Raw genomic sequence first — 72,089 nt, 5'->3', positions numbered from 1 at the left:
TTTTCGATCCGTCACCCACTTTTCGAGCTCTTCGCGGAGAAAAATCAACGGTCCAAACCCTTTCGCCTATGAGCTGATGATGTCACGCGCTCTTTCAGAGCGGGTCACCAGCCATTCCTCCCTTCCTCGCATCGACCTCACTTGGTTTGTTGTTGTTTACACTCTTGTGAGCGACTTCTTCCCTCAATGAGCTGTTCCCTTGAATGAGGGAAAGAACCAGAACTCCTAGGGCGTTATCAACTCATGAAAAGTGAGAGAAAACTTATGCATTTTTTACTTTTAAATTAAGAGATAATGACTCTGTATGGAGGACTTTTTCGCCGTAACTTATCTCTCCTTTCCATCCTCCAAATTCTAAGAAAGAATTATAATTAATGGTCTCAGTAAACGACATCAATAAGCCATAGGCATCACTTGATTAATGTTTCATAATTATAAGTAATTCATACTAACGTAAGTTAAGTGGAAAAGTACCAATTTTAATAATTAATATAAATAACTTCCTCGAAGTGACGTTGTTAAAAATTAACTTGATACTTTCCGCGAACAAATTCAACCCTATTCCCTATTTTTATCAAAACATTTCATGTACTAAAAGTATGAAGAAGTTTGGTCTTGTTTACTAGGAAGTCGGATGGACTCCTGAATGTCCCCAAGCTGCTTCCGCAACCTTTCAGTCAATTTTTCCACGTATACGAAAACTAATATTGAAAATTTATGTAATGTACAGACTACTGAGAAGAGTCTTCGTCAACAAAGGTGCCTTCGAAGAATGGATATCCATCAGCGACTGCCAGCCTGGGCCACAAGAGAATACAACACTCCCACTCGATCTTTCCTATTTTGTCTTTTCGCGACATATTAATTACTTCAAACTTTAAAACTATCTTAAAATTTTCAAGGTAGATATATATCGATGGCTAAATTCTAGCTTCAAGTATCTCAAAATTTGGGCGGTTTGAGACAGGTATCTTAAACAAAGTGTAATTGCATTAAAAAAATAAAACTCAAGCAAAATACAACTCTTTGTTTGCAAATGTATGCTTCTTTTTCGGTATCATGGATTTTTGTTTTTTAATTTCAGTGTACAATTAAGAATATACATCGTTTACTTTGCTCTCCTGAAAAGTTGTAATTTTTTTAGATACGTGATGTTAGAACTTAGCCATCGATATCGTGGGCCTTGATCAAAATTTGAACCAGTTAAAAATTTGGAGAATAAAATCTCAAAATTTTCTCAGATGCACAATTTTTATGTTTGAGATGCAGGCAAATGTTGAAAAAGGCCGACTCCATAAAACCGGAAAATTTCAAGATGACAACTTGTGTAATGGCCGGATGATTCGTCGCCAAAAAGACAATACGGCCGGTCTCTAAGAATTGATGCTTCTTCTTCAAAACATAACTTCAGGAACTGAGATAACGGAATGGAAATTGATAACCTTTCTTGCATAGGGCTTAATTTGTGGAACTTAAAGTGAATGTCATTCTATACAAGTTCTTTTAAGTTGAGTTGAAAAAGGTCCACTCTATAAACCTAAAAATTTTCGAGATGAATGCATTAGCATTCAGCTGACAGATAGAAGGCCTTCTTATGAACTAAAGAAGGAAGTCCATGAAGAGAGGAAGGATTGCCATAAAACTCCTTAAATACGCAATACAAACCTACCTTTATCGGTTGAATACTTAAATAATCACATTCGGCATTTTTAGGTTGAAAAAGGTCCACTCTATAAACCTAACAATTTTCGAGATGAATGCATCCGGTTTAAAACAGTAACACGTAATCACAAAAGACTAAAGTCGGAGCGTCTGCGTCCCGACTTGCCCAATCAGTTTCTCTCTCAGGACTTGCAAAAATAAATTGAAAATGAGGAATTGTTCGTTCGAATAGCGCAGCTACTAGAAAATTTCGACGGATATAAGAACACACACGTCCCGATCACCCTGCGAAGAATCAAAGTGATAAACTCACTCAATGAATGCGCAGAAATTTAAAATTTGACGAGACGGTTTCTGTGCGCAATTTTGCGGCGTACGACGCGTGCCGGCGTCCACGGTCTCTAAAGGTCTGTTTGCACGGTACATTAGATTGTACAAGTCAAGGTATACATGTATAGACGCGAGAATGAACGCCAAAATGCATCGTGTTACCACCCAACTTGTGAGAATGCATGAACAGAAAATAGAGCCTGTTCTAAATTGATTCATTTATCGAACATATTCTGTTACGGTCCACCAAAATCGTTCATACAATTAACTCATATGTGTTGATGCATCATGTAAACAGGCCTAGAGGCGCGAATTAACCATCAATGATTAAATATTGAGTTAAAATAATAATGAAGTGCGGAACTAAGATCGAATATTGAGCATACGCTCTGGTACTGAGTAAACTCTGGAAGATTCACGATCTAATTTTCAGCGGATTCGGCGTAGGCGCCGCGGACTAGTTTTCGGTATCGGCGGCGCTCACCTCTAGTATGTAGCCACTGATTGTACACAGAATATCTCTCAAAAAAACTTCTAACTTCTTCATCTCTTTCTAACTCGTATCGTCCGGATGAAGCCATCACATAGAGTAATACTCACGCAGACTCTTGGCGCTGGCCACTTGCAGCAAGGCGGCCGAAGCGACGAGGAACAGAAGACAACACCTGGCCATTCCGAAATGCGGGAAGGAACTGAAAAACAAAAACCTTTGGCTGTCGAAGAGAGCAACTATCCCCTGAGGGGAAAAGGCGACAGAAGCGCTCTCTTTCGTTCGAGGAAGGCGATGAAGGCGAGGAGGTAAACACCTGTGCTGAGGTCGGAATCCTTGTGGCTGAAACTGAATAAAGCAGGCGCATAGGACCACTGCACGAGCCTATATAAAGGGATAGACAGTCGAATGTGTTGGTGTGCGGATCTATGATGACGACAGACGGAGGAGGGGGGTTTAAGAATGAGACGGAAAGATAGCGGGGTGAGGTTCAGGGAGTGGGGAGAGGGTTGCATAGGTAGGGGATGGTAATTGCAGGGAGAGAGGGAGGATAGAGAAGGAACTATCGCCGCTTGAGACCCAAGGTGAAGGATGTCATTTCACGATTTGCAGAAAGAAAAGAGCCGGATGGATGGGGGAGGTCTTGGGGTGGAGGAAAACCATGAGGTTCTGAAGAGGATTCTTACTTTCCGAGAAACAACACGAACGAAGGTTATTTTGATTTCATGAAGCGATGGAATCGGTTACGCTATCGTATTTTTTTCGTATTGTGAGCATCGGAGGTGGTTGCAAGTATTTTTCAAGAGTATCTACATAATACCCTGCGAGCCACCTCTATAGTGTTTGGCAGGGGGTGATCAATCAATGCAGAATGCAAGGGGACCCCCACACGCGCACCAGACGGTCGTAAAAATATTACGCATAATAACAAAATATGTGTACAAATTCATTCGAAGTGAAAACTTGCAACGGTTAGTAATCACCATTGCAAATCCATGCAAGAAGTAATAAGCGGATAATATTTCGCTTCCCCCAATTCCTCTACCGAGCGAGATATGGCCAGATATTTTCATTTGGGGAGGATCCATTTGAATAGTAATGTGCTTGGGTATACCTCGGTTTGTGGTCAATCGATGGGTTGTGTCACAGCGATCAAGGAGGTCCCAGTAGACGGTACATAGAGGAGGTCCCAGTCCGTCCCGTTCAAGTACGATTTATGTTGCCTCTTAAGGCGCATTTTCATCGGTTCTCAAAAATATCCGCAGCGTGACGATAAGAGCAAAGTGATCCTTCTTTAATACTGTTAATATTGCTCGAGCTAGGCAACTGAGGAACGTCATCATCTGGTGGTGATGACGTGCCAGTTGATGACACGTGACATCTGGTAGAGATGCAAGGAGGTCGTAAATGTAAATCTGGAGGGGGCACCACTGGCATCGAGGAACAAAGCAATGCCGGAATGGAGCAAAGTATGGCCGGAATGGGGGTGCTTGGGAAGGACAAGCCACGCCCACTTTGACCAAAATACTAAGGAAGTCGCCTCAGAACGAATGCTATCGAAAACGAGAGGGAAGTGGATGCCGATGACATGGGAGCCCCAATTTTAAGATCGGAATTTGATGCGGCTGTAAGAGACCTCAGGATAAATAAAGCGTCTGGCATTGATGACATTCCTGCAGAACTAATAAAAAATTCAGGAGAGAAGACGTTGTGCCAGCTATACAAAATCATTAGTGAAATGTATACGACAGGTGAGATACCAAAGGATTTCGAGAGGAACATTATAATCCCTATTCCTAAGAAGAAAAGAGCGGAGAAGTGCGAAGATTTTAGGACCATAAGCCTTACTACACATGCATCAAAGATACTGACAAGGATCATCTATAGAAGAATAGAACGAAAAGCAGAAGAGTACTTGGATGAGGACCAATTTGGATTCAGAAAAAACAAAGGCACAAGGGAAGCAATATTGGCCCTAAGACTGCTCATAGAAAAGAGAATGGAAAAGAACAAGCCAACATTCGTTGCGTTTGTGGACTTAGAGAAAGCATTTGATAACGTGGATTGAAGCACAATGCTTGGAATCCTAAAGGAAATTGGGGTTCTTTATAATGACAGAAGAATCATCCACAGTTTATACAAAAACCAAATAGCCGTGATAAAATCAGGGCCCAGCTGTGAAGAAGCAAGAATTAAGAAAGGAGTGCGACAAGGCTGTACATTGTCACCCGTAATTTTCAACGTTTACATTGAAAAAGCCATTAAGGAAATCAAAGAAAAGGCATTGGGAGTGAATATCCATGGAGAAAAAATAAGCATACTAAGATTTGCCGATGACATAGCCGTTATAGCAGAAACAGAGAAGGATTTGAAAAATATTCTGGTTAATATGGGTAGGGTAATGAGTAGATATCAACTGAAAATAAGCACGAAGAAAACCAAGATCTTAGTATGCAGCAGAAGAGAAGAAGTCAAGACCAACATTAAAATAGGGAGGCAAAAACTGATAGAAGTGGATGAATTCTGTTATTTGGGAAGCAAGATAACTAGTGACGGGAGAAGCAAGAAAGAAATTATCAGCAGAATAGCCCAGGCGAAGAGAGCATTCCACCAAAAGAGAGACCTGCTTACAGCGGGAAACTTAAATATGGATGTAAAGAAACAATTTATAAGAACCTACATCTGGAGTATGCTCCTATACGGAAGTGAGGCATGGACAATGACCGCAGCGGAGAAAGCAAGGATAGAGGCCTTTGAAATGTGGTGCTACAGAAGAATGATGAAAATCAAATGGATCGACCGAGTTAGTAACGAGGAAGTCCTAAGAAGGGTAGGAGAGAAGAGAAGCCTCATGAAAACCTTAATAAGAAGACGGAACAACCTTATAGGCCACATCTTGAGACATGATGGCCTGATGAAGACAATCGTCGAAGGACAGGTGGAAGGCAAGAATGGAAAAGGAAGACCTCGAACAAAATATATGGAACAAGTAAAGAGAGATGTGAAAGAGAAGAAATACGTAGGAGTGAAAAGATTAGCTGATAGGAGAACTGAGTGGAGAGCTGCGTCAAACCAATCCTAGGATTGTTGACCAGTGATGATGATGATGATGATGAGCGATTTTAACGGCGAATATAAATCATTGAGTTAGCTGAATTGGTCAAATATTCCCGTGCAAAGTGCACACTGATTCTTCACTTCTTGTACGAATCTTTCATTTCATATTTAATCCATTCCAGTATTCCATTTCTGTTATTGTTATTATTTCTGTTATCTACTATAATTACTAGACCTATGTTTTCAATCGCACCTTAACCAGAATAAATTAACACGAAAACTTACAGACAAAGAGTAACTTAGGGAAACAAGCTGAGGCACACAAGAGGGAAATAAGCCACAAGAAATCATAGGACAAACTTAACCAAAAATAACTGCAGTTTCGATTTCTTAAAATAATATCATCATCACTGACCAACAATCCTAAGATTAGTTTGATGCAACTATTCACTCAATTCTTCTATCAGAAAATCTATTCATATATGTCCTCTCTGTAACATCCGTCATTAACTGTTTTATATATTTTACCCTTGGTCTTCCTCTTCCCTTCTTGGCATTCATTTGGCTCTAGGCGATTGCCCTCAAAAGGTCGTCATGCCCAAAGATATGCCCGATTATATTTTTTCTACCTTCTTCTTGAGGTTTTCATAAGGATTGTCTTTTCTTCTACACATGACTTCCTCCTTGCTCACTCGGTCAATCCATTTGAATCTCATCATTCTTCTGAAGCACTATATTGCGAAATTATCCACCCGTGATTTCTCCGATGCTGCAATTTTCCACGTCTCACTGCTTTAAATTCGCAATATACAGATGTACTACGCTGAAATTGCTTCGTTACTTCTATAATTAATCTTTCGGCTGTAAGTAAATATTTCCTTTGTCAAAATTCTTCACCTATGCTATTCCGCTGATATTTTCACTCTGTCTTCGTCATCGCTGATTATTCTCCCCAAATAACATGATTCATTCACTTCTTCCAGTTTTTGTTAATCTATTTTACTATTAACCATGACTTCTTCTCTTGGATCATGGACGTAGGGGGGGGGGGGGGGCAGCTGCCCCCCTAGAAGCAAAAGTAAATGTAGTTTTGAACAAAATTTCTTTAAATCCAAGAAAAGCTATATTAGTATGAAACGTGTAATTAAAATATTTTTTTAAGCAAGCATTTTTTAAAACTAATAGGGCGATAAAAATATCATAATTTTCTTGAAATTTTAGTCTCTTTAACGTATTCTGAGTTACAACTTGAACGACCACGGCTTTCCCCCCTCTAGTTTTTATCCTGGGAGCGCCCTTGTTTTGAATACTAATGTCTTAGTTTTATTCGTTCTGATATTCGGCAGATGGAAAAGCATTTATTCGTGAAGTCCTTGCTGCACAAATGCACATAAAATTTCATCATTACTTCATCTTCTTAGCGCACAGTTAGGGACTTTCAAATGTGCAATTCCCTGCATTAAGTCAGCCTTTATGAAAAAAGCATTTTGTAAGTCAGATTTTATGAAGAAAAAAAGTATTTCCAGAAGTATTTTGAAAACGTAAATGGCATCGCCCGCACAAAATTTTGTGCAAAAGTGCAACGATCTTTTATTTATTTAAACTATGTATTTGAGTCAGAGAAAGGACATCCTTATGACAAACCAATAAAATCTGGTACTTTCACTTGATTTATTACCAACGTACAACCGGTTTTGATGCGTATACCGTCATCAGACGTTACACCGTTACTAATTATCTTCAAACGGTTACAGCCAAAACAGGTTTTAACAAGCTTGTTAATAAAATGAATCAAACATTTTATTGGATTCAACGAGGAAATAGGGCAGTAGACTTTGATTGAAAAGCAAGAGGTTGTCAATTCATGGAATCCTTTACCCGATTTCTACGCCAGCGTAAAAAATTTAAGTGCAGAATAACTTTACACGAAAATATGTTTCGCATGTTTCAGCGAGAAATAATTCTCACATAATAACTCTTTCAAGATACATTGCCATGATTGAAATATGATCTGAAGATAAAAGCTGCAACATAACACTTTTTCGACGCGTAGATTCCGATGCGAGTTTCAATAAAATGAAAAACGACGATACTGGGTGATAATTTTAGCTGTAGTTCAGAGGGATCTCTGGGTACCATAAGAGGCTTTCACGATCACATCACATGAATCGACCCTTAGACAAAAATCACGACTATGTTGACCTTTTTCAGAAGCGCAAGATACTCAACGCAAACCTTTGGTCAGGGATATATATCACTAAAGAGCAAACAGCAGAGGACGTAACCCTTCTCCAAACTGAGAGTGTAAAAATATGAAATTGTACACAGGACCTTGATAGAATATAATACAATCGAAGGGACGAATCCACGATGGTAGGATAAATACGAATAAATATTACGGTTTCAGTGAATAGAGTAATAAAGGGTAGTTTCTGTGAAGCTACCTGCGCCGAAATCGGAAATAATATACCTCTTACGTTAAAACAGAAGTGCATGAACGAAAAATAAAAATCTTGGGTAATGTTAACGAACGGAATATAAAAAAGAACATTAAGCAGGAAAAACGTAGACAATCCAAAAGAGTGTTTCATCTACGTTGAAACCACATACTTAATCCTCTTGAAATATTGATAATACTAATATTCGCTATGTTTCCCGTAAAATCAATACTGTAAGTTAAAAACCTTGACAAAGATAATCTAAATAGAAATACGAGTAGGTACCTAAAGTCTTTCCAGCACCGGAAATAATGGAACATCAACATACAATGAAAAGAGTTTTACTATTCAATTCAAGGAAATATTCGTTATCAATTGTATGTACATATCGCACTCAGGGCCATTCATCATAAATGTCGTAATAGGTCGCTAATTAAAAATGATAATATTTGTATTTTTCAATTCAATGCCTTCTCCTTCATTAATGTCACTGTTTTTCTAAAAGCCTCGGCTAATCGTAAATTACCTAGATGTAAGTAAAACAGCACGAGGGCTGAATTTTTTTTAACAATGCCTTGCAGATTACTCAGCCTTTATTACTCTAGGAGCTGGATCATGGGCGTACCCAGCGAGGGGCAGGAGGGGGCAGCTACCCCCCCTTAGAAGCAAAAATCGCAAATGTCTTTAAGGAAAATAATATTTTTTCAAGCAAATAAATTTAAAAACTAATAAATAGCTGTAACAGTTTCCTTAAAATGTTTGTTTCATTCACCTTCTCCATGCTTAAATCTTACCTATAACTTGAACAACCATGGCTTGCCCCCTACCTAGTTTTGATCCTGGGTACGCCCTTGATATGGATATCAACTGTTGAAGTACTCAAACTATAAGTATATATCACTTTAAAAAATTAATTTTCAATAAAAAAACATCGTAATAGATAAATAGCCATAACCAAAAATTGACCTTCACGAAATTTAAATGCGCTAGTACGAAAACTCAAATTCTCTTCTCTTTTTGGATTACAATAAGCAAAGTCATCATCGAAATACGATATCAGTTATATATTTGCGTATAAAATAGAGAGGATGAATCGAACAAAGGCGTATTTTTCAGTTGTGCCACATACTAAAATGCGATTTCCCTCTCTTTAGCACAATTACATTCATCTTTCGCTATTTTCACTTTGTTACATTTATCTTGTCAATGGTAAAAGGAATTCAATAAAATGCATCACACTCAAAGTGATTAAACCGAAGGTTATTTTTGATTGGTGAGAGTAGAGCTCACCCCGAACTAAGCAAAAGAGGGGATTCCTCGAAGGTTGTCCAAAGGTTTCATCCCGGATCTGACCCGGGCGAACCCCGGGTTCTAAACCTGGATGCCTCGATCGGCAGCCAAAAGCAGATCTAGCCAAAAAGCTACTGTGTTCTCTACATGAAGTTCAAAACACGCCCTCATGCTTTTAGCAAGCAATAGGGTGGTTTCCTATTATTTTTTTAATGCCTAAATCGAAAGATTATTACTCCTGGAGTACGTATTTCATGCTTTTAGATTTTTAAATGACGATATCTATTTTTCGCGATTAAATGAAAAGTGAAAATTTTCAAGCGCGCGAAAACGCGACGGCTAAGTATGAATGCTGGGAAAACTCCGTGTGACGTCATTCTGGTTCCCACTGCCGCAAGTGAGGTGACCTTGGGGCGAGGCTTTGAGCGCTGATGTGACGCAGGATGCTAGCAGGTAGCAGAGTACCTACCCTGCTAGCTGGTAGCGCTTGGCTTAAATAAGGATTATAACTACCTTATCAAACGAAGGAAACTTTCCTACTTTTGTCAGTTTTAATAGGTGATTAAGAAATGTTTCCCTAAAGTCTGTGCCTCATACATGCATTGGTAATCTCAGACAATGTAAAACTTCTATTTACTCGTATAGAAACTAGGTCCCTGTGACGTCGCGTGGAGTGGCATCGCATGGGCGCCAATCTGGCCTTTTTCAAATGAGGTTAAAATTCACCGTTGCCATTCGTCTAAACCGGTATTTCTAAAACCAAATAATTTGTATATTATGAATACACTAATGGTGGGTAAGGTATCGCAATCAATGCATTTCGATTTCTTTGATGAAGGAAACTACCCTATTATCAAGCACATTTAAAGCGCAGCGAAATTAATGGAATGCGAATCATTCAGCATAAACTTTCAATTTTATGACACTTTCACAAAGAATATTTTTGAGAATTTCAGACACTTTAAATTCATTGAGCATTGCATAGGATATTGTTAACAATTTATTCCCTGGCGTCCTCCGCTTTACTCCTTGAGAGCATACGAGTCGAACGCGTATGCAAGTAAGCTTTGGCACTAGCTTTGAGCGTAGAAGTAAACACTTCACGGACTGGAGAAATAATTCTCGTAGCAGTGGAGGTTTCCAGAAATTTAGCGAAGATGTTGAGTAAATAGCCGACTCATAGCATTCTCGATTCAGCTAGCTCTTAGCCTGCGGCGATGGAGTGTAACAGTCGAACGTAGACATATATCGATCCTTGCCAAGAAAAATCAAGGGCATGTACAGAAAAAGAGATACTTACAACCACCGGCAAGCTAACCTACGAGTAACAGGCACAAATCGGAATGAGAGATATTATGAAAAAAAATTTGTCATTATAAAATTGACTCTTCCAAACTCAATATAATCTCAATATATGATATAATATTTCTTGGAGTTTAGGTCATTTTTAAAATAAGTTTCAGCCAACGTTTCCATTTATTTTTAAATCATCATCAGGGCTATGTAAGAAAAAGTATGAACAATATAAAATACAAAGATTAAAACGATACACATTATTATACATAAAAAAGGTACAATCGGGTTTTTTATACAATAATATAATTTAAAGAAATATGTTTGTATAAAAAACCCGATTGTACCTTTTTTGTGTATAAATATTGTGTATCGTTTTAATCTTTGTATTTTATATTGTTCATACTTTTTCTTACATAGCCCTGATGATGATTTAAAAATAAATCGAAACGTTGGCTGAAAATTATTTTAAAAATGACCTAAACTCCAATAAATATTATATCATATATTAAACAAGGTCAAGAAAAGGAAAAAAAATAATTATAATCTCAATATAATAAATAATATTAAAATATATAATATAAATAATATATAAACTCATATCAATAAAATATTTTATAATGGCAATAAAATAATGTTACAACGTTAACAATCCAATATTCACAACATAATAAGCAAACCATTCCGTTTTTTAATCCCCAAAAAGAGATCTGCACCAATATTCATACTAGCCATATAAAATACTATTCCACCGAATTTTTGGACGACTTAAACATTTATTTTGCCAACATCAAACCAACAATATTCTCCATACAGTAAGGTCATTTGTAAGCCAAATAAATAATAAGCAATATCCAACAGAATTAGCTTCAAGGATTTAATCCCTCCGGTCTTTATGTACCAAAAACTGTGCATACATTTTTATAATTTACAAATATGAATTCAATGAGAATTCTTTTACGTAAATTTTGGACCGTGATTAATAACAAGATGCAGACCATGGCAGGCAAGAATAAATTTTTGACTCGTATTAATCCAATTAAGTAAAATAGATTTAACTTAAAAATTTCTGTGAGCTCTGGGGGGGGGGTTAACCCCCAAAACCCCCCCTCGCTGCGCCACTGGTGAATAGAGCATAGCCATTGTTAAAAATATGAATTTGTATAAATGGTACAAATTTTCATGCAAAGAGCCACTCGGACAACATTGCTTAACTCGGTAAATATTCAGTACTGTTCGGATCGTGTCATGTAGCCTAGTGGGTTGAGAGCTTAGATTCCTAACCGGATGGTTTTGGGTTTAAATCCCCGGTAAAATCTTCGGACACCCCGAAACAGAAATTCTCGAAGTGTACCGTGGTCAAGGGAAATAACATCGCTAACTAATATGAGTGAAAATTCACTCTTCTGTGGCGAACTCTACTAGCAGCTAATTCGACCAACCTTCGGGTTGAATCACTAAGTTTGTTGAGTAATCGAAAAAATTACAGGGGGCACTGAAGCCCCACCTCTTCCCTTAGCACAACATTTTCCCGATAGGAGTCGCAAGAAAAACTCGCCGTCGTATTTTTTAATTTTTACTAATATGATGAATTTTTCTATCGTATTAGGCAAGAATAAAGTCCACCTGCACTAGTAATAAATTACGTTTCACAAGTGAGATAGGGGTCGAAAGTCACAGTGAATATCATTTGACACCAAACAATTAACCTTTATTTGAGTGATGAAATATAAGAGTGAGTCATCTCAGATCGTTCCCGATATCCCCGCCCACTGATAGGAAAATGGTGACAGGTAAGGGATAAAAGTATGGCGTCGGCGATGCCTTGGGAAATTCCCAAGAGAAACAGGATGAGGGTGGGGTCATATAATGGAGTTTACGGCCCGCGGCTCCCTCTAATGCGAATTATATAAAGTTTCTCTTGACCTCCAAGTCAGTCAGTGCGTCACTAGTGTAAACAGACGCATATATTAACGATTACGGTGTGCATCTCGGTAATGATACGGAATAATAAAACCAATTTTCTGCCGAATCCATCTAAGATCTCCCTTTAAATATGTCATGATCGTCTCCTGATATCGTCAAATGTTTTGCAACGATGAAATCTCCTTAAGCCATTCACCATGGGCTGGGGTAGGCAAAATACAGGCCGAGGAGTATTGGAAATACAAAATACTGCTCCATATGTATTTGAAATACAAAATACCGCTCAAAATGTATTTGAAATGCAAAATACAAAATACCTTTGACTTGAGTATTTGAAAAACACGCTAAAAATTAGTATTTAATCACCTTTTAAAATACAAAATACATTTGTATGGAAACGAAGAGATCTAAAAAATATATAACCTGCGTTGGCACGTTATGGATAGTTTCAAACATGATGAAAATGATTCTAACGAAAACGAAGTGATCTCTGACGCATAATGTCACAGAAGTATTATCATAGCTACTACATAACTATTTAAAAAATGTATTTTTTTACTTTAGAATGGGAAAATACCAATACATGAATTTGAAATACAAGATGAATTCAGGTCGTCGTGTATTTCAAATACCAAATTACAAATGTATTTCAAATAATTAATTTAAAATACTTGCATTTGAAATACTGCCCGGCCCTGACCATGGGACAGTAAATCAAGACTAGCATGCCATAGAAAGCATACAGACTTCAAACTTTTATAACACCACACAGGACAAACGCAAAAGTATTTTTGGTACCTCAGAATGATACGAGACAAGGAAACAATATGTGAAAACAATCGAGAAGCCAATAGCACCCAATTGATCACAAACTTGGACTAGCGGAAAATCTGACCAGAGAAACTTGAAACCTTCGAGACCTGGTGCGGACGGCGAATTATGAAGCGGAAATGGACAAATAGAGAGAGAAATGAAGAATAGAAGGAGAAAGGAATTTTTGGAGCAACATACATCAAAGAATAGGTCATCTCATAAGGCATAGCGGCTGCGCGAGGAATAAAATAGAGAAAAAAAATTCGAAGGAAAAGTCCCCCGAGAAATACCTATAGATTAGTACTATTATGATCCCTTCCAAAATCTTTGCGACTGGCCCAGTCGTGCAAGCTGGGAATGCGTCGAGGGGTGTTGCAGCTGGAGGTGCGACCTGCTACAATTGAGATGTTGGACGGAAAGAGAAAGAAGAGGGCGTTGCCATGTTTTCTCAAAAACCTTTTTCAGAGAATGGAAACGAATAACTGCGTTAAAACCCTATTCCAAATTGGCAACATACCTAACTTACGAAGCGTGCATCACGGAGGACAGATAAAGACCAAATTTACCTGAGACTAGGCTCCGCATATTGCGTTTTGGTTGGTTTTGAGCAGGGCTGGCAATAGAAACTAATCGAAAGTTAAAACCAGTAAAATTTCAAAACTATAGTTCCCAGTAGCGAAATATAGAAACGAAACTAAATGGATTTAAACCCGGGGAGCTAAAATCAGGATCGAAACGAAATCGGAGTCAAATCTACTTCGGGTAAAACTTAACTAAAACTCTGGGACGAAGCGAAAAGCAGATAATTTTTTTTGCACCGTAGGGTTCACGAGCTTCACCTTCGAACGGTTTAGTTTCAACCCACAAACCGAGTACGAAATATGGTCGAATGAAGTAGAGGTTCGGCCTACCGCCATTAGATGCATGAGGCAGTCATATTTTTACCACTAACAGGAGAACGGTGAACGCAAACTGGCCATTCGATTTTTAAGATCAATGCCTTAACCTCTCTACACGTATGTCAAACGTATTGGGTCGCAGTGGCGGATACAGATGGGGGGCGCAGGGGGCGCGCGCCCCCCCTTGCGGGTCCGCCCGTATTGCCGAATATTGCAAAACCACAATTGAAACTTTTTTATATCATAAGATGGCATTGTCTTTTACATGTTTATATCACTTTAAATAAAATTTTCTTATCCTTTGGCTGTGACTTGACTGTGATCTTTTATTACGATAAAAGTAAAGACAACTCAAGATATGTTGCGCCCCCCCCTTGTGTTTTTTCTGTATCCGCCACTGTTGGGTCGAAACTAATCCCTCTTATCCCCCTCCACTCAACCTCTGGGATCGAAACTTAACTTTGAGCAGCGGAGTATCGATTAATTTAGTTTCGTTCCTGGGAGTAAAGTTTCGTCCCGGGTCGAAACTAAACTCCTTCGTGATTGTAATTTCGTGCGCGAACGAAACTAAACCTAGGCCTCGTGTTTTCGTTCCCCTCCGGATCGAAACGAAACATTTTCGTTTCGTTTCAATTGCCATCCCTGGTTTTGAGGCTGCCACGTGCCCTCTGTCCTCACTACCCGAAAAACTTGGGCCACCCTGTCAGCCGCAAATATATTTTAAATGAACACTAGGTGCAGATAAAGAAGGATACAAAGAAAAGTAACATCAGGGAACTGAAGGTCATTGCTCTGTAAAAGGAAAACTCAGAGATGAAACCCAAATAATCTTAGGATCTTAGTAATTTTAGTGCTTTTATGTATTACTTGGAAGATTTTTTTTGTGTCCGAAGGCAACCTCCGATCAGTAGCCTTCCGCTCTACCCATTGGGCCTTCACACTCACTCTCCAATGTCACAGAATCAAGAATTAAAACCTAAAATTTTAAAATCGTACAAGAAACACGTTTCAGTGCTTTAGCCCAATTTTGATCTGAGGTAGTATCCCCATAACTCCAAAAACTTACCCCAAAAGTTTTTGCAACGGAGTCGCTCATTCTCGTCTAAATTTCAATTCATTGCCATAATTTGGTACATGGAAGGGAAAGAGACAGATCGAGAAACAAAAAAATCCTCTCTCATTCAGCTTTTCTCCGATAAATTAGAAATAAAATAACGTGAAATTTTCCGCTCACTTTTAACGAGTCCATTATGCCCTTCTGTTCTGTCCCGGAGTGCTGGTTAATTTACCCTACCGTTGACGGAAGGTATAGCTCACGAGGATGAAAACAGCATGTAACTATGTGAGGCCGATACGATAAAGATAGGGGAAGTTGAGAGCAGTTGACCATCTCAGAAAGAGTACGTGACGTCACCAACTTATCTCCGAAAAGGTCAAAGCTATCGATTTTTCGCCGCGAATAGTTCGGGACGTTGGCAACTGATCGAAAGACGGAATACTACGGGTCTCTTTTTTTTTAACTATTAAAATCGAATCGACCATACAAAACTTGGCGAATCAAGTCATAGTAATAAATCATTAACGCACTTCGATGTATTAGTTTAATAAGCATAGGAACAATAGTAACGGACACAGAACGCATTCTGAAATTTGGAAAAAACACACGATCAACGCCGCGTTCCAATTATCGCCACTCTACAGGTAAACGGGATAGAGGAGAATTCAAAGCATTTCTTTTACAGTTCATGGAGAAAAAAAGGCATTATAACTGTTGAACAAGAAAGATATTTTAAACAATTAACTAATAATAATCTGTTACATAAACTGAGCAGGTAAGAAAATGTCACGAAGACTGACTCCAGCATAAATGGAAATTTCCTGATCACACACTATGGATTGAACAAAAAAATCGTACGCATTTAGTTAATGCACTGTTGTGAGTAAAAATTAGATTATCTTATAACGTATGCGACGAAGTAACTGTACCTAAACACTGGCTAGGGAAAAAAATCATAATCGCATTTGTAGCGCGCAAAAATTTTCTCTCGCCTCAGTATTCATTATCCCTAATAGAGGGAAATAAACACGATGACTCCTCATTTCCAACCTTCTACGATAAATAAATGGCAATTTCTTTTTTTTTAATCCACCTATTCGATCGTAAACACGACTTTATAAAGCAAGCAGAAAAGCGCTCAACTACGATAGTGATAATAACTTAAACATAGATTACGAAGACAAATACCCTTGCATTGATTTAATGTCGATAATGAATGAAAAAAAAATTAAAACTTGGCTAATGGGTTCACTACTACGTAACACCTGCTGGATTCAGTGGCGGATAAATATGGGGGTGCGGAGAACACGCGACCCCACCCCCTCTTGCGAGGCCGCCCGTATTGCCGAACATATCAGAACCACATTTGTAAATTTTTTGTCATAAGATGGCACTGTCTTGTATGTGTGTGAAATCGGTAATTAAAACTTTCTTAAACTTTACAGGTGACTTGATTATTTTTTAATTACGATAAAAGGTGGCTCAAGATTTCTTTTGCGCCCCTCCCTCGAGTTTCTTCTATATCCACCACTGGCAGGATATTATGAGCCTTAATTCATTTTTCTAATATCTAAAAGTGATATTTTGGCACAAATACTCATTAGATACTAAAGAATTCATGGCAAGGTAGTTCGCGAACCGATGGACCATTCTTTCGTCGGCTGTCCCTTCTACTTCCCCGCTCCAGCCGTCGTTCAAATACAGCTGGACACCAGGTCCACTTCATCCATTCATCATGGTTTCCAAAAATAGCATATTTATTAGTAAGAAAATTATAATTGAAATGTGCCTAACACAGCCTTAATTTAAGGAGATAAATAGAGGATCATGGTTACGTCAATATTAAGAACAAACATGCGTAAAGAAGGGAAAGTCTACAACACTTTAAATGTTTTACTGAATCCTAGAATTGAATTCATGTGGCTGTTTTTTTTGCCTCGCAAAATGCGCAAAAAATAATTGAATAAAAAATTAATGTTGCATTTTAGTTCTTTGGTATCCTGGAGTTATAAAAGGAATGGTTGTTTGGCCGCAATTCAAAATATCTCGGCAAGCGCCGAAGCCAACAACGGGCATTGAAAGCTACCGGCACCCGAGAGGTGACGCTCAATGAAGTAGTTTAGTCCATGGTTTGGTCTTAAAGCCCTCACTTTGAAGAAATATAAAATTAAAATGTTTTAGGCCATCTTCCATTTTTATATTTTCAGTACACAAAAAAAAAACTATCACATTGTATGCGAGATATTTAATCATTACCATTTAATATCACAATCATTCTGTTTAATTAGGTTTAAAATTCGTCACACTTGCCACATAACACAATTAATGTTATTAAAAGTTCTATTTTGGCTACTGTTGGGGAAAACAATCTACTGAGTAATGTGGAAGACACTATTGGCGATCAAAATGGTCATAATTTCATCTGAAATTATACAGAAACATTATTTTCATCAGCCCATTGACTCCCCATTTCAATAAAAATCAGTCTCAAAGGCTGGATGCATAGTAGTTTTTGCAATAAGCTTAGCATCGATATAGCGTACGCACACCTTAGTGACTCAAGTCAATTTTCGTTTAGTAAAGTAAATTTATTATCTAAAAGTAATATCTTAACCCACGTGAAGATATTAAAAAATTGCATTCATCGTCATACAATCGGTCCGTTTTGTAAGGGTTGAGTTCGTTATAATTTCCACAGAAATCACAAGCAATCCTCAACATTTTCTATTGTCGGGTGTTGTCGACTGAAAGAACTTACTGAGTACTGTTGAAGATGAAACGAGCCGCCACATGGGCGCACCCAGAGGGGGGGAAGAGGGGGCAGCTGCCCCCACCCTCGACGCAAAAGTAAATTTAGTTTATAATGAAAGTTTTGGACAAATTTTCTCAAAATACAAGAAAAAGACATGAGTATAAAAATTTAATTAAAATAAAAATATTTTGTTTTCGAGCAAATAATCATAAAAACCAATACGACGTTTATATAATTTTCTTGAAATTTTGGTTTCCTTACCCTTTTCTGAGCTACAACTTGAACGACCACGGCTTGCCTCCCTCTACCGTCGGCGTCAAAATGATGTGCCGCTGTACTTTGCAAATTTATACCTGGACTTCAGAGCATGCCTTAATAATGAATAGTACCTCATTTCAAAGAAATATTATTGCCAATTCTGTTTATTTTTTGTTTTAGAAAATATTCAAAAATGTAGACACGCGAGGGCAATAAATGACTTCGCGCACCATAAAATTAGCCGTTTTGTCAACTTCATGAACAAATAAATTAAGAAGTGTATCTAACAATTTTATTTTTTCTTTCGGGGTAAACTGTAGGACAAGATAGTTTAAACATTTTCGTTATTTTACAACTAAATATGCGTTCTTAAAATACGCAAAAGCATTTTATTAATCTACATTAATGTTTGCAACTTAATGTGGAAGATGAATGTTGTAGACGTAGTAGTTTTCCCAAGGCTGAGTTACTAAGTTCATGAAGTTGATAAAACGGCTAATTTTATGGTGCGCGGCTTCATTTATTGCACTCGGGTGTCTACATTTTCGAATTTTTCATAAAACAAAAAATTAAAAAGAATTTACAACAAAATTTCCTTCAAAATGTCGTATTAATCATTATTAAGGCATGCACTGAAGTCCAGATATAAATTTGTCAAGTACAGCGGCTCATCATTTTGACGCCGACAGTAGTTTCGATCCTGGGTACGCCCTTGAGCTGCCAAAAAGCTTATTAAAACTAGAATGAAAATAAGTTCATTAAATATTTTGCTCATGTGTCCACCACCTTTACATATATTTTATCCTGCCATATCTTAATTGGTCTTCACGACACTCGGACTTAACTATTCCTTTTGCTGGCTGAATTCCTTCGGAATCATCTTAAACTCTCACACGAATTGATTTACTAGAGGTTCAAGGTTCGATATGCAGTCAAAACAATTTTTCTTGGGAAAATTTGAAGAAGGTCAATACCGCACATCAAATAGATGGACTAGAAGCTTAAGAACAGGAATTTTAATTGTTGACCTCTTTTTCAGAGGAGAGGTCATTCAAATCGTAATAGCAATACTAATTATGAAATCATAGCAGTATGAATGCAGTATGAAGGCAGTACGCATCATAAAGATTATTGATGATGATAGATTTAATCAGCATGTAAGAATCACGGAGGGAGCTCCCTGCGTTTATAAGTAATTCTTATACGAGTACTTGCCCAATCACGGCTCATTCATGGAAACCTTCATCACAGCCTATCCATAAAAAAATTTACGCGCGTGCCGCTGGTGCCACATCTATCCATATAAGAAGCAACAGGCCACAGCAGTGGTGAGCTCCCCACAAAGCAGAGCTTTGCGTGGACCTTAATTTCAAGGATTCCGAACACCTTCCCTTATATTCGTCCCTTAAGGACCAATGTCAAATACAGCACTAAAAAGAAAAGTTTAGTAAGAATATCTATCTTTTAAGTAAGATCTGTTAAGGAATCTTTCAAACTGAAATTGTGTATTGGTATTAACAAAACAGGAACGGCAGTCCTTTCGATAGATTACGAAAAACGATTAGTAAATTCTATCACACCAAACAATCGATTTTGATAATTGTTATCAAAGAAGAAAGCAGTTTCGTAAAATTAATCATCACTTCGATGAAAGTTACCAAACTCTAAAGGGTATCGAATTTATGCAGTTATTTTTACCAACATCTTTCTAACAATTGACCAATTTATGAAATGTCGAAATTTTTGATAACATAAATCAAGAAAATTTGATAAAATAAAGCAAGTGCTTTAATATTTGCATCAAAGTTGAAGTATATTTTTAAAAACTACTCCATATCATACCTGTTTGATAGTTTTTAACTAATCTTGTTTTTCGTGCACTGCGATAACTGATTTCCCTTAACTATTCCAGTCTTTCCAAGCGTTTTTTTCCAAATTTCCCAGAGTTCAGAGAAACAATTCTTAATAATCACATATTAAAATTGCCTATGGTCGGAAAGTTTCCTTCGTTTGATAGGGTATTAATACTCCTCATATAAGCCAAGCGCTACCTGCTATCAGCCTGCATCATAGCAGCGCTCATAGCCTCGCACCAAGGTGGCCTCACACGGCGGCAGTCGGAACCAGAATGACGTCACACGGGCTTTTCCCAGCATTCATACTTATTGTTAGCCGTCGCGTTTTCGCGAGCTTGAAATTTTTCACTATTCATTTCATCGCGAAAAAGAGATGTCGTCATTTAAAAATCTAAAAGCATGAAATACGTACTCTAGGAGTAATAATCTTTCGATTTAGGCAATAAAAAAATAGGAAACCACCCTATTATTTATCCCTTGAGGCCTGTTCACACGATATATTAACACGCACGAGTAAATACCTGATTTCATGAACTGTTTTTGTGGACTGGAACGGAACGTGTAAAATTACGTTAGCCACATTAAGGCCGTTTTGCACGGAGTACGTCATTGCACAATCTGGCGTATGTACGAAGGCGCAGTCCAAATTGCGTTGTGTAAAGCGGTGAATTAGTAGAACCGAGGAGAGGAGGGCCGGGCCCATGACATCAGAGGGAATGCGTTTTGACGTAGTTCTGGAGCTGTGGCTAAGATGGCTACAGGGCTCACAGCTCCAAGCACGCGGGCTATTTGACTCTCGTCGTAGGGGCAACCAAACTACGCTCCGCTGCGCACTGCAGAATAATAGGTTACGATAAAATAGAATGAGTATTGGGTTTCTCGACAGGAATGGTTAAGGCTTATTTTTCATTTTGAGAAAGTTTACCAAGTTTGATGTAGGAAGACAGAAATCCCTGGTCTGGTGTAGAAGGGCTTGTCGACACTTACATGTACACTGAAAACATCGGTTGCTGAACATATCATAATTTACAACACAATTTTCAGTGTTCAAGAATCTTTGCCCAATTTACTATAATTTTACTTCTGCGTTTGCCGCGCCAAGAGTCTTGAATTTCTGTTTATGCATGGAGAAGAGCTTCTTGTATCCACCTTACGGTAATTAAATCCCATTAATTCATGAATAGCACCAGTGTGGCATGCTTTGTAAATTTTCCCGACTTTTCCATTGGCAAGCTCTTTGACCATTAACTGATGCCTTTTCGTAATGCAATTTCATCAAACGCAGGCATTTCATAGCGTTTAAAGCAAGGAATACATACATTTTGCATAATACATCCATATCATGCTTCGGGAACTTTGAAAGTCTTTGACACACAACTGACAAAAATTGAGATAAACATATATAACATTATTAAGCTTTAAGAAAAAATAATAAACGGTAATTTTTCGGCCATAACTCCTTAACACCTTCAGCCCGAAGGTAAAAATTTTAGATTTGCCCAGATCTCTGGTAGATCGCATGCGAGAATGCGTAGATGCGAGACAGCAAAATTGCCCCGGCTCTAATTCCAAGCTCGCATTTTCAACATGTTTTTAGTGGTAACATTTACCATAAAGTGCCCTGTGTAAAATGGCATTTAGGACAGGTTTTACTTTCTTTTCACGCATTCTCACAAGTTGGTTAATTACACGGTGTATTTCGGCGTTCATTCTCGCGTACTTACGTTTAGGCATTTACTTGTACGAGCTGATGTACCATGATGGCCTTAAGAGCCTGTTGCTTAATTGCGATTTAGCTATGGATCTTTTGTGATCATATTCCAGCTGAGAAATGTTGATCCGATTTCATCGCTAAATACGGGCTCACGTTGCGACGTCAAAGAAGGCCGGTTATTTGACAGGGATAGTAGTGGTTTGAACGAAATGATCTCTCTGAGGAGTCGTAAGAAAGCGTTTGTTTATCGCGGCGATTTAAAAGATATCGTTGAGAAGGCGAAAAAAAAGTTAATCTTATTATCCCGGGAGAGGAAGCAACGTTAAGTGGTGAGTGACAAGATTGCGGGTCAAAAGGGTAGGAAGAATTAGTGGTCGGGGAAACTCGACAAGGTCACGGAAGGACAATGCGGCTCCACTACACACTATTGCCGGGGGCTTAATAGGGGCACGGTTCACGTCACATCTCTCACGTGCGTTATGCAACCTTTTTATGATTCTCACGGGGCTGGTGATTTCAACGGGAGACGGGCGGATTCATGCGACATGCAAATTGCCTTCCGCCATTTAATTCCCAGAAGTCGGTCGGGCCGCAGCCGGTCATGTGACGTGGCGAGGTCGCTTTGCCTTTGGTGCATGAAAGGAGATTAATGACACTGCAGTTACAATCAGAGTTTCTGCTGCGTCGTCGTGCCCCAAGTTGAAATCTCTCAACCCAATGCGTTTTCATCTAGTCATTCCTAACTCTTATTCTAGCACTAAACGTTTATGTTTCTTCCTCTAACGTTTGGGTGTGTCTGGATGATTCACTTTCAACCACCCCATTTTCCACCGGGTATTGAGAGGATGAAGTGCAGTGCAGTGGCGCCGACTCCATGAGGTTTGAGGGGGCCCGAGCCCCCTCAATAATTCGTTATGGATGTGAGGAAAAAAGTGTCAGGCTTGTCGATTTTCCCCGGAGTGTCCAGATATCGAGATTAGAGTTATCAGGGTTCTAATGCTGATCATATGAATCTTTTAAAGTGCTTCATCATCACTGGTCAACAATCCTAGGATTGGTTTGACGCAGCTCTCAGTTCTCCTATCAGCTAATCTTTTCACACCTACATATTTCTTCTATCTCACATGTTTCTTTACTTGTCCCACATATTTTATTCGAGGTCTTAAAAACTTATAACTCGCTACTTAAAAAATTTCCCGGGGAAAGATCCCCCCAATATTTTTTGTAAGTCGGCATCCCTGGAGCAGTGTAGAGTATTTTGGGTTAGAACCCAAAAAAATCAAAATTGATCCCGTCTCCCCTGGAAAATGGAGGTTCTTACTTAAAATTCTTTCCCGGTCACCACTACTATCCCTGTCCAATCGCCGGCCTTCTTTGACGTCGCAACGTGCGCCCGAATTTAGCGATCGAATCGGATCAACATTGCTCAACTGGAATAAGATAAAAAACGATCCATAGCCGATTCACAAGTTAGCAACAGGTTCTTAAGGCCTGTTTACATTCGCTCGTATAAGTTATTACGTGAACGAAAATTTCCCAGGCTCGCCTCCAGGTAAGATATTTGAAGTCAGCCGGTTTAAGCATGAGGAAATTATTGACTAGAAAAAGCATATGAATATAGTTTTGACGGAAAACTGATGTAAATCGGAGGGAAGTCTACTTCAGCGTTTGCCGACACGCGGTGCTGCACCGGAACAATGGGGTAACTATGGGGGGTGGGATGCGGGGATACATCCCGTCCAAAGCCTCTGAGAAACAAAAACGTTTTTAAAAACTATTGTCTAGTTTGAACTTTGATAACTGCATCTGCTTAAAGTTAAATCATTAGTGCCAAAATGATGTAAAATGTATATCTAGGCATTTAATTTTTCAAAAACTTTGCCGAAAAAGTTGCCTGGATGGGATCGCCACCCCAAGCCATCCCATTCCCCCCAAAGCATAATCCTCGTTACGCCACTGCGCCGGAGAATCATAAAGAAAACTGGCATCAAGTTTTCATTACCATAATATCCACGATAAAAATTAAATAATGGAACATCTACACGCTGCTTTTCAGTAAATACTTAAAAGAGGCATTAGCTTTAAAAACATAAGTCCACATTATACATAGGCGGATCTAGGCACGGGGGCACGCCCCCCCCCCCCCCCCCCAGAACCTTAAAAAATATGCAAGATTTTTAATACGGCCCCATTATCATTGCGCTCGTTTTGTATTACGAGGTATCCTTGTGTCCCCAAGAAAAAAATCCTGGCTACAATCTTGCTTGTGCCCCCCCTAGAAAGAAATCTTGGATCTGCTCCTGACATAATACATAGTAGTAACTTTATTCTGCCATCAAAGGATGTCATATACGGAAGGAAAACTTGATTCGGACGAATATGAGAATTTTTTTTATTTTTTTGGTTTTTCGGTTGCAACCCTCCTCAAGCCTCTTCGGGAAAGACATCAAATACACAATAAGCATAAAAATGAGTGACTCGTATTGGAAACCTTGTATCTCACAGTAAGTAAAAAACTTATATAAAACATGAAATTGAAGAAAACGTTTTTTAAAAGGGAAAAAAATTCAGGGTGAACTAGGGGGGACTGAAGCCCTTAAAGGCCATATCCACATGGCTACGTGCTTTTATATGCCGATTGTAAAATGGGACTTCACGTCAAGGGACTTGAAGTCAATAATCGTTTTTGTATCCCATTCCTCTTCATATACTTTGCATTCGTATCGTTTGAAAGAATTATTTTGAAAAATTCACCGTTTCATACTCACCTCAAGTCCATTTGTATGACCTTAATCAATTTCCAGAAGCATATATTTAGTTCTTGTGATAGATGAAAATCACATTTTAAATGTGTGCAGCAGTAATTAATATTTGCACAAATAAGGATACAGAGCTCCTCATGAAAGACTAATTGCTTGTTTGGAAAAATTTGAAGAAATTCCGGGAAAAGTAATAGTATTATCATACCTATATATGCAGGAAAATGTATTCACTGCAAGAATTTTCTCAATATCCTATTCATTATCGAACTTTAATGATAACATAAAAACCCGCTCTTGCGAAAGCGGGCAAAAAACTTTATCTAGACACAAGTTATGAAGCTTTACATGCGTAAGCACCTCGCTAAGTTGCTGGAGTTGACTGGTAAATCTTGATTTCAGAGTAGAAGCTTCTGTAATTACCATTAATAATATGCAATGGGATCACCTTTTCATCGGTGATCTGCTACTTATTACTAGGTCGAATGATGAATGCTTGCATTTAAGTAAATCCTAGCTTTTCAGTTCAGACCATCCTGTCAAAATGAATATTTTGAAAATAAGATTTTTGGGATTATCTAACAATGGCATGAGACTGATAATGTACCGAGTAACCAGGCCTTTAAGGGGGCAGAACTAGCTTGGGAGAGGGAGAATCTAGGTATATACCTAGGAATCTAGGCTTCAGTATATACCAGTATCCATAGGCCAAGATACGGTCAATCTTAGGTTGCATAATGTATGCTGCTGAAATTCTCTCAAATTTTACATCTACCGTAAAGTGGGGTGACTTTGTGACAAGGGGTCTATTTTTCATATTTTTTATCTCCTGCTGCAACCGCTCATCTCATGAAAGAGATGTACTGGGCATTTCATTTTTCAGACATGCCGCGACATGTTTCGGCAGCCAGATGGAGCTTCTTAGCACGTAAAGTTCTTTCTGACGCTATTGTCTAGCAATGCTATTTTTTACTCTTTCGGAAAATGAGAGAAACTTTATATTGTGAAAACGTTTCTGTTGAAGACACATCTAAAAAAGGTATGCAAATTTGTTAATGAATATGTTGGGCAAATTATTCTAGAAAATCAATTAAATCAAGCCATTTTTGTTGAAAATATGAGACAAAAACTGGAATGCATGCACTTTGTGTGGTGACTTTGTGACAAGTAAGCTTGGTAAAAAGTCACTCTGTCATGATTTTAGGGAAAATTTTATCATGTTTCTTTTGTCTTTGCAACACTGACAGTTTTACCTATGAAAAGAAGTGGATTGCGAGGGCCTAGAGAAATTACTGAAACCACTATATGTTGCCATATTTAGAGTTCTAAAACTGATTTGTCATGCAATTTTGTCGGGTTGGAAGCAATCAACATCCAGTAACCTGTGCGTGTCCGTTCCAAAATACGAACTCCCTAGTCTGCTAAAGAATATTATGGACAAGCTGCAGGAAATCAGTAAAAATACCTCGTCAGGATGCAGGAAGGCCGGAATTATTCTGCCAAAAAAAATGGAATTTTTCCGAAGACTTTCGAAGGCCGTCTTGGAAGAGAGCCTGTTGTCAGTACCAGGAGTGGTTAGTAAGACCTTCATAAAAGAGCTAAACAAAAATAGAGAAGAGGTTAAAGGATACCATGCCCCCAAGAGAAGGAGAAGCGAGGGTCCTTTGAGGTGAAAAATATCAATTAGGGAACACCCAGTTCATTACTTGCAAAAATTCTATAGCTTTGCCAAAGCACAAAACACTTGTAAATTAAGGAAATATAGTTTTTTATTTGTCGAAATTGTGACATTATTTTTTTTAGCATACTTTGTAACCCAAAAAAAATTTGTCACAAAGTCACAGTCTCATTGGGGTGACTTCATGATGTCATTTTCCCCTCAAATAGTTGTTCATATTAAAGATACAGATTTTTTGAGGACATTACCTTTAAGTGGTAGATTGAAACTATCATATGACGTCATCCATTTCAGTTTATGTTAAAAATTGATCAGCATACAAGCGAAAACATGCCGAACTTGTCACAAAGTCACCCCATTCTACGGTATGCAAACGTTTTCCAGGAATAATATGTTTTAGTGCAGAATACGTCCACGTGCTCTGTTGTGAACACCGCGCCAGGTACTCGCAGGCCCTGACAGGTCAGGGTCATAACACTCCATGCCGGTCCTGTGCACCTTGTCGCCCTACATCCCCTAGCTGCTTTTCAAACTAGAGCCCAGAGAACACTATCTCATGGGCTACATGGACAGGATGAAAGTGACACCTCATATCACATTTTATGGGGATGGCATCGAAAATCTGAGTTTAATTGAATAACCAGCCACACCCTAATGACCACCCAATTGCGTTCTTGGAGGGACACCGAAATGGATCCGTGAAAATTTTTATCGTGAAATAACAGAATGATGAAAAAACTTCACTGAGAACTAATATTGACGGCAGCAAGGGCTGTACCTAATATGCTAATCTGCATTACGGACACATGCAGCCCATGCTTCCTGTGTCAATTCATCAATGATCTGAATGAAATTAAATTTTGCGAAGCACTGATGGAATCACACTATGAATGGTAGTCAACCCCTCCAGTTATAGCAATATCAACTATTACCTGATGAATGATGTCTTCTACAATCTTGAGCACAGCATTATTTTTCAGCTACCAATCTTTTCACTAGCGACCACACCATTTCAATGGGGTTGAATTGAGAACGATAAGGGGGAAGTCACACCACAATTTGTTCTGCACCTGCAGCCATAATATTGACCTCGAATTCCTTTCTCCTCTTTGTTGCTCACACCAATTCAAATAATTCCACCCTTGTCTGCCCACAGGTGTACGGTATATTTTTTTTATCAGCTAGTACTGAATCTCACACTTCCTCGCGGAGGTGGAGAGTGGATTATAAAACAGAATGATAGCTTGCATTGTCCATTTCAATCACAGAATTTTTATGACGTTACTTCAAAACACTGTTAAAAATTTGGAGCCTGTGAATGAGTTCAGAAGAAGCACTTGGTTAATCATGAAAATAAAGGTCACTAAAATATTTACAAAAAGTGAGTGTGAAATTTAATCATTAGCTTACCATTTCCTAAAAATGGTCCCATTCATACAGAAATGGTGGTCCACATATTTTTTTCAGCTATTACTCAGAAATAAAAGATAGCATTCCTTGAGGAAGTCCATTTCTACCGATCCTACATGGCATACGATCAGCCTTTACCCTCCTATAATCTTAACTTTCACCCCTCCTTCATTTGGCCCAAACCTACAACCTACTCAGGAGTAATTTTGGTTCACCCAGTTTCATCTAGGTAAAAAGTTGGCCTTGGACCACTGCTCCACAAATAATCCATTTTTCTCAAGAAAGAAATTCTGGCCAAGACAATGTCACCTCTCTCCATCAAGAATTCCCTTCCAACCATCACTCTTATGTAAAGGAAGCCAATGTTCTTCATAGATTTCCAAAATTATGTGCAGCCATTGGCAAATTCACCCAGTTCCCACATTTTCCGATGGAGCTCTGCAATTTTTTGAAATTTCCCCTTATCATAAAAATCGAGGATACTCCTCTGCCAAACAGTTTTTTGAAAGTCATCTAGCTCAGAAACTGTCTTGCACCTTGACTTCCTCTTTTTGTAAGGGAATTTGAATGCCTCCACTTCCGGGAGACTCTTCACTTCTCCAGGAGACACCCGGGAGAGGTCTTCCTGCCTGAAAAAGATTAATAAAGATAAGTTTAAGTCTATCACTTTTTGCAATAATGACAGAAAGGTTAGCTTGAAAAGCAACTTGTACAGTAAAACCTCTTTACATCGTAATGGAGGGGACCAAAATTTGGGCAATTTGATGTATGGAGGTTCACTATAGAGAGGTTTCAATGATAGGCACCATTTCTTCATATCCTTCGGAAATGAAAGGCACTTCTGTCTTTTAAACTATTATACTTGTGTTTAAACAAATATGCATGCATTAGTGAACATATATTTATAATTTAATAATTACAGAATGTGAGTGCTATCGCATGATTTTTACAATGATTCGAGAGAAAACGATGTGATCTCTCTAAATTCAACAGTCACTTAAAATGATTAGGATAGTTGGATACCTTTTTTCTTATTTACTGTTAGGTATGCTCTCATTTGGAACAAAATGGCCATAACTAATGATTAACGTGAAAATTATAGCTTATTAAAGGTGTATCAGAAAAAAAATAGGGGCAAAACATTTATCGCTGAAAATGTCATTCCATGTACGTAATCACAGCTGCATTAATGATCTTTAGTTGTCTCGGTACGATTTGCGGAGGTAGTTAGGTCGTCTCGGGGGTATCTCCTTGGTATGATAAGTGGAGGTTTTACGATATAAAGAGGTTCACTACAAAGAGGTTTGGATATAAATTTACATGTAAGTCTGACGGGACTGTAGGGATGGTATGAAGTATGGAGGTTTATGATGGAAAGAGGTTCACTACATAGAGGTTTTACTGTATAATAGAAATGCAGGATTGTAAAATTGAAAGTGAGAGCATTACCTTTACTAGTAATGGACTGGATTCCTCGCAGGGGCAGCCCACAAGCTTCTGCATCCCTTTCCTGAAATTTCTCAAGAGGAAGAATTGGTAGACCTAAATCCTTCTTCTGTTGAAAGTAGCAAAGCACTGTATACACAATTTTCTTCGCGTCACTGTGAAGCAGCATGTTTACCTTCTTATCCATAGTGCTTCAATCAGCACTTCCATGTGGTTCTCTTCTAAACAGGAGGTACCTGCTCCAAACTATATGGGTTTTAATGCCCAAAAGTAAACATGGAGTAAAGGAAAAGGGTTAGAGATAGGTAAGTATGAAAGATATCGGAAAGGTACGGATAGGGAATAGAGTTGGTACTTAAGGGAATGGAAAAGGAGACAAAAATTAATCAGAACAGGAGATGTAAAAGGGATTGGAATGAAATAATAAAGAATAGTAAGTAGTAATAAGAAGGGTTTGAAAAGGAGAAGTGAAGAGCATAAAGAGAGCGCATGAGGTTTGGCAACACTGCTAGCAGTTTCACGACGTTAACACAACAGAGGCCTGAGAGCGACTGATTTTCCGAAGTACCAGGCAACACCTGCTGTCTGAAACACAATCACAGATACATTAATATTGATTGTTCCACAAATTATTTTCAATGGCAAAGTACACACCAAAGGCAGATGTAGTGTAAAATGTCGAAACCTGGGTCAGACTTTAAAAAAAAATTGTGGAACATACAATATTAGTGTATCTGTGATTATGTTTCCTGTTACATAGTTCCACCAAATATTGCCATCAATGCTCAAGTTGATCATGCCTGCTGTCTTCTGATTGGCAAGGGGAAAGTCATGTGTCAACTCAAATCACCCCCAACTTCTTTAGCCACAACCCCTCAACCGCAATGATAAAGTGAAGTCTAACTACCACAGAAGAAAGAAATACGAATTATTCCACCACCTTGAAATTTGAACCAATGAATACAGTGAAACTTATAGCTAGACTTTGGAGGGGGCAATCAGAAATAAGTTAAGATCCAATACGTGTTAAATAGATGAATATTTTCCATCTGAGGTAAAACCAAGGACCTAATAAAATTTGCAAAGAATCGGAGAAAATATGACAAGGAATGGCACAAAATAGGATTTCACTGTACGTACATTGAGAGAAAAAAGACTCACTTAACCCTTATAGTGCGGGAACATTTTTATACGTTTTGCACGCTGCCTTTGGTATTTGCCCAAAATGTTTATTGCTAACAGGATATTTTGCACTTGAGCACTTTCCCACACCATAAAGATTGCCAAGGGGCTTAACACTACCAGAGCAGCCCTCGTAGCAGGGGGTGCTTCCTTTACAGGGTATCTCTTCTGCATTGGATGGCCGCTAAAACTCGTGAACTCCCGCAGCCTAAGGGTTAATCAAAGCTCTTGATGAAGAGACAAAATTAATTTTTAAGTTGAATTGTAATACATAGGGATAATAGGGAAATAAGAAAAGATATGATGCATTATTGTCACCAGAATATGAATTTTGTATTCGAACATGCCTTCCTCTTTCTTAACTCTTTTAGTGCGGTGGGCCGATATACATATCGGCTTTTGCAACTCGTGCAAAAAGTGTGGTAGGCCAATACATCAACTCTTACGCAGTCCATTATTTAATTCGCTATATCTTACTATACTAAACTTAAATTTCAGTAAAGGTAAAAATATTTTGTCAATATGTATTAACCAGTTTAACCTTATCAATTTAAAAAAATGCATATGGATATGTTATAAAATAGCTTTGTATTGTTTTTTTTCCTGGTTGCTACCCTCCGCATTTCTCGCCAGTACTCCAGGAAGAAGGATATCACTAAGAGGGTTAAAGAACATAGAAAATTTTGATGCCTTGAATTCTGTTTGGTAAAAGTTTTCCCGTGTTAGCTATGGCGAAACAATGAATGGGAAAAACAGAGACAGAGGAGCAAAGGAAGAAGTGAGGAAGGGTTGAATGTAGAGTATCAATCAACAAGACCTAGAGGATTACGTGACTTAATGACCAGAATCCATACGCTAGATACATTTTTTGATAATCGAGGATTTTTGTTAAATAGTAATGTGGATAGGTAACCAAAAATATCAAGCAATGGCTGTATAACAGGAAAAATTAAAAATCCTCCACACCACATTTTTTACAACCACAATATATTGATATAAATACTTTCACATCTTGATTCTAACTCCAAGTACAAAATAAAACTTTGTGTAACATGACATGTAATATATGAAGTGATTAAATGCACCTCTTTCAAGTTCATGAAAATGATATTATAAAATGCAAAAATAACATACAATTTCAAATGAGGATAGCAGCAACAATTTTTTACCTCTTTATTGCTATATACACTCCAACAGTCAATCTACTTCCATTTTTGAGTCTAGAGATGAAGTTATACCTGAAATGAAACAACACTATCAGTTAATTACATTGAAATAGAAAACATTTTATAACATAGCATATTTATCAGCCATTTTTTGTTGACTTTCCAACACCATGATCCAATAAGTTAATCTCTAAGAAATCTCAGGTTCTAAGAAATGCATAATGATGAGAGACTGCTATAGAATAATTCCCTAGCTTATTACTTTGATGCACCTGGGGCATTAATCAAAGGCTTAAGGGCAGGTGGAAGGGAAATAATGGCAGAGATAAGCCACAGATGAGATGCATAGAGCAGGTAATAAAGGATATAACGCAGAAGATTGTGCCAGTGTTTCAAGATTAGCCAATAGTAGAATTGAAGGGAAAGTTAGGCCAAACTAATCATGGGATTGATGACTGTTGATGTTAATAAAAATCGGCAATAGCTTATAAAGATTAAATCTTGATTGAGAGCTGGAACCAAGGAGTGATGCAAGGAACCAAATCATAACAAAAGAAAAAAGGAAACAACCTATCCTTAAAAAAAGCAAGAATGGGAGGTGTGCGGTGATTTGTTGAGGAAACTAAATAAATACTGTTAAAGGTGAAAGAGAAACTTTTTAAAAAAAGCACATTTTCTCTTTGATACAACAGAAAAGAAGGAGAATGAAGAAGAGGCGGAGGTGAAAAGAAAGAAGGGCAATGAAGGACTGAAATGAGCAGTGAGGTTACGCACTGGCATATCTATGGAGGGGGGGTAAGGGCCCCCCCCCCCCCACTCCTCCAATTGGGTCGCAACACACACTAGATAGGATCCAAAATTTTAGAGGTCACCACTTTGCCCAAAAGTATTTAGTTATATTTTCTGATATATTTACCAACTTTAATGAATTGAAATACCAATTAGCTCTTAAACTTACGGCCTATTTTAAACGATTTTGTTATGTTATAATCCAGTGGCAGATCTGGAGAGGGGCTAGGGATTGCTATAACCCTTGGGTATCCAATTTACACTAGATAGAATGGTAATTTTGTTCAGACCCCCTCTACTGCTGGGGGGTTACCCCTCACTTAGCCCCCCCTTGTCCTTATCCTGGATCTGCAACTGAGTTTAGGTATAACTGTAACCCCACTGGATTACGACATGGATGGAAGTTTTTGGACTCTAAGGCAAAAAAATTTCATCAGCAAAAGAAAGGGCAAAATTGCAATACATAACTGCAAACAACTTACCCTGCAAAATTTGAGCGAATGACTTAGCTGCTGGAGATTCGGGTAATTCAGCCAAGAAATGTTCGCCAGAGTCACAGCTCTTACCCAACCGGGGATCTAACGGTAACCTTCCAAGAAATTGAATGCCATATTCTTTAGCCATTCCTTCTGCACCACCATTAAACTCCGAAGGTGGGAAGATATCTGACTGGACCTGATACAAACAAGAACCAAAGATAAAAACACACTCTAAAAGATCATCAATAAACTCCTGGGCACTATGCAAACATTCAGACAGTCTTCATTGAGGAGAGTTACCCAGGGTGGAATCAACAATTTCATTCACAACTTGAATTCACTGATGAAAAAATTGAATTTTAGGAAATAAACATTTTTCCTCTTCCAGACACTCACTCATTTCTTAAAAACAAAACAACCGTAGAAGATGTACCCCACCTGAAAACCTAACAATATCATTACAGATTCAAGGGAAAGTAAAGAAAGAGAAATTATACATAGCATCCAAGGTGATAGGACAACAGCAGAAAATGACATCAATGTCATTCTACCCCCTTTGCACAATGGTCTAACATAAATCCTGTATCCCCATTAATTGAATAAGGAGGTCACAGACAAAAAAATCCAATTAACACCAAGTAATTTTTTATTTTCTACATCATACTGTAACAATTAATTTTGAGTAAAAAAGTTAATGTAACAATTAATAGGAGGAAAAAATTGAGTCAAGCGATAATGGATGGTAATTGTTATTGATGGCACAAAAGAGAGAACAGGAGGGAGTATGGTTTTGAAAATAGTGGTGTGCGGGTGTGCACGTAGTCAACCCCGATGTTTTCGCTGAAAGAACTGATAATAAGTGTTTATAAAGTGTATTAACCATTGCAGTGAAGTTTTCTTGGGTTTCCCACCAGCTCAGGTCCTGATCCGGGTCAGGTCATTTCAGAAATGGAGGACCTGACCCAGTGCAAAACCCAAGAAAACTTCACTGCAATTTTTCGCCGGGGAAAAAACCAAAAATTATATATATTAACCATATTAGTGAAGTTTACGAGTAAATTAAAATGTTACAATACTACATACCTATGATAGCGTAAGAAAATGAGCCCATAAGAATTTTTCTCAAGAATTACACAGATCGAAACCCTTACCTACTGAGACAACATAAATGTCTGCCAAACAAACTGGAAAAGTTACATTATCAGGTCATTTAGAGCATGAATAGAGGAAGAGGGCAAACATATTGAAGGTTGCCTGCTCTCGGCAAACTTATCTCATTGAGATATAATAGTAAGTCACTGGATGGATGAAAAATGGACATTTGGCTGGCATATTGAGATTTAATGCTACATTAATAGCATATTAGAATTGATTAACTTAAAACATGGTCATTCTGACTGAAAAAATAATTGATGATCTTGTTTTTTTATCAATTGTAGAAAAATCATTAGAGAAAATAATTTTATAATTACAGTCAATTTTTGCTGGGTGAAATTTTTTGATGACAGAAAAAAGTGGAAAGACGAGGCAAGCACCCCACTAGTTTAATACATATATTTTTTAATGTATTCAAAATGGCCCACAGGGGCAGGATCATGTGGAGGATTCTAGAAATAACTCTTCATTCCACTAAATACAGTATTTCCTACTCGATTTTCTGATATAAGTAAGGATCACACATAATTCATCAACGAACATTCATAAACAATCTCCAACAATTATCAATCACTATATCTAGAGCTTGGAAATAGGGAATTTCCAACAGTTAACAACTTAGATATGAGAAATGTGGAGGTATGAACTCAGGACAAAGATTTTTTGGACATTCAGAGCATTTCATACTTCTAAGCATAATACACACTCCTTGATTTCACATTAAAAAATTAACTGGCAGTACTGCTGGTGCTCTGCCCCTAATATCCAGTGACCCAACAAACTAGAATCTACTGTACTTAGCACCAAAAGGGGTGATATTGTGGTTCAAAATATCCAGCATAATGGACAATAGCAACTGCTGGTAAATACTCTGAAATGACTGCTTTGTTTACAGTAGCAGTTTTGCCTCTGTATCAAATTGCATCAGGAGTAACAGCACTTCCAGAAACTTTTGGAATGCCCCTTAAACCAAATATTACCTAACTATTCGTTTTCAAAGACAAACAAGCTTTGGGAACAGAATGACAGAGTAACCTGACATTATTCAAAAATACATAATGCCAAAAAACGCATGAAGGTGTAGTCATTCATGCCATAGGCCTTCTCAGTGGGAGACTGAAAAATTTAAAAAGCTATGAGAGAAAAAATTAGCAATAATAACCATAAAATGATACAACAGATTTCCTCACCTTACATTTAGGACAGATGAATCCACTCATGTTTTCCACAACACCAATAACAGGAAGATTGACCTTTTTACAAAAATCCAATTCTTTTCTCACATCCAACAGAGCAACTTCCTGAGGAGTTGTCACAACCACTGCAGCGATCGTTTTATTTTTACTTCCTGAGCCTCCCAAAAGGTATTGTGTCGCTGAAAGGTGCTCGTCTGACGTGCCTGGAGGAGTGTCAATCACCAAGTAATCTAAATTACCCCAGTCAACCTCTGAAAGGAACTGTTTTATCAGGCCTGAAAATTAAAAAAGAAAAATTGAAAAAATCATGCGACAGTTTACATTCTGCAATAAAATTAACATGCAAAAGCATACTGAAATCATTCACTAATTTTATTTTAACGTTAATTGTGATTAGATCTTAAGAAATAAGAAATATGGACCTACATTTCTAGTTTTTCAATCCATCCCCTGCTTCTCGAGCTATTTGCATCGCAAAATCTATTAAAGTTATTCATGGAGGGTAAGTACTGAATGTCCCGACATATTAATTTAATGGAAAAGGAATGATGACCATTGAAACTGAAGTTATACTCTGTTATTCCAAGTATTTTAAAATGTTGAACCCAGTCTCAAATTTGACATTGAAAATGCATTTTGATGCAGAATCCCAACACTAAAATCTTACCATACAGCAGGCGAAAATTTTCTATGCCCGAATTCACACTGAATTGGCAACGCCACTGAACAACCCCTCCGTATCGGAGAACAGCAAACCCTCTTGAGTTCCTGATTGGTTATTTTTTCAATGATTCACATAAATATATTATTACAAGTTAAGTTAAATATATATTTTACAGTTAAACAAGAGCTTCCAATTTTATGCTTTGTCCTATCTAGCAGATATGATTAGCTACATTTTTGGTGGAAGGAGATCCCATTTGATTTTACCTATCTTGTTTGGGAAAGGGAAACTTATAATAGAGGCTCTTGGGTTATTGTAAATGAGGTTCTGGTCAACTGTAAAAAGAATAGTGTCCTGGATGCAGAGAATGGATATAGGATAGGGAAGGAAGCCACCAGAGGCCCTCTGGAGGGCTTTATCATTTTATGGCATATGACGAAGGTGCTGTACTGTATGATACACAAAAACTGAACTTGTTTGCAATGAGATTTAATGCTTTGAAAAATAATGGATTACTTGCCATAACTCTTTGGATATAATCTCAGCTTAAGAAGGTCCTACGAATTAAAGCTTAGTGCCATCATAAATCATAGAATGAAAGGATCGAAGAGCGGAGGACCAAAGGCCCTAAGCATTTGTTCCCCTCCCTTCTTTGTCTCTTCGCTGGAAGACACAGCATAGCAATGCGACATCTCACATAACCACAATTTCAACAGCTTTTCAAATTATTGAATTCAAAATATCTAATGGTTGCGATAAAATTGCTTTTCAATTATATTCTAACATGTTCTACCCAGCAATAGGCACAAAAATGCCTTGTTGAGGAAATGACCACTACTGAATACTTCGAAACTCAACTCAATGAGGAATTCGCCTTTACTCAGAAGCCAAGACTCATGCGCACTCCATCAAAAAAATCACTTTGCTGATCAAATACCCTTCCTAGATGAGCAACATACTCTTTTTTGAACACAGAAGAAAAGGCCCCCCCTTCGAACTCAAAGGGTTTGGTGTTCACAGATACAGAGGTGTGGTTCAGTGGCAATGCCAATTCTGTGTGAAATTGGGACTTAGAAATTTTTGGCTTCTGGTTGGTAAGACTTTCGTGTCTGGGACTGTCCATATACTTAAGTGGGGAATTTGATCAAGTGAGTAATGATGGTTCAAAATATATTCCTTCCAATGTTTAAAAAAATGATTAAAATCCATGACATAGGCTAAAGATCCTCATTCATGCATGGTATGTTTTTTTATTTTAAAAATCAAATCCCAAATTTTAAAATATAAAGGAAGCATATTATTGTAACATACACAGAACTCATTAGAACAGAATGTTAATACCATTCTTTTTGGGCCCTCTCCATATTACAGCATCATCTGGACTTCCAAGAAGAAAACCAATGGACATCACAGCAAGATTTTCCTCAACATACTGAAAATCAAAGTTTTAGAATACATTACATTAAATATGTTGACACTTTATGACGTATTTAAACCCTCACTGTCAACATTCAGAACCCATAGCCCACATTATTAAGGCATCATTTAAAAGGCATAAAGCCAGTAAACTTTCAAAAGCATGCATAAAAGCCAACAATTATTAAAAATCATTCAATCAAGTCAAAAATCTAAGCAAGTTCCTTCATCTGCTTATTTGCAAGGTTTTACTACATAGACAAAAAGTTCCAAGCACTTCCAAGTGTTACCAATGGAATCCATGTGCAATAGTTATATGCAATACTTATATGAATATGTGTACACTTCATATTCTTCTTCTTCCTCTTTTAATTTTCTCCCTTCCTCAAGATCATTTCTAATCAAAGCATTTTAATGAGCAAAAACATTTTAATTAAAAAAGCTACATAGGGAAACAGCATAAAGAGAAGGATATGAACACCAAAGACCATTCTTATAACGAGCAAAGGGTAAAATTGGAGAGCAGTCTGGCTACAGTACTGACAGACAATTAATCAAACACAACAAAAGGATCACTGCATAATATTCCACCAGACAGCTGGAATGCATTATATGAAGTGCACTTCACTAAGAAACCCTGCAAGGATCCTGATTCATCAGGAAATTGGGATAGGGCCCTAAAAGGAAACAAGGATTTGAACACAGGGTCCACTATCTCATTCATTCAGATTCATGCAAGCCAAGACTCTAACCACTAATCAGCACAATTGCCAGCAAACAACACATTTTTTTCTAAAATGGACTTTGATTTGAATGACTATGAATAAAAAAATAGGCAAATTGTGATAAGGGAAAAAAATGTGAGAATGAAATCACGATGATCATGCCAACTTTAGACCAAAAGAATAGGCAGTAATATGCATTCAATAAGCGAATGACAGACTTACCACAGGAGACCATCCAGAACCACTCTGATGCACCTGAAAGTGATATAGCACAATAGCAATTCATTGACTGTACACCAAGTAGCCAAATACTTAATGTTAGCATTATAATTTTTTTACAAATAATATATTTTCAGTTTCTCACCTGTTCACCTAAAACGCCCATTATTCTTGGCACAGAAGGACCACATATGTCAATATCAAGTATTCCAACCTATTAGAAGAAAATACGAAAGATAATACTTCACTATTAGTAGCCATCCCAGTATTTCCAACGACAACATTAGGTCTATTTACTAACATCTAGCAGAGAAGAACATCCAATGTATGGAAAATAATGACAAAAATCTTATTTATTTACCCTCAGTTTGCGATTGTGAAAACTAGTTATGCAAATGCACAACAATTTTCCATAAAATTAAAACATATACAAATGAAATAAATATTGAATATTTGGGCATCGACCAACATTTTTGCTGGAATATTAGCCTAGAATGTACATAAAGACTTGTTTTTTTTAAGTACATACGATGTTTTATCTAACTCTAATTATTCCTCATGTCCATACATTTAGACATTAACCCTTTCACTCCCAAGCATTTTTCAATATGCATACCCAAAACTGCCAAGGTTTTCTCATGAAATTACTAATACTTTTTGTAAAAATTCTTATGGATTTATTTTAGGCTATATAGACATGGAAAAATCACGCATATGTAGAAATAAATCAAGTTTTCAAAAATTTTAATTATTAATATTATATATACCTATGTAATTTTTAGTTTTGCAAAAATAAAATGATAAACTTAGTACTTTTAAATTTTTTTACGAAAAACGTAACTTTATGGCTTATTTGTTCATAGTATTTTTTCCATTTTGCAATTATTGAAAATTGTGTTACATTTAGAATTTAGTTTTTCACAGATCTACATACTTTTTAATGCATAAACAGAAAAACTGTTGCCATAAAATTTAAATCCTTTCAATCTGTCACAATCAGTTTTGAGCAGTGCCTACGCCAGTCTTCTGTACAAAAATAATGAAATATGTATGTACTTACATATCTAGGCCTTAAATAATACAAATTATTGTTAGTTTAAACTATAGCTAAAGGAATTGTTTAAATGTTAACATTGCATGTATTTAAACATATGAATGACTTACATATGCAATGTTATTTCTATAAAAACGAAGGCTAACAAATATGATGAAAATTGTTTCACAGAGGATTTTTCATTATTTGTTCAAGTTGTTTATGAAATAAGTACATAGGTACACTTTTTATTAGTTTTTAAAAATATCACGTAGGAATAAATTTTGCCTTTTGCTCACAATCACTCTTTTAGCACTAATCCTTATGCAAACACTCCCCACGCAAACCCCTGTTGCATCTGACGCACACTGTTCTGGATCTTCTTCCTTGTTCCTTTGTGCTGCAGACACAGCATCTGTATTCTTTTATCCCACCCAGTTTCCTTATTTCCGGTGAAATACGGCCCCTCACTTCGGACTCTTCCCTGAAATTCAACCGCTTAGCGCCTAAGTTTTCAATTACACCAATAGTGTACGTAAGTCTTGTCAGAGGTTTTCCTGGTTCTTTGAAATTTTCCTTATATTTGTTGTAACGTTCTTATTATATTTCCATTTCTAACTTAACAAATAATTTTATTACACTGTATAACACCTTCTATAATTTAAAACTCGGGAGCAAAAACACATCCACTCGCCGTGAGTATTACAATCCAACTTCCCTATCTTTGCCGTTCATAACAATCTCCATCCACCATCACTTGCCTCATTGTTCCTCTCCCACCAATTGTCACATCAACATTCTTTGACTCAGCTCAAATAACACTCGAAATTAATTGTTACAATAGCCCCATTAAAAGAAATGTTGTAAGGGACTAAAAACATTTTCTTTTAAAAGCCTTCGAAACTCAACTTTTTTTTTTAGACAAAGCAACTATAAACATTTTGGTTATCATGCCCTAATCTACATTTAACAATCGAAGCCCCAACGCCTTCGAGTTGTTGAATTCCCTTATTATTTATCTCGAATCAATGAATGCCTACTAGAAACTAGTACAAGAATATTAAATTGGAAATTCAAAATTATTAGTAAAATTTTGCTTGCTAAAATCTGCCACAGAACACATCTCGAACAATAATTATGAAAATAAATTAACACTTTTCCTTCCTAAGATCATTTCACTTTATGCTGCCTATTCACTGTATAAAACCTTTTATAATTTAAAACTCAGGAGCAAAAACACATGCTCGCCATGACTATTACAATCCAACTTCCCTCTCTTTGCCATTCACAACCATCTCCGTCCACCATCACTTGCCTCATTGTTCCTCTCCCACCAATTGTCACATCAACATTCTTCGACTCAACTCAAATAACACTCGAAATTAATTGTTACAGTGTATTATGTGGCTATTCACAACGATCCTCCCAATAATGTTGAATGCTACTTTCTTCCAATATTTTAATGTTTTCCTTTCATCTAAATATACATAGAGCATCATGTCTGAAGAGTCTACACCTCCTATTTACTTGTTATAATCCAAAATTACTTCTGGTTTCACAGTTTTTTTCTCGCAGCCTTGTCTCAATTTTGTCACTTCACTATTCTTTGCAGTCGCCTTACTTGAAAGAAGGATCACAGGTCGATTTTGAGAAATTTTTTCCCTAAATGCACTGGCTAGAATACACCAGGAATGGCAAAACATTTTTTCCCTGATAGTGAACTTCTTTTTGAAAAACTCAGGTAGAAATTTTCGGTTTTTTCTAACAGTTCCCATAATATATGTACCCATTTGTTAAGTTTGTTTACTAAGGGAACTGACATAAAAAAATTGTCCACAAAAACATGGTAGCCTTTGTATAAATAATTGTTCATCTGAAGGAGTTTCAATACCACTGTATATCCCAGCCATGTTCCTTCACCTCCATCCTTTCTTCATCATTTGATCTACCTTTGTAGGTAAAGAAGCCTAAGCAATAATTTGATACAGCATCATACAGCATCTGAAATTTGATTCCCTAACGGTGATGGTGCTCATTTGGCAGGTACTGCAACAAACTTGTTAAGTTTTTTGCTCCTACCAGACTTTCACCCACGCTCAGAGTTTCATGAGGGGTATAATGGTATCTAAACACATTATTTGCATGGTCAACAAGGGGTTGGTACCTGATGCAAGGGTCGTACCTGGGATCGCTACAGGCCGTACATTTTTTGGGGTCAACCAAATGAAAAAATCTCAAAATAAGCTGGAAGTAATTCCACCGAAACATTTTTCCGAACCAAGGTGTACTCTGAGAAGGCAAAGTCGACCAATATGAAGAAGCTATGGTGGGTTTCCGGATACGTAATTCCCATGTTCAAAATACAGGCTAGGAATCCTTTCATTTCCGCAATCTTAACTGTTTCCCACTTCAGTGGTGGTGATGATCTTCCAGAATGAGAGATAATGTGTTGTTTTGCATATATTTTGGTTTCAGTGATGAAGAGGTTCAAAAGAAGGTCCATAAAAAAGTCTAAAATATAGAATTGGAGGTGAGTTAGGTGGTGGGGCTCTCTTGCGTCCACTTACTTCTTGGAACTTGAACTTAGCGGGAATTGGTTCTGCAGGAACTTGTAATTCCCTCCATTCTCTGTCGTCACTGTCTTCATCAGTGTCCAACTCATCCGAAGACTGAAACGAATGCTGATCTCCATTACTATCGTTCCCCAACTCACTGTCACTTTCGTAGTAGTCTGACTCACTTTCATTGGATGAATTGTCTAAAATTTCCAAAACATCCTTGTCTGTTATGCTTGATGATCCAGCCATTATGGGTGATATTTTCTAGAAAAATATCACTCACACCACTCAAAAAACGCACTAGACTTTTATGTGCAAATTTCGCAGCAATGATGAACTTTGACACAAATTCAAATGACTGAATGCACAGAAAACACAACGCGAAGAACCGAACCAAAGTATCCGAATCTCTGATATGCGCAAGTTGATGCAAACTAAGCCATCGGGACTGCGCATGCAAACCATTAGATTAGTAACAGGTGATGCATTCTCAGAAGTTGCCCACTAAGTAGGTGTCAGCAAAGCAATGATACAATGAATCACTTACGTATATATGGAAGATTTGGATAAAAAACTGTAAAGCCATCACTTTCATGGCTACTATTCAGCAACGTTATTGGCCACTTTCTGATGTTCGCTGTAAACATTTTATTCGCGCGCCACGCACAATAACCTTAGTCTTAGTGTACTCTTGCTGTAAACAAGAAGTAGTGTTTCCTTATGAATAAAATTTAGTAATTTGATTCGTATAAGAAGATTCCTTTGAAATGTATATCGATACCGAAAAAGGATTTGATTGTAAAAAGGAGACGCCGGAATATAATTGCAGCGGGCGGGAGATTAGAGGTTAGATAAAAATGTTATGCCGTGAAAAGTACAGAGTCATAGGTACCAACGTATTACATGAAGAAAAACGCACGTAATGTAGTGAAGTGAATAAGAATAAATCACACGTAAAAGCGTGCATAGGCTTATTGAGAATATCATAAGGTCATTAGTCAGCCACAGCGGCAATTTACGAGAGGAAAAACAAAGTTCAATAACCCGTTAGTGTACATAAAAAATTACTGACAAAGAACATTTAAATTAGAAAATTAATTTATCCTCCGTAGCTCTAATAAACAAATATCAGTAACAATGACCGACAAATTTTCTTATTTCCCTTAGTTATAAGTGGCGTTAAAATTTTGACAAAATGAGTCAGATTTTACAAAGAGTTGCCGAAATAACGTCCATTAAAATATTAAAAGTGTAAATTAAATTATATAAAAAATACCTAAGGATAGCAAAATATGTATACATTCATTATAAAAATAAATTAAATAATTAAACATTATAGTTTATGAGAAATATAGCTCTAAGAGGCTGATATATCTGCCGCTTGGGAGTGAAAGGGTTAACTTATACAAGCTGATGTACCATGTATAAAAGTCTTTAGGTCGGTAAGGCCTGCGACAATGATGCCCAAGCAGTTGTTAACAGTGCTAAACACACTAAGTGTGAAAATATATGTGAAAGGAAGAATAAAATGCAGGTTTAAAGTAATTCCTGCAACTAATTATCCAAACCCTAACTCTAAATACCAGGTACACATTCAGGTTAAAGAATTACATCAATAATCCATGCATCCCATACACCCATGAATGCGAATTTGTTTTTCCCCCGAACCATAAAGGATTTCAATAAATGCTGGTCGTAATTTTCTTAGAGCACTTCCTTTTTATTTCTAAATGCTGGTGTCCTAACACTCCCTGCCACACGCCTTTTAGGCGGCTTGAGGGGTATTATGCAGATGTAGATCCCCTTGTTGAACAACCCACATTGTTATGACATCCCCTTCCTACTAATTTCAATTTGTCAAACCAAAAGGAGTCAGTTGAAGCAACGAAGAAATTTTGTGCAAAACAAGAACAATCATGTGCATGGTTTGCACCATGACTGTGTTTGAACCCCTTGAAGGTATCCCTTAAGTATGACACGAACTCAGATCTATCAATACGGCAACCAAAATAGAAGTAATCCTACATTTCGCCATCTTAAAATTGGGTCAAACTTTAAGATCATGGTGAAAGGGAATATGTAAAAAAAAACTAATCCGCCTTATACAAAGAACGGGATGATAGTACCCCTATAAAATTATACAAACATTTTTATCCAAATCTGATGAAAGTCCTCGGGCAAGTAGTGATGAGAATGTACTCTTTCCAACTCCTCCCTTGCCAGAAAGAACAAGAATGATGTGCTTCACGGATGAAAGCCGCTGCTGCACAAGAATAATTCCTGTAAGAAGTACAAAAATAGTAAGCATGATATATCCACAGAGGTAAACCCTCGGGAAAAGCTGAAGTAATTCGCCACTAGTAACATTATTTTTACCTGGATCGGGGCCTTTCGCTGCTCCTGAGGCGCATATGGCCTGATTGGGGCAACCCCGACAAGCTGTTTCTTTGCCAGCACTCTCACTCTGAGTTCCAGGGCAATCTAAAACCATTTAAACAAACATAATTTTTAGTGAAAATTTATGGCCATAAAATCAACAAATATAAATAATTTCCCACGCAACATTTGATAATTATCACTCAAAGACCATAGGTGATACGAAAAAATAGAGCTGCACTTAAGAGGTAACAGGCAGAATGGATTATTTAAAATCCCCTAAGCATTCAGTCGCTTATAAATACTTGATAATAGAAAACATACGCTCAGGAATAGATGACATATTGACGAAAATTATTTAAATTCTTCAAAAATCACGAGTCTTGGACTGCTTGGACTTTATCTTCACCTCGTAAACAACTGCGACTCGATATTAAATGAAAACAATGAATATACAGGAACGCCAACGTACGAGAAAATTAATATTTGATCTAAATAGAAATGTACCTTGGACAGCTCTCCTGCTCATTTAAATGCTTCCCATTTTAATTTTATTCATTTTGAAAATTATTTTGAAGTTGTGCTGCACTAATGACTACTTTATTCACGAATATCACATAAAATAATGGATTCCCTTTGACTTTATCGCGTTCATTGAATTTGTACTTCCCAGCCGATTTTTATTCTGCATATATTCCGTTGATAACGTTTATCAACCTCTATTACTTTTATTATCTTTAATATTTTCAGAACAAGCGCATTTTTCAAGTCACTGGAAGAGGAGCATGAGAGTTTACGCATAAATGTTTACTTTATGGCCAGTCACTTTTTGCAAAATGTTGCATCATTGTTTTCATTCTTGAATCCAATATATGAATTAAAAATACTTAATGGCTTTATATACACCACTTATTATGTTTATGTGACAATGAGTCTCCTCCGAGGCACTCATAATTTTGAGATAATTTTAAACCTACCGCTATCTCTTGATGATATACCTGGATGACTCTCTTAAGTTTGGCAATGCTGAAATGGTTGAAATGCAGCGCTGGTTGTTAGTCGATCTTTTTGTACGCAATCACAAATGCACTCAATGCTGAGAAGCTATCTTTCGTAGCACACAATGACCATTTGGGTTAATTAAAACGGTTAATCGCGGGATGCATAAAGCAGGTATTTTATGCGTATGAGAATTTCTTTCTCTAGGCCTCCTAATTATCTTTTTAAGTCTGTCACACGTGGTCTTCAGCTGGCTCTTCATAGAGCGTTTGTGCTCGATTAATTTTTAAGAATGATTAAATATAGCAGTTGATTGACCGTAAATTTATGAGTTTTCAACAGTCTTTTGACAACTTTTTACGTGACTGTGACACGCGCGTTATTGGAGGTCAGCTAATGTTCTCTCGTTTCTATGTAAAACCAAGCTCTACGATCTCTATGTTTATGTAGGTGAATGTACCCCTGTGTGCTTTAAAGTTGGGAAGCCGTCGTAATGTCCCTCAGAAAGGAGGACTTGAACTCTAGGCCATTGGAAAATGGCACTTCCAATTTAAGTGCAATGCAGGGTAGACCTAGCCCCACTATTTCGCCAAAGAGATTACCATCATTCAAACCTCCTCGGGATCTGACCCTAGGCTTACCCAAAACTTTATCTTTAGCTGCGAAGCCTAAGAAGAAATTCGCTCCTAATGTAGCCACAAGAAGGAACAAGACTAATGAATCAGTGTGAGTATTGATTGTGTCATTATTTGTGGGTGCAATTACAATACAGCTATTACTAGACTTTTTGTGATCTTTCATGCATTATTTTTTATGTTTGGGACTATTTTTTATATGTAGGAACTATTCTAAATATTTTGGCGTATGGTAATATATTTTAATATTTGATGAGCGTGAGATGAATGTGGCTTATCAATTTAACTACGCTGTAAAATTGGATTGTACACTTTTCTATTTATTAGGGATGTGAAACCTGGGGATGATAGCTCAAGGCAAGGAAGCCGAGGTAAAAGAGGAAAGTGGGAAAACAGAGGTGGAGGAAGAGGAGGGCAACGGAACAATCGTGTTTACATTCAGGTAATTCAATATTTCTTATATATTTTTTTCAGTCCTTGTACATGAATCGCTCTACATTGTCCGGAGCAACTACGGCCGCTAATTATTGCGCCCTTAGGCACCATGTTATGTGCAACGAACCTGCTGTTGTGGAATATGCCTTTAGTAGATCCTCCTTATTCGAAAAAAATGTGCTGGTCATTGCAGATTAAATGGGATCTGTTTTGTATTCTTATCCTGTGCTTTGTGGAAACTGTCTAATGTATAATAAGTTATCTTTCCAGGCATGTGGCCCTCAGTGGAATTCCAAAACTAATTTAATTGCATAATTAATAGTCATAGTAAACGGTTTTTTTTGGAAGGGTCCCAGGATAATGTAATTGACTTCATTTGAAACGAAGTACTTAGAGGAATTACACTTCCTTCATCCCAAATTTTTGTAGTTATAAGTCTATGACATAGATGTTTGCAGACAGTATCCTGACTGCTAAGGTTTATTTTCTCATAAGATGTTCAAGTCATTCACAAATTGGTTCTATTACCTTCTCACACAATTTCTTCAATTATGCATAAGGAACATCCTGCCTTTCTTCACTTCAGCCAAATGCTATTTATCATATCTCCCCTCTTTCCCAACATTCTACCTTCTGCTAAGTACAGACTGCTGCATCTCTTTCCCTGCTTTTAGCTGCTGCATCTATTTTCGTCTGATTGCACTCAAATATTTTTTTCATCGGTAACTATTCCGAGCACTCATTCATTAGCTGTCTAACGGTCCATAACACATGGTTGTGTTACAGTAATGTATTTGAGATATGTATTACCAGCTTCTGCCTTTCATGATTACACCAAGTAGCATCTTGAACACTTATGTTATTCTAATCAATTAATCAACCTCTAATTAATCCATCTTAGTCTGTTTTTCCACACCCTACTACATGACATGGTAAGCTCTTTTTTGTGGCAGTTAATGCTTCGAGTCCGGCCAGCGAGAGTTGTCCGATGACAGTGCAAAGGAGGGGTGGAGAACCCTGCACCAGCACAGATTACAGCCAATCACTGCCCACCAAATGCACCTCACACCCTCCCCTAGTCATACAACGTTGTCAAATGCATATGAAGCACGGAATTAGCCTGGACCACCAAAACAAGCCCTTTCTTCGAATCAACAAAACAAGGGATACTTCCTCTGGCCCTTCGTCCCTTCCGGCTCCTTTCCTCATAAAAGCCTTTTGTTTACAAGTGAGGTGGGCGTTTCCCTTTCTGCTCTGGCAACCTCGCCCCCTACCCGTGACTACACCATTCTACCTGTCATCGGACAACTCTCGGCAGCGGAACTGTGGGGGGCATTCATTAATTACATGATGTCTTGAGAGGTCTAGCTGATTTTCATACGTGATCATACATTACATGATGTGTTAAGAGGTCTTGCTGATTTTCACCCAATCTCATGTAGGGAAGAGGAGGGGGTCGTGGCAAGTATGACATAATTTTTTTCTGCTTGAAACAATGTAAAACCTCATGCTAGACTACAATCTTAGTAATCTCAAATACTATACCATTTTCCCGAACTGAAGGCGGCTGGGTGGAAAATAGAAAGTAGCCAATGGGAAGCGCTGCCCCTTCCACCTCTCCGTTCCCCTCCATCCCCGTCCCTTTTCCCCTCTGCTCCCGTCCATCCGGTCGACCAGTGTTGCCAGCCTTGGGAGTAACGGTACTTTCGGGGGCAGCAGAACGAGCGCTCGGCGATCTCCAAAGATTCGGCTTGGCAACACTGCCAGCTGGAGAGCGATGTGCACTCAACGGAGTTCGGAGAGAGACTGCGGGCTCTTGCACACTTTCTCCTGTCGCTCTTCTATGATTGGCTAGAAGAGTGGGTGGGTTGCGAGCACGCTCAAGGTCAGCCGCCTTCAGTTCGGGAAAATGGTATAGTCTCAACTAATCTTAAATAAAATAATGAAAAAATTGTTTTTTGTAATAAATCCAATTCCTTGAAGCCGAGATAAACATATTACTCTGAAAATATTTTGAACAGTCTCACATGAGATTAGAAGAAGTGGGTCGAGCCAAATCTCATGATATCTCACTAAGGGGGGGGGGAAGGGGTCCAAAAATCACCAATCACCTCAATTAATGGACAAAAATGTTTGCTGTGTGGATATTATAGAATTAATATCTTTCTACAGCCCCCATTTTATTCTGTGAAAAGGTCATGTTGTTGCCTAGTTTTCTGATTTACCCTTTTTGGTGGCAATAATGTCCTATCTTTTCCCTTAGTATTGCCCTCATTTTTCCTTCAGGTGGCCAAATGCTCTACTTGCTCAAATTTGTGCTCACTACTTAATTTAATCTTATTTCATTATATGATTTTGCTAAATGGCTTAGGTTACTTTGATGTAAACTGATATATGTAGTTTCAAATTTTGTCGGTGTGAAATATTGCATATGGAACATGCTTTTTGAAACTAAATGAAAATGTTATCTTTCAGTCCACTGGAAGTGTATTTGGTGAAGGCATTGGTGAAGCTACGAAGCGGTATCATGCGAACGATTACCATTCACATTCCAGGGAAAGCTCAGGAGGAGGAGGAGGCACCATAACTAAAACGAGGCTCAACCTTGAGGTACTTATACTTTTTTTTTTAAGATTCCGCTGTATAATTGAGTCCTGTTTTTTAAGTGTTAATGGCTATATTTTATGGAACTGTGATACAGGTAGTATGGGCAGAAAACAGGACTTAGTTGTTCCACAGATTTTTTTCGATGCAACCTTAGTTCAGCATTCATAAATCTTCACCAAGGCTTTATGAATGATATGATCAATATTTTTAATGAAATACTTTTTCTCAAGCCCTAATTTTCTCAGATTGAAAAATATGAAAATCAAGTTGGACTATTTTTACATTTTAATTTTTGTCATTTATTCCTACTCATCTTCGTGCTTATGTAAAATTTCTTTTCGTTAACTTTAACCTTATTTCATTTTGACTTCTTGAAGGTATCTCATTAGAGTAAATACAGTGGGACCCCGATCTATCGTTCCCACATTGATCGTTTTCCCGCATTCATCGTTCGCCCTTCCTAGTCCCAATTAAAGTTCCGTTCAGACAATTAAATTTTTTCCTGCATCTATCGTTCCAGCAAGTATCGTTTTCCCCGCATTGATCGTTTGAAGATCACAGTCCCGTTGTATAATTTTCCTGCGTTCATCCTTTGGCAAAAATGGAATGAAATATAAATACAATTTGTTATTTATGGCTAATAAAGACAGGCACTTAGTTTGAATCTTTCCCAGGAGATGGAATTACCATTGGGAGAAGCTCGGTGCTGTGGGATAGTAACATTAGCACATTTCCCAAGATCCTCTATCCCCCTCCACCCAACACTTGCCTCCCCCATTCAATGCTTTCCTCATCTCCAAAATCAAACAAAATTTCCCAGCTCGCGCAGGGATCGTATTTCGAAGACCTTACCTTCGAAAGAAAATATCAAGTTACACGAGAACAATAGTAACATGAACCATGCCCCTCTTTTTCTCGCCCGCTGAACTTACTCAGCCTACCTGCTTCAAATTTCCCAGATCTGGAAGTCAATTGCTGCCTGAATCTCCTATTAGCCCAAAAAGTGTCTAGTGATGAATTTCGGCAATTGGGTTGACTTCAATCCAGGGAGTGTTTTTGGTGTGGATTTAATGAAGTCAGGTTTCATTTTTATTCATCTTTGGATCATAGCCATTCCAAAGAAACAAGTGAGAACTTTAAAATATGGACTGAAAATCATTGAAGATGAAGAAAATAATCCGGGCTAGAAGTGAGTGAACATTGCAGAACGCCTCGGGTTGTCCTCTATCACATGATGGTAGGGGTAGAGTGGGTAGCTACCTGTGAAAACGAGAAGTGGGATGGAGCCGAAGATCAGGTGGGCGTGCTGCTGACGATTAACGCAACATTGTTCACCCTTTACACATTGCCTCAAATATATTAAAAATATATTTATTAGTGGAAGAGGCAAGTGCTGAATGGAGGGGGATAGTGGATCGTGGGAAATGCGCTAATGTTACTATCCCACGGCACAGAATTACTCCCTATGGTAATTTCATATCCCGGGGAAGATTCAAACTTAGTACCTGTCATTATTAGCCATAAACGACTCATGGTAAACACTTCGTCTCATTTTTGTCAAACGATGGATGAGGGAAAGTTATACGATGGGACAGTGATCTTCAAACGATCAATGCAGGAAAACGATACTTCAGGGAACAATGGATGCTGGAAAAAATTACATTGCCTCTATGGAACTTTATTTGGGACCAGGAATGGCGAATGATGAATGCAGGAAAACGATCAATGCAGGAACGATAGATCGGGGTTCCAATGTAATGTGTGCCTTTAGACTGCAAAAATCCAAACTGTTATTAAAAATACTTGAAATAAAGTAAGGATAGTTGTTGCCTTCATAAAATATTATTTTCTTATTTAGATTTACTTACATTGGTTACACTAAAGACTTCTTTTTTAATCTTTAAAAGTGCCTCTCCATCAAGTCTGTTTGTGGTATAGTATAACTCCTTTTCAGATTACTCAGGTAAAAAAATCTCAGGCATTATGAGGTACGCTCTTGGTACCTTAGACTGACCAGTTCTTGTATTTGTTAACAACCCTGCAAATTAAATAAAACCTCCATATGATGAAGTTGACAATGCTGGAGAAATGCTAACTTTATTGTAAGGTTTTTTTTATAAAGATGCAGCTTTTGTGGGTTGTTTTGACTTGGTGAGGAAAAGAGTTGGAATAAATCCTGTGCACGCCAGTTACTAGTGAACAATTCGTTGCATTAGAGAAAATGGTGTACAGAATTAAATTTGATGATTTGAAATGCAAAATCCTTCAGTTTGCATGTAACAAATAAATGTGTTCATATCAAAATGGTTGGCTCTTCTCCAAAAATTGTGATGAACGAGTTTTTACTATAGTTTTTAATCCCAATTTTTCATTCATTCTTTCAAGTCATTTTGACGTATTTAATCCTTCTCAGGTACATTGTACTTGCCATGAAAACTATCTTAATTTTTTATATGATACTATAATCAGTATTTTTACCTTGGAATACGGCTTGCAGAATATCAAACTAAACTGTCTCAACGTTGCATTATTTAATTTACTTGACTATTCTAGCTCATCAAGTTTTTATTATTTTTTTTTCTGCAGCGCCATGAAAAGGTTGACAAGAAAGAAGAGGACCTCAAACTTGAGGCATTGATGAGCTGCAATTTTATAGATGACCCTCATATTGCTCCGGATGAAAATTTTCGGCCTATAGTTTTACCCCTCATCAAAGAACGTGAGTTAGCTGAGCATACTTATGTTACTAGATATGCTACTCTTTGAAGATAAATTATATACTCTAAAGTCAACACAAAGTTCATTCCTCACTAAGACACCGTGTACTAAATCTTTTGAACATCTACTTTCCTTTAATCTGAGTGTTATTGTGAAATATATACCGATAATTCTGAAACTATTCTGTAGGCTGTTTTACACGGGACACGTAATTGCGCTGGTTAGAACTGCAATAATTTCCCAATATGGCATGCCATTGCACAAATGCACAAACAAAATTAATATGGCTATTTTGCCATTTCATGTCCATGCATTCTTGTATGTGCTCTCACAATTCACCCCTTTACATGATAGAATTTTGACTGTGCCGTTGTACACACATCAGATTGTGCATTTTCGCACCCCATGTAAAACGGCCGCATAAGAAGACATATTTGGGTCAAGAGTAATTTTTTTGGATGAAGTACTTTTTATGATCAATGATTATCCTCTATCTTATTTTTAACCAGCAAGGAGTGAAAAATATTTGGCTTGACAGAATAACTGGAATCCCTTTTAGTGCACTAGAAATTTTTGTTGAGAGGTGCATGATGTTTTTGTGATAGACTTATGTGTAATTTAATGTTAAGGAGTTTGTCATCCCATAGGCATGAAACTTCTGTCACCTCATATCTATTGTGCCTTGCATGTTGCCTGCTCACTGTCTCCTACTTAACAAATTTCAGGGAAGAAAATTAAAAAAGAGCCCTCAGAAGGAAAAGTTAAATTGGAAGGCATCAAGGACGACGATGATAAGGGATTGCTTAAAAGTAAGTCAAGTGCTGCCTAGATAATTCTTTGGTAAGGCTTCGTTTACCTAGTTTAGCCCATTGACTGTGCAAATTAGAAATTTTAAATGCTGAAATTTTATTTTTTATCAATTTTATGTGCCAAGAACGTAAATTCTTAGTCCTATATCTTTCTCACAGTGAGTCCTGGGAAATTTACAACTCCTGTTTCTAGCTTTTTTGAACTGGTATTCATGCAATTATTCAAAGTTTATTCAATTAATTTGCTAGCGCTATTCATCATATTCAAGTTTACAGTTTGCTTTAAGGAATGACGAAATGTACATAAATGTGTTCAATCTGATTGGATTCAATATGATGTTTTGAAATGTTTATTTATTGATTCAAGTGTGCAAGATATATTAAATTTTTCATGCATATTCATTTGATGTGTGATTGAGTAGTTTGTGATGAGCTTTTTCGTAAATTTTACTTAAATCAGTTATTATGATTGAGCTTGAAAAACCAAGAGACCTGTTTTCTATTTTTCAGTCCAAATTCTACTTTTCCAGCTGTACTTAATAAAAGTCCCTGATCTTCATTCTTTCCCAAATAAGTTTTTGATTTTACAAACTCATACCTAGCAGTTCACTTAATCTCAGCTGCTCCTCAGACCCCTCTAGGGTTATTGTTGTTGTTTACACTCTTGTGAGCAAATCCTCTCCGACTTTGAAAGGCTCTATCTGAATGAGTAATTGAACCAGATCTCTATTGACAGCACTAACTCGTGAAAAGTGAGTGGCATTTGTCCCATTTTATTATTTTAACTGCGTATACGGAAGGAAATAACCAAGGAGATGATTTATAAAGACACATAATCCATTCATGATATTTTTCTCAGCAATGACGTTAGTTTCTGTGTCATTCCTACTCAGCCTCTTTTGCTTCCATCAAACTGAAAATCTTGTTGTGTGAGGGTGAGGATGAAAGAGGGGATAAATAGGGTTGGTTTGGAAGGTTGGGGCAGGAAGTTAATGCGTTTACTGCTGCTTTGGTCATATTGACCAAAATGTGGTCTTCATATTCACACTGATTCGGTCATAATCACCAAGGAATCGGTCACTTTTTTGGCCCCCCATAGCACGCCATTGGCACTCACAGCTACTTAGGTGCTGCCTATTTGACGTTGCCGACACGGTGCATGTGCAGGGTTCCCACTCAACCGTGAAAACCTTAAAACCATGAATAAGCCGTGAATTTTGCCGGCCTCGGTGGCGGCGGGGTATAGTCCTCGCCTGCCAAACAAGAGGTCGCGGGCTCGAGTCCCGCCTGGGTAAGTTACCCCTATCCAGGGCATGGTTGTTTGTTACGTGCAATTGTTGACTTTGTTGAATACCACGATATAAAATGGCCTGTGAGAGCTGTATTCGGTGGATTGGGAATAAAATAAAATAAAATTTCGTCTACCGTGAAAAAACCTGGAAATATCCGTGAATTTCGTCATAAAACCTTAGAAATCTCTCAAACTTGATTGTAGAACTACGATAGACGGAATGAAAGAAAAATCGATGTTTCGATCATGTTTCGAGGCCGAGTCACGTGCCGATACTGCCCACGCATTTACCTGCACACGTGTATTCGAAAGCGCAACTATTAATTGGTCCGTGTGCCATGACAGCACATTGACCTTAAGCCTACGATTGAAAGACGTTAACCCTGGCAAAAAATCAGGCACTTCTTCACTTCCCTGCCACCCTGCTCTCTCCATTTTCCCACTCACACCCTTTAGCCGGACATGAATTTTGTTAACTATAGGTGACGTCATAAGAGATAGCACTTTCATCGCTGCGTTTGCATTCAAGGCATCTTTTGCGTTTGTTGCATTTTTAGGTAACGTGCGGCTGATGATTGTTACGTGATCAATATTTCTGCCTAAAATGCCTCATCTACAAACCGTGAATTTGATGACATTTAGACCGTGAAAATCTGGAGAAAAAAAACCGTGAATTTTATGATGTAGTTAGAGTGGGAACCCTGATGTGGCTGAATGCACACAAAAACTCAAATGGAAAGGATATCCAAGTACATATTAAAGCAAAAGGAAAAAGAAAAACACTTTGGCACAATGGGTGAATTCATCTAAAAATCTGCGCTAGGGAAGGTGTTTAGGGATGTAATTTGGACTAACTAAGAAAGTGGTACTCTGATAATCCTAAAACTGGTGAATCAACTGAGGGGTTATCGAGGTTTGCTTTAATAGACATTAATAGGCACAATTTCTTGAAATCAGGTTTGTTTATTTTAAAGCAGCTTGTCAATGGGCTAATTCATCCATCTAAACCTCATGTTATTCATTTGTGTTTTTTTAATTATTTGCAGCATTTGATGTCTTAAAAGTATTTTCCAATTGTTCATGTGATCACAATCCTGCGTTGAAAGTTTTAATTAAGGAGAAGCAGAAACATGTAATTCACCTGATGCCTCTTGATGGAGAGTAATTTAAAAAACTCTTTGCACAAATTTTCAAATTCCATTCCAGTTGCCCTTTTAGGCCCCTATTAGCCGAGGCAACCAGACGCGTTACCGGTTACCGGTACTGACCAGTTCCACCGGACGTGCCACCGGTGGCGCGTCCGGTTGCCTCGGCTAATAGGGGCCTTATACTCCTTAATTTTGTGTGGTATTTTTCAGAAATTGCTTATAATTTGCTTCTTTCTTAGTTCTACGAAATGGTTAGTGTTAAAAAAGTATCACCAACGAAACTTATGTAGCCAGGATAATTTTCATGAATATATTTATCATCCTTGTTTATAACTCTCCCTCCCTTCCATTTTCTGCTTGCCCTAAATAATTATATTTTTATCACTGCTTGAGCTGTTTTAATCACTTCTTGTAACAATTTATTTTCTTGAGTACATTTACTTGCATTCAGTGGTGTATCTAATTTATTTCATGCATTAATGTTTAAATGTTTTGATTTCTTAAAATAACCATTATGTATCATCATTCTTTATAATTATGCACTTTTGTGGGATAGGGTATTGTGTTTTTCCTGTGATAATGGTTATGAAAATTGATTCTTTTTTTATTAATCTAGCTATAAAACAGTAAATGCTCTACAGTCAGGTTTTTGTATCAATAAAAACTTGTGATTGTATCGCCAAATAGGTGCTCTTTTATTCTCCTGTTGGAGCATAACCTATCTTTATTCATAATAATTTCTTGATGAGCATTGCACTAAGTTGCATGAGCTGTTGTCTCCATCTTCTGAGACCCATATGTAATCAAGTCCCTTGTCATGCTTTATTCATTAAATTTCTCAAATTCATAAAAATTAATTATTTAATTTAATTTATAATTTTTTTAAATAAAATGATTGTCAGTTTATTCTTGAATAATGCTTGTAATTATTTTACTTAGCTCTTTGTTTAGCTCTTATCCTTCTCATGCATACTTACTTAAAATTGCTTGAAGAAATGCTTTGCTTTCTGACTGTTTAATCTTTTTTATACTTATTTTTTCAATAAGAACTTGAAATATTTGAAGTACATATTTGGCTCTGAAATTTATAAGCAATATTTCCCTCAGTTGTTAGGTATCACAGACACAGTGCTAAGTTGACTTGAGATAAAACAGTGTTAACATCTTCAAACAGCTGTGCAAAAATCACATATTTCATGCTCAGGGGATGAAAAAAAGTTTTAGGTGGTTTAACTGATTGATGAATTATTCGCATGATCGTTGGAATGACCATGCGAAGGAACCTCATTCACTGAGTAAAACAATATTTGGCAGATATTTCATCATTCGCATGATCATGTGCTTTAAATTTTAAAATATTCTAATTTTTCTTCAATCCCCAGTCATTCCTGTGCCTCTTATCTCTCGAGAAAGATGGTCTGAATCCCATCAAAAATTAGAGCAAAATCTCCCCTGCAAGCTCCTCCTTTTTATTTTTCACTGTCTAATTAAGTGTATGACATTTTGGGCTGTGATCGGTGGTTACTTAGAGATGGGTGAAAAAGAACCGAACTACCAAAACGAACTGTTCACTGTAAAGAACTGGTTATAAAATGAACAGTTCTCTGAAACTCCCAGTTCACTGTTCATGGCTGCACTGCACACGTGATGTGTATTTGATCCAATAGGTATTGTCACCAAGAGGTATTTTGAACTGCAGCTTACTCCAAGTGCATGTTGGCTACAATAGATGGCGGGTAAGATGCAGACCATCCAAGGCCACCGAAGTGTGCCATAGACGACAGAGCCCCTTCCCTTCTTTCTCTACCATTCCCCTCCGTCCATGAAAACGAACAGGATAGCTGCTTGAACAGTTCGAATGGGTGTTCAAAATTTTAGGTTTGTTTTAGCCTTTCTTTTCCCCACGGCGTTCATTTTGTGAAGGGTATTCATTTCTCGGAGGGCATTCGTTTCCTCTGGCTGTTCATTTGGGATCCCGCATTCGTTTTGATTTAGTGTTCATTTGAATATTTGCGTTTGATGAATAGGATGCGATGGTTCAGGTTCGGGGTCAATTTACAGGTCGGTTATCTGTTGTAATTTGTGCTATGGTTCAAAGTTAATTTAAACATTGGGTTAAAACTTTATTTTGATTAGTTATATAAATTCAAAAATCTATTTCAGCAAACAGAAAAGTAAAACATAAATTGTTGAGCTATGTTATATCCACTATATATTTTACTATTAAATTATTGGTAATGGAATTAAATGTTGACAGGGTTAATCTGTATTTTACCCTGTGTTGCTTTAAGAGGTCTGAACTGGTGATTTTGGGAAACAAAAATTTGGGTTCAGCTTTCCTCTAATTACTTGTTTGTAGTGTAATTAGACATTGGAGGGGAAGGACTTGGTACTCTTCTGGAGAAAGTCTACGGAGGCATATATCTATCATTTTTTAAGGAGTGCAAACAATATAAATATTACCCATGGCAATTTCATTTGATAACATTATGTTTTTCATGTCGCGACATTTTATGTATGTATTTTATTGTGACCACTTAGCTTAATAGCACATAAATACACCTCAAAGCGTTAACTCTTTCTTTGCTTTCCATGTTTAACATTTAAATATGTTACAGAATGGGTGTAACATATTTTACTATTTTTTTATATTCTACCTAAAGTACTTTTTAGCAATGAAACTGATTATTTCTCGCCGTCTTACGCATGCTTTCACTGACAGAGTGGATAGATACCTGACACAGGCTGAAACAAGGAGAAAAAATGGATATCTTACCAAGGAGTCTAAGAGAGAGATTCTCAAATGACGATTACACTAAAAATATTTATAAAGAACAGTGGAAACGAGACTCAAGGGCGGGCTTGCAGGGTTGCACTCCTGGGGCAGGGTCTGTAAGCGCTTGCTTTTCACCTCCACCCCACAGAAGGGGGAGAACAAGATAGGAAAAATGAGAGAGGCACCGCCACGATAGGAGCCCGACGACGCCTCCTAGGATAGGATAGGAAGGTCAGGGAAGAGGAATCCTGCACCGTCACAAAGGCGGTTGGGTCCTACTACTAGTGAAACCTTAATTTAATGTTTCTACAGAAAGGAAAAAATTTCCTATGAGGAAGGAAATTTCTACGATTTTCCATAGATACTCATAAAGAACAGTTAGCTGTGTATGCAAGTCTAAATTGCTCGTCAGAGCAGCATTAAAAAACTTTTCAGCCAAACTAAAATCAGATGCTGGGTTGATAAATATTAATTCTGGCTTATTCTACAAGTGGACAGCAGATATTGTCTTGCACACGGATAACCAAGGCAGGCCTGGGACAGAATTTGCTTGAAATTACAATGACAAGCTGCATGAACCAAATAATACCACACTAAGCTTTCATTTACTCTAACCGTCCGATAAGCAGTATTTTCTACCTGAATGACCCTGTCTGTTCACCACTGTGCAATGTCAGGAACTAGATTGTCAGGCACCACGCCCCATAGTCAAGTCTCGCACAAGTTGTCCGGGATGTTTCTGTTGCTGGATGCGGATCCGTGATCACTGAGCAAGCCATCGTGCATCAGCAGTTATAGGAAACCAGGGCTTATGGAAAATTGTCTACGCAGGCAAGTGCCCAACTATGACTCATGCTGTATCTACTTCCACTTCCCTCGCTGCCTTCACTTCTACTATTCCCTTTCCCTCGAGTTTGACCTTGACTCATCGTAGCTTAAGCATACCTGAGTGCGATGAAAACTCTGGTTCCCTTGGGTGGTATTCAACCACATACAAGGCCACGGCAATAATTGTGAATTTGCAATATGAAATATACAATTAAAGATCCTTAATGAAATTTTTTAAAATTTACGACTGGTTAAACATTGAAGAATCTTTAAAAATTAATCAAGAGTTTTTGTTTCCCGCCGCTTATCATCGTCAGCATTGCTAGAGCCAAAATCCAAGTAGACTGGAAACATTCCTTGTCAGCAAGTAAATAAAATAATTCCATTTTACGAAGGGAATTCTAATAGGAATAGTAAGTCCGGTGTAGCCTAGCATTAAAATGCAAACCTCCTGGTGCTTTTGCATCATTTTCATTTCTTTTTAAAGATCGTGGAAAACATCGAAAAAGTGTAAAACTCATGCACAGATAAACCGATGTCGGATAATCGGGAGTGTGCTGTAATTATAATATAAAAGAAGTTAGAGAAATGCTTAATGATTGGCATTGGCTCTGCAATAATTCTTTTTACAATGAATGAATATTTCTGTTTTTGAATATGTTTTCAGTGTTTATTCTGATAAGTTTTCGTGAATTTTCTTTTCTTGCAGTTAAAACAGAACCTGGGTGGGAAGGTTCACCATGTTTATCTGTGAAGAATTGTATTGATGATAAGGTAAGATATTACCATGCATTTTTTGAAATTTTTACTTCTCTGTGTGGAAAAGTAAAGTATTACTTCATGTGGCTTCCTTGCTTGTAATTTTTTTATTTGATGCTGGCAGTGACCCTGTGTCCTTGAGTAATCTATTATCAGTTTCAGTATTATTTTGCAATGACTTTTTTGCTGTTTATTTTCATGATACATATACAACCACTTATGCAGACCTGATCAATATTTTTCTAATATTTATTGTCCTGAGAAACTGATAGAAAATATCCCTTTTATGTTATACAGTGGAACTTGGTTAGTACGTTCCTCCTTAGTACGTTTTCCTCCTTAGTACGACGATTTCTCTCGGTCCCGGTACCATCGTAACAAAATACAGGTAAAAGTATTTGGTTAGTACGTTTGAAAAAATTGCTCTTTCCTGGTTAGTACGCTCAATTGCTAGCCGTGACGCAACCCACAATTCGTTCTCCAGTATCTTCCTAAGGGTCGTAAAGCTCCGAATTCATGATTTAATTTATTATTCCTAGCCATTCACATTCTTGCATTCATTCCACATCTCTTTCTTCGACCGTGATTTATTCAAATGCATTTCTCAATTCTTATGACGCGATGAATAATAAAATATGGCCATTTATCAGGAATGTCTGACTATGCAAAACTGCAGCCAATAAGAAGCCCCAATTTTCCCCACCCCGAGCTCCTCACCTTCTGTTGCCTCCGGAGAGCTCACTGCGCATAAATTTCACGAGTGGGCAATAGATGCTATTGCACGAGTTCTGATGATGAAGAAATGAGTCTTATCCAATTCCCACTTTATCTAAAGCAGTACTGCACGACGTCAATGCTACGGAGTACGTGGGTATTTGACTACTGCTGCGGGAGCAGACGATGCTCAGGATCTCCACGCGAAGCTTAGCTTAAAAATACTTGATCTCGGCACGAAAGCAGACGACATTAAACAAATTTTAAAAGTAAAATTCAACTGTATAATATAAAATCTTCTTGTAATTACGTCGTAATCTATTAATCTTGAGTGTTATTATTCGATATATTAATCGATATAACAATCGATATGGCTTTATTCCAGAAGCGAATGTGCACGGCTTTGTACGGCTATTGCCGTAATTTAAGGTTAATATAATTTTGTCCAGTTTTTATGATGTTTAAAAACAACCCGTTGACATACTCAGGGTTGTTTTTATATTCTCCGAGTATGCTGTGACAAAAAAGAAATGACTTAGCTTTACTTGTCCTCTTTCTATAAATACATTTAGGATAAATCACGGGAGAAAGATGCCGTTTTCATGTAATTGTCTTCGGGAAATCTATGAAACATTGTGATTTTTTATTCACATGGTATTGTTTTTCAATGTAGCGCCCATTTTCTTTATTTTAAAGGCGAAAAGAGTTCAGGAAGGCGATCCTACGAGAACTACCGATAGTAATTGTAATTATGACGACTTTTCCACAGATTGCAATTACCCCGACTGCTATTTTTTACTTTCCTCGTTAGCACGTTTTCCTGGTTAGTACGTTCATTTTTTGTGGTCCCTTCAGAAACGTACTAAACAGGTTCCACTGTATAATATGTTATCCCTGGTTTTAGACCTAGCCCTGCCAAACGCATGTATTTAAACCCTTCTTATTTATTTGGAAGTTGTGTTTTAATTGTTTACTTTGCTACTATCTTCCCATGTCTCTTTTTTAAAGTAGCAGCCACTAAACGTTAAGCATTTTGCCATTACTTTTTTATTACATATGTATTAGTTTACTCTTAAATTATATCAAATGGTAGAGGTTTAATGGAATATTGATTATGAATTATTGAAAGTCCTCAATTTTAGTCTTATGGTAGTCCTCTTCTTGCTTTTACATGCCTTAAATTGAAGCGACATGTGACATACAGCCACAGTGTTTGTGAAATTCTAATTTGTTGGTATGTGGATGTCATGACATGTGGTTGGCTATGTAGAGCCCTTTTGAGCAAAGCATCTGCACAGCCAGGGCACCTATCCACCCATTTTGAGATTTGATCTTGCTATTATACCAGTTTCCCCCAGCTACTGGCTAGCATGCCCTAATGGGCACATCAGAAAACTATCTAAAAATCCTCCCCTTCACAAAAGATAACTAATCATGGGATGAATACTCTCTATTCCAATGAAGATAGTAACATAACCCATCAACTGCTAGAGTGCCCACATGGGCACAGCTGCAATTTTTGAAAGAAACGGTTGTAGTGTATGTGAAAATTTTTTCATAATGTTCTAACCCAACTTTAATTTTTGGTAATGTATTACTTCTTCCATTTTTTGTCAATTTATTGACTCCCAGTGGGTAGTATAGAGCTGTGTGTCGTCAGTCATTCTGCCCTAGTGAGGAAAGGGGAATTTTGTGGAATAGAGAGTATTCATCCCATGATTAGTTATCTTTTGTGAAGGGGAGGATTTTTTAGATAGTTTTCTGATGTGCCCATTAGGGCATGCTAGCCAGTAGCTGGGGGAAACTGGTATAATTAATTAATGTCAGAGAAATGTTTGGTTATTGTTTTATTTACCTATGCCACAGGCAAGGTGCCTAATGTTGATATGATCTATTTAAATTATTTTTACTCGAATGGCAGGCTTTTGATTATTTAATGGTTGATTTGGGCAAAACATAGTGCTAAAGGTTATTTGCATGTGATATTTTTGTATTTTGACCTATTTTTAAAACAAGTTTTTGACTTTGTCCTAGGGTAATTATGTAAATTACGTTAGTTAATGTGTAAACCCCCCATTCAATTTTTTCTGTATCTGCCTCTTGAGTGACATGTTTCGGTTGGACAGTAGTAACTGCTTTTCCCTTATGCTTGTTGTGAAAACCCTTTTATAGCTTCTCCATTCATATGAGAATGGAAATAATTGGTTGCGAGGATTGAGGCTAAGTTTAGGAGAGTAGGTATATACCCCGTGGGATATCATGAAATAAATTGGGAATAATTTTGCTTGAAAGTGGAGAATCTACAATTTAATGAATCTTTACTACAATATTAGCTTTCATTGATGGTGAAATACATATTTATGAGCCAAAAATTGAAATAACACAACTATTAGAAAACTTTATCCGCCAGTTATACCGGTGGTTGGAGTGGCTAGTGGGGCCCATATAGGCACTCTCCCTCTCCTGAAAACAGAAAAAAAAACAATTTCTAGAGCTAGCATCTTCCATAGTCCATTAGGGAAAATGAAACAAACCTGAGCAGAAAAACAAAATTGGAAACAAAAAAAAATCCGCTGTTAAAGGGCTGTAGATCATAGAATATCTTACCGTGCATCTTTTGCACTTGCAAATGAGATGCTTACCCAGTTTTTAATATGCGAGTTGTAGGAAATGTTGTGATTGCTTGGATGGCAATAAAGGCTACTGTTATCATTAAGCCTGATTGTAAATCAATATTATTTCATCCCGTTTCAAAATTTTCCATTATCTGGTGTTGTTTTTAGTTCTTGTGTTAGGTAAAAGGAATACTTCTTTGTCCCTCACTATTCATATATCAGTGGCCATAGATCAGCACCCAGTGATGTCCTGAGATTTTCCACCTTGTTGACTACCTTAATAAAATTTCATTGATGCTTTCCTGAAGATTGAAATAAATCCATGGAGATTGGTATCGCTTTTATATTTTTGTGAAAGGAGGAAAAAGAAATTAATTTTGTTCTGTCCACATATTATACTTTATTCTTGCTTATTGTAAGTTATTGTCACATATATGTTTCATAGTGATAATGTTTCAAAAAATTATGTATACTTTCTTTTTGTTTCTGGTCTGCCGTGAAATTAATTTTTAAGATGGTAGCTCCCATGCTGGTTTTTTAACCATTGGAGCTACCTAAAGCTCCATTTGTGTTGTCCTGTTAAAAAAAAGTGTACATTCAAGCTTGGAGTATTAAATTCAAATTCAATTAAATTTTTAAAAAAATATTGATTTCTAACCAGGTTGTTGTTAAAGTGGAACCAGGCACAGAGGAAGAAGAGAAACCCAAGATAAAAGAAGTTGTGAAACCAATTTCTCAAGATAAGGGATTAAATGAATACTCTGTGATGGAATTAATTGAGCACAGTAAAAAGGGGTATATGCTATTTCAGGTGAGTTATGCCAGTTCTTGAAATTATTTCTGTGAATTCACAAATTAAGTGCATTAATTATGTGTCTAAAAATATTTCTTCGATATTTGTGCATTATCCATTGTGTCAAAGAAATATATTTTGAAGAATATCTATGAATTGGGTAGTAAATATTTTAGTGTCTTGCAATTTAAATTGATTATTACATGTACTTGCATTGTAAATAATTGTTTATGAAAACTTAAAAACATATTCAAAATTTGAGTAACTTACTGTTTATGGGATGGAATGTAAGTGCTCTGGGCTTGAAAAAGTTTTACATATTCCCTTTTGAGCGTCATTGACATTTGTTAAGCTGTATGTATGTAATTTTAAGTATTTCAAGCTTAGGATTGTTTCAGTATCATTCTTACCATTGATGTTTCCTCCCAATTTCAGCTTCCAACTTGCTTACCTGGCCCAAAGCCAGACGTTGAGCCCTCTGGGAAAGCTGGAAAGAGCCAAGGAAATCAGCCCAGTACATCAGGAGCATCAACGTCTGAGTCAATGGTAGCAGCATATTTTTTTTAGCTTGTCAAATACCTTGAATGAACTAGTTTTTTTACTTTTTATGTTGTTATATTCAAGAAAATGATGTTCACTCATTGCATTGACTGAACTAAGAAGATAAAATTTGTTTTTGAAATGAGAAAAAGTATTAATTTTTATGATTTAAGTTAATCCAAAGCACTTTCATTTTGATGGGTTAAATACCTTGAAACTTTAACCATACATAATGAGTTGTTTGATAAAATGCTGTTAGGTAGTTTTGATCAAGAAATTTTTCATACAAGATGTATAAATGTGGGTAGAAAGTAGAGATGAAACAAATCCTAAATTTTATTAAATCTGAAGTTGAGGAGCATATCGTGCTCCAAGTGTGTTAAAAAATATTTTTGGCCTATTTCAGGTAATGTAAACGCCATTTACAGACTTATAAATGGAAAATGTGTAGGAATAAGTATCATTCACCAATTGGAAATATTTTGACTTACATGGTTTCCTTTCATTTTGCAGGATGATGTTTCTGAGCAGCTACAGGATTGTACATTACATTGTTTACCTGAGGGTCGACTAGGGACATTGCGAATTTATGAATCAGGGAGGTCTGAAATATGCCTCAATGGTGGATATTCTTTGGTTGTTAATCCTGGGACACAAGTTGGTTTTTCACAGGTTCGTATGCAACAGGTTTTGATTGATTAATTGTATTCTCTTACACTAGTCTACTTAGCCATGGAAATACATTTCATAGGACTGCTTATAATGTGGACTTTACTACCATTTTAAGGGTTAAACCATATTAAGACATGAAAGTCTTTTCAATAAATGGCAAGGAGACTGGGGCCTGTTAGTTACACTCGAGGTGGATTCCACCAAACTCACATTGATCAATAATCAGGTGATACACAATCTTGTAACGAAAATATGCTGATAGCCCTCTGATCTAAGCCTCAAGAATCAGTGGATTTGAGAACCAAATTACCCAAGAGACATCCCTAAAAATGTACTAAGCGGGAGGACCATGGAAAAATCTCGTCAGAAAATTGCATTAAAGTAAAGTTTTGAAGAAATTTTTCTTTTAACCTTTTCCCTGCTATACACGTATATATACGTGTGGACGTTTCCTGACCCGGGAGATGACGGCCGTATATTTACGTGTGAGATTTTCCTGGCTAGGATAATGAAAGCCGCATATATACGTTTTTTAGCTCTCCCCCTTTTAGGACGGTCGCAGGTTTACGTCGTCTTTGTCTCGGGACCCAACCCTGTGGGGTTTGGGATTTACCCTCGAAATCCGGGAGCAGGTAAAACCCCTCTTAGCGGTAAGGGACAGCGGTCGTACAATTGTTTATCCAGTCAGTTTTGGAAATAAATATTTGTTCATTTTTCATAAAAAGTAAACTAAGAATTGAATTATTTGTCTTTTGAGCAGCGTTTACAAATTTTAAACAAAATTCTACAATAAATATTAACTCATATCTCGAGTTATGTATAAACATCAACATGGAAATTGTTGCTGCATTAAATGCGTTAAAATTGACCTTAGAACTTCGTTTAAAATTTGACAATACTCAGAAAAAAATAAGGAATTCAATTCAAAGTCTGCAATTTACGTGCAAGTAACAATTATCCATTTGCTAAATGCATATAAGCAATACATAAGTTGACCGCGAACCAATGCCGCAGGTATGGTCGTAAACCCGGAAATGAGGGAGCACAACTACTCTTGGAGTCCGAGATAATACGGAGTTCAAGGAGGGAGGTGTTGAAAAAGGTTCAGCGAAACCCTTCTTAACGAATGTCCTCCAAAAATGCTCCGTACCAAGAGAAAGAAGAGTCTCTTGGGGCTCAGTACAGCAGTCATGCTAAGACGAAAACTCCGCCGTCTCGAAAGGGTTAACTACAAATGTATTGAGCACTCTTTCCAAGGGAATGTCAGTACACATCAACTAAAGCTTCGGATTTAATAAAAATGAAAAATCAAATAAAAAGGTCATTACATACCAACAACTTTTTAAGCTTAGGCTAGTATGTCCTAGTAATTTCTCTGCCCATTAGTATATCTTACAGGTAATCCTCCTAGTAATGCCTGAAAAAAAGTAAAGGTCTTGTGAAACCTTATCCAAATTCAATGAATTGAAAGCCTACCTAACATGTACCCACAGTTGTCTTATGAGAATCACCCCATCTAAAATTCCTTTAAAATGGGGTCTGTTGAATTGTAAAGTACCCTACTTCCCCTTCAGTGGTTTTTATTATATCTAACGAAATCTATTTTTATATTACTAGGTGGCCCGGCGAACGTTGTACTGCCTAATTATTAATGAACAGTTTAGTTACACTATTTATAAATCAAGGGAGGCTGCACTGATTTTAATAATTTTTGACTTATTATAATAAATAAAGAAAAAAATGCAATGAAACTGCAAAAATAAGCATTTTAATGGCTTCTTAGAAACATATTTTCTTGATTCAGTCTACATAAGGGACACCAGGTCAGGCATACACGGATTTATTTCAATTAATTTTATAATTTTTATGTCTTAACTTAGGAAATGTTAGACATTGTGGTTTTCTAAGGCAGTTAATAAAGTCAAAACGTTACGCATTCAGTTTTTGGCCTATTTGCATTTTTAGGTCCAAGTCTTGCCCCTTTTTTGGGCCAAGTTTACGCAACGCTGGCCCGATGCTCGACTAACACTCAATATCTCATGAAAATAGCACCTAAAAGCAGTATTAATACTTCATGACTTGTTGCATGCTAGATATAACTCGGTTCGGAAAAGTGCACTGCATAAGCCTGCCCCAGTGCCCAATGCATAAATGTGGCCCGGTCTACCCTACACATTGGCTTTGTTCACTTGAGTCAAGTACCTTCTGATATGCAACAGTTTTTCTTTTGTTGTCAGGCAGAAGAACAAATAAAGTGGAGGGTTTGCCAACACTTGAGCATGCAACATATGTTTGACTATGAGAAAAAATGGCGTTTCTAGGTGCAAAGCACAAACACTAACCTTGTGATTTGAAAATCGTCATCGCAAATGCAACACGACTTGAAAATTGAATTCGTTTTAACCCAGAGGGAATATCGGATGGGATCATGGGAATCCTCGAATGAGAACATCCTCATCTTTGAATTTTCCATTGGGTGTAGTTGCATGAATCATATTGATTATCAGTTTTTTTTATCACCAAACTCGTTCCGTTGCATAGTTTTGGTTGGTTTGGGTTCCAAGCATTGTGACCACGGAACTTACTTTCAGCTGTTTTTGTGCTGTGGTAAGCCATGCACATCTAAGGACTTAAAAAATTAAGATTGCTAGTTAGTGACTTTGTCTTTGTTTGTTACGCACAGTGGTGCAGCGAGGGGGGGTTTTGGGGGATAAAAACCCCCTCAGAGCTCAGAAAGTTTGAAGTTTAATCCATTGGATTAATAGTAATTATATAATGGTGTAAGTATTAATAAAATATCCCTCAGAAGGCCGCAAAATTCACCATTTTGAACCATTTACAAGAAAAATTTTCCAGGGGAGGGCCCCCGCACCTCCTGCTTACCCTGGTGGGTATTCCATACCTCAAGACACCCCAGTGTTTTGTATCTAAAACCCTTCCTAGCCTTTATTTCTAGCTGTGCCCCTGGTTACACAGTCAATAGATTTGAATTAATGCTGAGTATAAACTGTTTGATCCTGATTTACCAAGTTTGTCATTCACATTTTCGTGCGAAAAATCCATATCATGCATTGTGCATTTAATCCACATCTTCATTCGTACCCACCAAAATTCCTTAATCAACCATTTGTGCTTTTTGTAATTATCAATCATGTACCTGAACATTTTGTTGAATAGCTCATCTTTCGATGTTACGAAATTGCAAAACTTCCAAGGTAATGAAATCAATCCACTCAATTCGTCGACAGGTACACAGCCATTACTGTTAGTTAACAATTGCTTATAGATTTGACTACAAACAAAGAGGTGCCGTGTTTGTTGACATCTCAATTCGAGCTGGGCTCAGCGTGAATTCAATTATTTTAATACTTTAAATATGTTTTAACTATCGAAATGTTTTAATTATTGCTCAGTCATTAAGTTGATTAAAACAAATCATCTAGTTTTGACCAACTTGATGGCTTTTGAAGTGTTTCCGACCCCTAAAAAAAGAACCCTAACATCTAGAGCAATTTTTTATTGTGAAGTCTTACTATTTTTTAATGTTTATTCTGTTATCGGGGGCTGAGACAAATCCAGAAATCCAATTATCATTAAAATCAGTACAGCCGTTCTCCAGTTATAAATGGTGTAACTATGTAACACAATTTTAGACTTTCTTTTATAAATATAGATTATTCTTGTTATGATACATATGTCATTTTTATTGTATGGAATAACTGTAGTGGTCAAGAAAAAGTGTCAACAAAAGAGTTTGCAGAAACAGTTACATGCATTTGATAATATGATATGACCCCCTTGCTTTTCAGGAGTTAGTGTCAGTGGTCTTAGATGAATCAACATCTAGTGGTAAAATGATTGTGTTGGGACCTGTATGTTCAACGCTCAATTGTACCCCAGACCTGGAAAAAATGATACTAGCAAGTGAGGATGGAAATAGTTGAGAATGAGCCCTCTCAAGAGCTTGGAGTGTTTGTTTTTGATCAAGATTGGGATCTCGACTAATTTTGTTTGGTTATGTTTTGGTGCATGTACATTATAGTGCTGCATCTGGGTCTGTGAAAAGTGTTTCACTTGTACACGTATCGAATCCCACCTGATCAAAGCAATTGCCACAGGAAAGGATGAAGGAACTGAGAAGACGATTGGAAGACCATCTTTTGCTGCTATTAGTTCTTCCATGCTTTTTTACGATGGACTAGAAATGCTTGGCATTGAGGATGTTGTTAAGGTCCTCAGCTGCATTTAATCTGATTGACTTGGAGGTTTCAAGCTTTTGTGAGGATGCCATGGTCGAAAAAACAAACTCCTGTCAATTGTGTGATATTGACTTGCAATGCTCTGGATCAGATTTTCTTTATTTATTTATATTTGGTGTGGCCAACATGCAAGTGGTTTACAACCTTAAGTTGCAAAATTTGTAAATATGAAAATCAACTACAATCTTTACTATAAGTGAATTGCCAAAAATGGTGTGATTGGTGTGTTTGATTCATCATGTCACAGCCCAAAGGATTAATAGGATTGGTTCACCAAATGGAATCTGCAGCAACTGTTGGGAAAATTTACCTCAGGCTGTTTCCACAAGAAGAATTACATGTATATATTGAAGATAAAACATCTATTTAAGTAAATGATTGTTTTTATTGTTGCCAAACTTCATACTTCATTGTCATTCAATATTCTTTTTGTCACTTGATTGCAAACTTTCATGTTTGTTGATTATCTTAAATTCTTTCCTTCTCTAATGGCTCAATTATTTTCCATTTTGTAGAGTATACTTCATGGAGTACACTTCATGGATTATTTGCATTTTTTCCTTGTTCAGCTCCATATGCACTATTTGAATGACTCCCATTAAGTTATCCTGCTGGCTTTTCCTTCAGAGTTAATTCCAAAAATAGTTTGTATCCCTAGTAACTCCTCAGACGTTTTAAAAAAATATTGTTTCGAGGCTTAAGCATACCTGTAGCTGGATTTCCCCTGGAACTGTTACCCCATTGATTTTGTGATTGAGCTTCAGAAATAGGTTTTATTTTTTAAAAATGGTAGTAATATTTACCGCCACTCTTTGAATAGTATACATGTTGCATATATGCATTGTTTTGCATGAATAAAAATCAAATTTTCACTTGCCACACTGAAAAATGGTATGTGAGGGCATTGATAGAAGTCTAATATGTATCAGTCACATCAGCTTGAATAGTTCTGGGAGTTAAACCAAAAAACTATCAAAAAGTTGTTCAGATAACGATTCTTTACATCTGGCACAAAATTTCTTAAATTCAATTTAAGTTTTTTTAGTGTTGATCTATTCTTGTCGAGTTAAGTTTATGGGTTGAGGAATCATATTTGAAATACATAGTAATGCTTAAGGTAAGTATAGGGTAGTTACAGTAACTCATGAAGGGAAGCCCCATGTCACCATTTGATGATTTGGTTTGTAGGTTGCCTATATGCTCCAAATATGGTGACTGCCTTCAGGGATTTCAGAACCGTATTATTTAAGGCATACTACTGCTAAAGATAGGTTTGCATGGAACATTTTGCAAATTACCTGTCCCCCTTCCCATGTTAAAGTTTACTCAATAGTTCAGCTTAAGACATATTCCATACGATTCTATTGAGAAATCCTCTCTTCCCCTTTTAGGGGTCCATTAGTTACACTAGGTGATTTCAGTGATTTTTGGACCCCGTTACCTCCGTAGTGAGATTTGGCTCGACCCCTAGTTAAGACTAGTATTTAAGATTACTAAGACCTAAGTCTAGAATCACATTTTACTTCGTTTCTTTCAGAAAAAAAAATTATATTTGTCTGGCCCCCCTCTCTCCTACGTGAGATCGAGAGAGAATCAGCTTGATCCCCTCCCCAACTGCGTCACCTATTTAATGGATGCCCCTCAGTGACGGCGCTAGCAGGTGCGGGGCAAGGGGCGGGACCTTCAGTGCGGGGCCCTTCACTTAAAATATTAAACTCTATACCCCATCTACAAACTCGAGCATTTTGAATCCCTACCACTCTCTGGCTAAGTATGTGTTCCCTTCCCAAATTCAGACTTCGTAATTACACGGTTATGATACCAACACGCAGTTCATAATTTCATAAAATTATAACGTAAAATAAACATAAAAAGCGCGCTTTTTACTTTAAATTACTGCATTATTATTCCTTTTTCATAATATTATTTTTTGTCTAGCACGGACTTAACAATACAGTAATAGTTGAATTTGCGTTTTCAAACTATCGTATATTTTAATTTTTTTTCACGAACGCGGGGCCTGGGGCAGTCGCCCCGCCCTAAGGCCGGCTCTGATGCCCCTTACCACTTAACTAAAACAATTTCAAGCATCTTTCCCAGCTTACTTCTCCAAAACCACATATCAAACACCCCTAGATTTCTCTCACCCCATCTTCCCTAGGCCCACATTTCCATTCCACAAAACTCCAAATTGTACTCTTCACTAGCGTTTCGTCAACAGGCTTATACAACAACCCTCCCATCCACTCCTTTCTATTTAAAAAAATTATTTTTTTTTTTGTTACAAATTCAATTATTTTCCTAATTCCCTTAGTAAAAATGGTTGGCTTACATTCAATATTTCTTTTCACAGGATTTTGGAATGCAATAAATGAATAATAGCAATAATATTCTTATCAAGGCTCATGTATACCAGAATGTTTTCACCTAAAAATTTAGCCCATAGGTATCCCTTCATTGTTACTTCTGTTTTCTTAATTCCAATTTCTTAACTGGCATGATAATTTCAAGTGACTGTGTTGGAGTTTCAGAAATCTATAGCACTTCCCTTTTTCATGAATGGCATTAAAATTACATCCAAAACATCCTCTGGCTACTTTGTGCTCTACGGTTCTTATGACCCATGAAACAAGTCAAACTCCCTCACCTCTTGATTTCTCTGAAAAGATTTCTACACCAGTAGTGTGGTAGAGACATGGCTTCTCTGGCCTTAACCTCTTGGGTACATCCCAATAACTTCCCTATTCCCAATCCAAAATCTATCTCCAACTCCCCTATTAAACCATAATTATCTGAAGGTGACACACCAAACTCTTTCAAAGGTGTTTCCCTGGTACTAGCAAGTTAACTTAAAAATGACACTATAAGACACTGAAATAGACAAATAAACCTACAGAAAAAATTTGACAGCATACAGGACATAAGTAAAAACAAAGACATTCATACTAATGGTTTCTACAAAGTGAATTAGTCGCTAACAATCAAAAATTAAGAAGTGAAAACCAAAAGATAACATATCATTTTTTCTAATGTCGAATACATAAATACACATTATCTTATATTTTCACCTGAGTCAGCAGTACTGACATGACATGGACTCACTTTCATCAGAGTCCAATGCAAGGCAATACCCACTTCCACATCAAAATCAATCATCTAGTAAATGTAAGATCAAGTTTATTTTCCTATGGAATTAACTTGCAGCGATCATCTTCATTTTTCCTGAGATTCTTTTAGATATTGATATAATTTATTCTCACCTTCTTTTGCTCTGCTTCCCCTTCATCCATTAATGTTTGCAAGAGGTTACTTGCCATCATCAGTAAAATATTGGTCTCTCTTAACTTGTAGTAGTTCTCATTTTATAATTTTTCTTCAGACAAATCCATTAAGCATCCTAAGCTG

The 72,089-nt window shown here is 37.2% G+C and overlaps 3 protein-coding genes across 5 annotated transcripts in view; 1 reads left to right on the top strand and 2 right to left on the bottom strand.

Moving 5' to 3' along the window:
- LOC124160828 (protein takeout-like) overlaps positions 1-2,850 on the bottom strand; it is a 16,643-nt gene extending 13,793 nt beyond the window's left edge. The window contains exon 1 of the mRNA XM_046536918.1: positions 2,593-2,850. Within this exon, the coding sequence (XP_046392874.1) occupies positions 2,593-2,665 (73 nt within the window). The 5' untranslated portion in view covers positions 2,666-2,850. The remainder of the gene's footprint in view (positions 1-2,592) is intronic.
- A 28,596-nt stretch (positions 2,851-31,446) lies between these two features.
- Positions 31,447-44,511, bottom strand: LOC124160826 (cytosolic Fe-S cluster assembly factor nubp1). The gene is made up of 9 exons (XM_046536917.1): positions 44,411-44,511; positions 44,087-44,191; positions 43,857-43,990; positions 38,265-38,333; positions 38,123-38,155; positions 37,101-37,191; positions 35,090-35,370; positions 32,748-32,940; positions 31,447-31,548 (listed from the first exon to the last, which is right to left on the bottom strand). The coding sequence occupies exons 1-9, from the start codon at positions 44,427-44,429 to the stop codon at positions 31,508-31,510; spliced, it is 966 nt and encodes a 321-aa protein (XP_046392873.1). The 5' UTR covers positions 44,430-44,511; the 3' UTR covers positions 31,447-31,507.
- A 604-nt stretch (positions 44,512-45,115) lies between these two features.
- On the top strand, positions 45,116-69,059 carry LOC124160825 (DNA-directed RNA polymerase III subunit RPC4). 3 transcript variants are annotated; one of them, XM_046536913.1, is made up of 11 exons: positions 45,116-45,259; positions 45,536-45,811; positions 46,048-46,162; positions 48,631-48,765; positions 51,349-51,481; positions 52,206-52,289; positions 59,042-59,106; positions 63,082-63,231; positions 63,649-63,759; positions 64,267-64,425; positions 68,235-69,059. In XM_046536913.1, exons 2-11 carry the CDS (start codon positions 45,579-45,581, stop codon positions 68,367-68,369), a joined length of 1,320 nt encoding a protein of 439 aa, XP_046392869.1. In that variant the 5' UTR covers positions 45,116-45,259; positions 45,536-45,578; the 3' UTR covers positions 68,370-69,059. The 3 variants fall into 3 exon arrangements, with proteins under 3 accessions (XP_046392869.1, XP_046392871.1, XP_046392870.1); XM_046536915.1 differs by lacking the exon at positions 52,206-52,289; XM_046536914.1 differs by lacking the exon at positions 45,116-45,259 and having other exon boundaries at positions 45,271-45,811.
- Positions 69,060-72,089: the final 3,030 nt, after the last annotated feature.

The sequence above is a fragment of the Ischnura elegans genome, chromosome 6, assembly GCF_921293095.1.
Source record: "Ischnura elegans chromosome 6, ioIscEleg1.1, whole genome shotgun sequence".
In the NCBI taxonomy this organism is placed as follows: Eukaryota; Metazoa; Arthropoda; class Insecta; order Odonata; family Coenagrionidae; genus Ischnura; species Ischnura elegans.
The sequence above is the reverse complement of the archived record's forward strand: the minus strand, read 5'-3'. Positions and strand labels throughout refer to the sequence as shown.

Coding starts and splice junctions, on each gene's coding strand:
- LOC124160826 (XM_046536917.1), bottom strand. Junction 37,192..38,122: donor GTTCTGGATGGTCTCCTGTG/GTAAGTCTGTCA, acceptor TTTGATTTTCAG/TATGTTGAGGAAAATCTTGC. Junction 32,941..35,089: donor TCATCTGTCCTAAATGTAAG/GTGAGGAAATCT, acceptor TGTTTGTATCAG/GTCCAGTCAGATATCTTCCC.
- LOC124160825 (XM_046536913.1), top strand. CDS start 45,579: ATGTCCCTCAGAAAGGAGGACTTGAACTCTAGGCCATTGGAAAATGGC. Junction 51,482..52,205: donor TTTACCCCTCATCAAAGAAC/GTGAGTTAGCTG, acceptor AACAAATTTCAG/GGAAGAAAATTAAAAAAGAG. Junction 59,107..63,081: donor AGAATTGTATTGATGATAAG/GTAAGATATTAC, acceptor ATTTCTAACCAG/GTTGTTGTTAAAGTGGAACC.